This window comes from Salvia miltiorrhiza, chromosome 1, assembly GCF_028751815.1.
Source record: "Salvia miltiorrhiza cultivar Shanhuang (shh) chromosome 1, IMPLAD_Smil_shh, whole genome shotgun sequence".
NCBI classification, from domain to species: Eukaryota; Viridiplantae; Streptophyta; class Magnoliopsida; order Lamiales; family Lamiaceae; genus Salvia; species Salvia miltiorrhiza.
Window position 1 is genome coordinate 76,097,328 of NC_080387.1, and position 72,089 is coordinate 76,169,416.

The 72,089-nt window shown below is 37.1% G+C and overlaps 3 protein-coding genes and 1 long non-coding RNA gene across 13 annotated transcripts in view; 3 read left to right on the top strand and 1 right to left on the bottom strand.

The window, feature by feature from the left end:
• The first annotated feature begins 15,984 nt into the window (after window positions 1-15,984).
• On the top strand, window positions 15,985-17,537 carry LOC131006321 (uncharacterized). The gene is made up of 3 exons (XM_057933524.1): window positions 15,985-16,141; window positions 17,062-17,136; window positions 17,279-17,537. The coding sequence occupies exons 1-3, from the start codon at window positions 16,079-16,081 to the stop codon at window positions 17,462-17,464; spliced, it is 324 nt and encodes a 107-aa protein (XP_057789507.1). The 5' UTR covers window positions 15,985-16,078; the 3' UTR covers window positions 17,465-17,537.
• A 10,022-nt stretch (window positions 17,538-27,559) lies between these two features.
• LOC131006322 (proline-rich receptor-like protein kinase PERK15) lies at window positions 27,560-32,449 on the top strand. Its single transcript, XM_057933525.1, has 8 exons — window positions 27,560-28,113; window positions 28,633-29,061; window positions 29,191-29,562; window positions 29,948-30,163; window positions 30,606-30,977; window positions 31,069-31,312; window positions 31,412-31,559; window positions 31,697-32,449. Exons 1-8 carry the CDS (start codon window positions 28,071-28,073, stop codon window positions 32,069-32,071), a joined length of 2,199 nt encoding a protein of 732 aa, XP_057789508.1. The 5' UTR covers window positions 27,560-28,070; the 3' UTR covers window positions 32,072-32,449.
• A 27,913-nt stretch (window positions 32,450-60,362) lies between these two features.
• LOC131006323 (uncharacterized) lies at window positions 60,363-61,382 on the bottom strand. Its single transcript, XR_009095455.1, has 2 exons — window positions 61,243-61,382; window positions 60,363-60,639 (listed from the first exon to the last, which is right to left on the bottom strand). It is a non-coding gene; the product is annotated as an uncharacterized LOC131006323 (long non-coding RNA).
• An 8,150-nt stretch (window positions 61,383-69,532) lies between these two features.
• Window positions 69,533-72,089, top strand: part of LOC131006324 (uncharacterized) — an 8,574-nt gene continuing 6,017 nt past the window's right edge. For 7 of the 10 annotated variants that reach the window (XM_057933528.1, XM_057933532.1, XM_057933527.1 and 4 more), the window contains exons 1-3: window positions 69,533-69,970; window positions 70,068-70,133; window positions 71,599-71,674. The gene's annotated coding sequence lies outside the window, so the exon portion shown is untranslated. Of the gene's footprint in view, window positions 69,971-70,067; window positions 70,134-71,587; window positions 71,675-72,089 lie in introns of all 10 variants that reach the window. The other 3 variants (XM_057933529.1, XR_009095456.1, XM_057933531.1) reach the window with 3 other exon arrangements.

A 72,089-nucleotide genomic window follows, 5' to 3' on the forward strand; every position in this document is an offset into this window, starting at 1 on the left:
ATTTTTAGAAAATCGTCTAAATATGAAAAATAGGTTAGAAGAGAGAAAATTTTGGAATTGAGAAAAAATGGGTGAATGTATAAGAAAATGAGGAGAGAGAAAATGTGGGAAAAAATGATAGTAGATGAAACGTAACTTATCTCACATTTCTACTTTTCTCTCTCCTCTCACCCCACTCTCTTTTAATTTCTAAACTTTTGTCCTTAATTGACATTATAATTGCAAAAATGTCATTAAATTGGCGGGAAGAAAACTGGTGTTTTATATTATATATAGATTAAAAGCTGAATTATTTGGTAATTGTTAATGGGTTAATCTATTTTGAGGTATTGTTAATGGGTTAATTAATTAATTGTTTGGGTGATTCTATTCATGCCCCATTTTATTCTTTATAGTCTCATATTTAAATAGAGAGTAAAATATATTATAAATTTTTTTATTATTATTTTAGATAATGGCTATGAAGAGTAAAAGGAGGGCTATGAATAGAATCACCCATTTGTTATGGGCCTACAGAATTACTCTTTATAAATTTATGTTGGATCTGAAATATTTTCCCAAGCTAAAATCTGTATTAGGGATGGCAATCGGATACGACGAGTACGGATAGTGACTATCCATACTCATATCCACGAACTAAATGAATAGTAGTTTTTAACTACGAAACTATCCATGGATATCAAATGGTATCGAAACCCGCTACCCGCGGATACCCGCTACCCGTCGGGTATCCACGAACCCGCTATCCGGCGGGCGGCGGGTATCCGTCACCCGCTATCCGCCGAATACCCACTATCCGCCGGATACCCGCCACCTACTATCCACCGGATACCCACAAAATAAAATTTAAATATAAATTTACAATAAATTTAATAGAAAAAAAAATTCAACACAAATAACATAGTTCAAATCCACATGTTGAAATTCACAAAGAACAATGTTTAAATTCAAATTCATCAATTAAAATATAAAATTCAACAAAATTCTATAATTGCTCAACAAAATTCGAATTTAAATTAGACTATTAGAGTTTGGGCCTTAGTTCAGTTTCTGTCTGGGCCTATTTTAAGATATACTCCCTCCATCGGCCAAGATTATGTAAAATTGCTTGGGTACAAGATTTAATAAAATTGGTGATGATTTTGATGTAGTGGAGAAAGGGTCCCACTACTTTATGAGATGTGTGGTTGAGATTGAATTTGATGTGAGATTTTTGTAAATAAAGGGGCCGTTTGATTTGCAGTTTAGGATTGATTAGGATTAAAATTATCTTGAGAAATTAGTGTGGATTAGTGTGGATTTATATTATTTCATGGGTGTTTGATATCATGGCTACTTAATCCTATATTGTGTTTGATATCCATAGGATTATGTTGGATTATATTATCTAATACCAAAACTATCCTCATATAATTTTAAAAATATCATGTGTGTCCACCATTACTTGGGCATTTGCATCGATATGCGTGAGGAATGGTAGCAGAATTTTTATCCAACTTCGCAGTATTAAAGTTATCCGAGGGGGGAGGCCGGATTATTAGTATGGGTTATTCCCACAAAATAGCATATAGAAGTGGGATTAAGTAGGAGTTGACCACATTAATAGAACATGATATCAAACATCACACTAACCTGTATTAATTTAATTTATCCTACCTATAAACCCATATCAAACAGGTCCAAAGAGTGTTAGTAAGGATAAAATATTAAAGAGGATGGTGGGACCATTGCCTTAAAAGGAAAGTGACATAATCTTGGCGGACGCCCGATATAGTAATTTTTACATAATCTTGGCGGGAGTAATATGCTAGCCCACAATCTCAAAATATATATTCAAACCTTATATTTTATAGAATTTTTTGTAGATATTTGACGGGTAATTCACGGGTAATTGATGAATAATTGACAGGTATTTTTCGTGGGTAAATGAGTTTCACGGGTATGGATAGTAAGTATCCAAACTCATACCCACGAACTAAATGGATAATGAATTATAACCACGAAACTATCCGTGAATATTAAATGGTATCCAAATCCACCCTAACAGGTTCGGGTTTTCACGGATATCCGTTACCCGTGGATAGATTGTCATCCCTAATCTGTACAGGCTCTTATTCTTTCATGGTTGGGCTGAATAATTAATTTAATTTGGGCTTGCAGAAAATCTAATTTATTACTTATTGGGCCTAGTTATTTATAATATAGTAGGCCTAGTTATTTGGGATGGTCAATTAATTGATCAATTAACTAGAAGGAATCAAGTGATTTTAAGTAATCAAGAAAATTATCCAAGACCTACGTTTACATTTAAGAAGGGTGTGAATTATTTCAATTAATTAAAATTTATTAATTAACGTGAGTAGAGTTATGATTAGCGCAAGAGTTATAACTATCACATTTTTAAATTCCAGTCAAGTTAATCCATTGGAATCAATTGAAAATTCAGATTAAATGGTATAACACACCTAGATTATACCAAACTTACAATAGAAATCATCTCCCTTAAATTAAATAAAAATGTTATTTAGCTCGATTATTTGAATTTCATTTATTTGCTTTAAAAGATAACAAGTTAAAATTTTCATACAAAGCAAAATATTTTTCTCAATATTTATCGAGTTAGTTAAATTATACTGGAGGTCGAACGGGAAGAAGGAGGTGAAGAAAAAATATAAAAATATTTTTATCGACATGCTATGATCATGTAGGCTTGTCTACATAGTAAATAAAGATAATTGTTATGTTTTCCAATTATTTTCTTTTCAAAAACTTTTGAACTTAAAATCTTTCAAATATTGTCTTGTCATAAATATTTGAAGATTACGCATGATATCTATCTACATTGGCTTTGTCAATTTTGTAGTAATCGAATTTAGATCATAGTCTATCTAGATGTTAGACATGATTAGTGTACACCAGAGACCATAAGTCAGTTTAGCGTATGGACCGGTCTATGATCACAGAAGGTGGCCATCTTCTTGGCATTCAGTTATCACAGCAGAGATGATAGAATATAACATAGCTTAGTCTGATCAGACAAACTTTAGTTTCAGAGGGGATTTTAGTAAGCACGAGCTCTTTTAGATAAAATCATTGCATTGTTGTTGAGATGACATGACAAAATTATAATTATTCAAGTATGTACATATGCGTTTTGGCATAGGTTCACTGAATGTGTTCGTACTCAGCCCTACACAGATGGCATGACAAATTTTAATCATTCAAGTATGTACATACACGTTTTAGCATATATTCACTAAGTGCGTTTGTATTCAACCTTATACGTATTTATAAATGTGCAGGTTGAGTTGAGGATGATAATGGTAAAGTGCTGAGCAAAGTCCTTTTATTGGTACTACGATAAGCCTGAAGATATCATATGCATATATATTATCACGACCGAGCTTAAACTAAGAATAGCTAATCCGGGAAATCATGACCAAGTAGGGGAATTAAAGAGCGGGAATAAAGAAAAAGGGTTAATTTGTTAAAGTGGATCGAATGTTTGCTCTAAATCAAAATGAAACTCAAACCCATACAAAAGAGTCACTTTTGATAAACTTGAAAGGATCTTAATGAACTACAACGTATAAATTACATAAGATGATCACAATGGAGCAGTCCTATTGTAATTTCTATATAAAACAAGCGGAAGAGCTGACTTGGGAGGCATGCTTAGGACATGCGTTTCGATATTTACATTCAAACACAACAAAAGAATCGTTCGATATCACATCATCATCCTGCTTAACCTGCAGATTAATATACAGATCCCATGTAAAATAATTAGTGGTATGAGCCAAAGCTACTTACATGCACACTAAAGCTGTAAATCATCACGCCTTTTCTCATAGTGTACGTAAGTTTTAGTAAAAAGGTTGTACCCATTAGTCATTTTACTTGTACCAAAGTTCATCTTATTAGACTATATTTTATTGTATTCTACCATATCTGCAATGATAACTATGTGCCGAGAATGTGGCCACATTCTACGGTTACAGATCGGTCGATATGCTAAATCGGCTCACGATCCCTCATGTACACTAATCTTGTCTAGCATTTGGATGAACATAGGATTCGAATTCGATTGGAATAACTATAGGTTCCATATAACTATCATACATAAATTTCAAAGCTGATAGGCAATGATAATAGTTCATATATTCTTAGTTATATTTTATTTAACTATAACGTAATTTAAACTTTGATTTTTTATAAGAAAGTCCACCTGATCGTAGTTTGACGATACATGTAACTTTAAACTACTGCTTCACTTTCTTTCTTGTATTTAACCTTCAATATGAAATCAACGAACTCAATAAATAATAAGAAAATATGGTGCCGTCAATGAAAATCCTAATTTGTATTCTTATAGCGTGAGTAGAGTATACTACAAAATCATGTTTAAAGAATATTTCTGTTGGTCTTAAGGTGATAATTTCGATTTTTGGAAGTTATGGCTTAAAAATCGGTCGTTACTTAGTAATATCATAAGTAACTTAGTTATTTTATTTTATTTTTACAAAAATACCAATATAGTTATTATATGCGTATAATTATGCATCTAAGTGCAAAATTACCTTGAAAGGACTTTTGTATGCATCGTCAATACATAATATGATGTTCTAATAGGCTAGCATAACATCACAATATGTACTAAGTCACAGAATATTATGACGTCTATACTATCAATGTCTTTGGTCAGCTAACAAAATTACAAAAATTAACTTACACTTCTTGCAACCAACTATCTATTTCTAACTTTACACACATACTAGATATTCTAAGTAGGGATTTGGGCTCCACACTCCCTAGGCGCCGACTTATTAGCCGAACTATGAATATTATCCACCCTTGGGTCTTCCTCTGAACTCTCAGGCTAATTAACATATATCGCTTCCACGTATTTTCTTGCTTTCTTCAGGAGAAGTACCGAATCTAGCTTATGACTCTGCTATAACTAACCGTTTATTCTGGAAGGATTGCTTTTATCGATTCTAGCCATTTGCCAAAATATCTCTCAAACATGTTCCTCTCTGCCTTCAAACACATTAGACGAGCCACAAGAGATAACCGTGAATGAGTTTTGCAATCAGGTCACAACTCCTTATCCGCAGCATTCAACATATTATAAATATGTTGTGCTTTAGGATTAGGCGGCTCTTGAAAACCTTTGCATATTAAATTGCAAAGCAACAATGTCCATCACCATATCGTGGTAAGTATTCTGATCATCTTCAATATCATCATCATTATCATCAAAATGATGATATTCGGTCATGGGCATCTCAAATCATCATGAAACCTCCAAATTTTATAATCAATCATGAATCCATTCATTGCAATGTGATATTGGGCAATGTCACTGGTGTGAAATTTTATGTTATCACACCTCCTGTATGGATATCTAACTTTATCTCCATCCATTAATGTTGGTTGAGTAACGACAAAATCTATAAAACCTTTAAGTCTTCATTACAAATAAATTGTCTATACATCCACACACGATTGTCACTAATTTCTAATAATCCAAATGTAAGAAATGCACGAGTAGTTAAAAAAACTTAAAACCATTAAATCATCGTTTACCAACAATTTCAATTTAACGAATCATAACAATTTCAATCCAAGTTAGCAAAATATATGTTAGATAGAATTTTTTTCAAATAGAGTCACTTTTTTTTTTTGTGGACCATTACCAACTTAGAGAACTTTTTCTTCTTAAAGACTAACTAAAACTTTTGTATATATAGATTGACAATTAATATTCAATAAAAAAATATTGTTGGGTCCCAGAGGGTCACTAAACAGGTGTATGGGGGGGGGGAATACACCTGTAAGCTATTTTTCGAAAAACTTTTTTAGATAACTGAGATAGTATCAACTGATACTGAAGGAGTTTGATTGAAGTGAGCAGTTAAAGAGAACTTCAGTTAAACGAAGGTTGTAGACTGATACTGGAGTAACTTCAGTATTTTGATTTCAGTTAAATTCGAAGCTTTAACTGATATCCACGTAAGGCTTCAGTCTTGATTTTGTAAACAGAGGAGTGTTATGAATCTTACTAATTATCCGAAGATATATAAGTTAGACTAATAACACTAGTAGCGAAAAATTAAACTTAAGAAATAACCTTTATGATTAACACGTTGTCAAGATAGAGTTTCACTTTGCAATTAATCAGTTTCAGTTAAGAAAGCGTTTGTGCACAGATAAAAAAGTAAAACTGAAAGCGATTGTTGGGACACAAAAAAATATCCAACTAGTTTTCATTATTCTAAAACCATTAGAATGCTCTGCTTGTCTCTTGTTCTTTTGCAGATCAAAGTTCCAGTCCTCACAGGCCCTGACTGAAGCTGCAAAGACTTTAGTTTAGTTGGACAATGAACAGAAGACTAAAGATCTAAGACAGCACAACTGAAACATACTCCATCCGTCCCACTAATGAAGGCACACTTTCCTTATTGGGCTGTCCCAATAATAAAGACACACTTCTAAATATGGAAATAATTAGAGCTTAAGATGCATCAATTAATTGCACCTTAATTAAGGTATAAATAAGATAAAAAAAAAACCCTAAACCAATTTTCTACACTCGGCCTCTCTCTCCCAGAATTGACCCCCCCTCTCTCTCTTGGCTCTCTCGCCGCCGGCGTCGCCCTGACCGCAACACCTCCCGACGAAGGCCGACGGTATCCATCCCCATCTCCCCTCTCTCTCTCTCTTTTTCTCTCTCTCTCTCTCTCCCGACGAAGACGTCGCCTCAGTGGTGCAGCCGCCGCCTGCTTCTTCTTCTCCGGCCGAACAGCCGTCACCCACCCCTCTGTTCAGCCATCACCCATCCCCCTCTCTTCTCCTTTCGACTGCACAGCAGCGGTGGCTTCGCTTACTCCAACGAAATCGTTTGCCTCCTCTCCTTCGTTCTCTCCCTCGTCGCCGGTGGACTAGGGTTTGCACGGCGGCGGATCTGGGGGCTAGGGTTTGCAGGTGCGGCAGATCTATGAAAAGAAAGAGCAGCGGCGAAAGGAAAGGGGTTTGATTTTTGGCTGAAGGATCTGTGACTGTGAGTGTGTGTTTTGAGCGAAAGAGAGAGATTAGTGGGAGAGGGGTTCGATTTTGGGTGGTGTAGAAGAGGGAAAAATAAGAGTTGTGGTCGGTGGTGATGGGCGGCGGCGATTCTGCCGAGAGAATCTGTGACTTTTGAAATAGGCGTGCATTTAATTTTCTGGGTTTGATTTTTTGGCGGCATAGCAGAGGGAATCGGCGGTGGTGGTCGGCGGCGACGGTGGTCGGCGGTGGTGATCGGAGAAGATGAGAGAGAGTTGAAAGTTAATAAAGCCCTTATCAATTCCTTAATCAAATACACTAAATACACTAATGATGTTAAACTACCTTACCTTAAACTCCGTGCCCAAATGAAGTGTGTCCTTGACGCGTCTTCGACTTTTAGGCTATTTGGCCCTATTTTTCTCTTTCTTTTGTTTTGTTTGAGTCGTCTTGGGGAAAAAATAGGTATTCAGGAGGAGGAAGCTCGGAAAAGGGCATATGCACGAAATGTGGTCAGAATGGGCATTACTGGAACAAAACTATCCAAGCTTCCAAAAGTGAAACTTACCAGGAAGAGAGTTCGGCGAAGTACCCCTCAGAACCATTCGAGACGCGAAAACGTTCGAAGTGTACCACCTGGTGTGAGGCTAACCGAAGGAAGTAGTTGGTAAGGCCATCACAGCAGTCGCAATTAGCACAGATGGACTATATATGAAACAGGAAGAGAGCTCGACGAAGTACCCCTCAGAACCATTCGAGGCGCGGGAACGTTCGAAGTGTACCACCTGGTATAAGGCTAACCGAAGAAAGCAGCTAGTATGACCATTCCCGTCAACAACAGTCAGCAGTTGGAGCTATATATGGAAAGACGTGTGGAGGAGATTGCCCGAAATATTCTGGTGAATTCTAGCAATGGAAGGATCTGAAAAAGTGTGGAATCAACCCCAAATTCGCTGGAGATCCATTATCTATCAAATCAAATCAAGGATCAAGCTAAATATGGAAGGAAATAATCTGCCGGCTAGGGTTTACCGAATTGCTATATAAACTTCAGCATGTGTGGCTGGCAGATGGCAGTTTTTGGAGTCTTACGAATTTCAGAGAGCAAATTTACATTCTAGAGTTTAGGATTACTCTTCTAGACTTAGACTTTTGTTAGTTCACCAAGAAAACAATTTACTTTTAGTTCTTTTACATTTTTTGCACCAAACAATTTAGTTGCTTTTCGTATTTCAATTCCGTTGTGACGAACAAAGCCAAGGTTGTTACCTTAGGTATTTTTATATTAAGTATTTTGAATTTCCTTTCATTCATGTGTTCATTCTATTTCGCATTTATGTTTTCCATTATGTGTGAGTAGTTCCCTTGGTGAGGTTTAAGGGGTGCAAATAATTGTTGTCAATATGTAAACATTCGTGAGGCATTTGTTCTTTCGGTTGAGTCTCGTGGTTCCAGACGGATCTGTGCCAAGCCATGGACAGTAGGGGCCTAACGGGTGATCTCCGTTCGGTAAAACGCTGTCCGTGTCAAGCAAAGGCCAAGGTATACCAGGGCGTGACAACCGGTAAACCCACGATCGAGTAGCTGAGCAGCGTCAACAAAAGGCGTTGTAGATCCGGAAGGTGAGGAAAGGATTGATGGGATACACTGTCCTTCCTCAGTCTTGGGCTTCTCTAGAGACTACCCATCAACTGTGACGAGGCATAAAGCCATGGTTATCAAACGAGGAAGGTAACTTCTGCGCCGTAGCATGTCTATGACTGGTCGGCTGACAAGCCGGAAATGGTTGTGTCCAGGAGGCATGTGTCACTCAAAGTGCAGAGTTGGAGACCTCGGGAGAGAAGGTTGGTGAGGGTCATACTTGGCGAGTAACAGGTATGACTACTACCTAAAGAGGAGTGAAGCACTGCCTTCTGACCGGGGATTGTGTGACCTTTGGACCAAGTGATCGCTATGGACTCAACCATCCTAAGTGTGAAGTATGATCTCTTGAAACGCCCCAATGTCTTTGGGCCACGCCTTGAGGTTATATGGATCATGGACGGATCATCAGTATGCCTATGACCGAAATAAATATTGACAACAGTTATGACCTAACCGTAAACCTTACCCCTTGTTATATTTGATCTTTGTTTAAGTTTACTTGTGTAGATAAACAGGTTGAGACCGTGACAACTCAATTTGTTCACCCGAAGAGTAAAGTAGTTCCTCACTCTCCGTGGGATCGACCCTATACTTGCTGCTAAGACTGTTCTTTGGTTGCGATCCATAGGACCGTGTACTGTCCGTCTAGGGCATACACAAAGTATTTTGATACCGCGCGCCGGACAACGGGCGCGCGCGTCCATCAGTCCTCATTATTGGGGTGGAAGGAGTACTTCGCTGAACGAACAGTAGGACGCAACCTGACTAGAAGTCTTGAGTCATCAGTCGAAGATGTTTACACAACTCAATATCAGCATTGAACTGAAGACCAGTAAAGTACCAGTCAACATTCTACATTTGACTAAAGAGAAGAGTACCGGACACGCTGTATTAAATGCTCAAGTACAACAGCATTAAATGCCGAAGATTTGAATATCGTCCTTGCAAGTACCAAAGTTTCCCTTTGCGTGTAAAGATGCAGAAGCACATACTCCGAGGACAAGATAATTCAAATATCTGTCAAAAGGAATATTCGAAGATTGCCATCTCAACCCAAGAAGCGACATCCTCTCACAACGGCAGAAATCCTGAAGACCATCTCTCCAACGGATCTATTCAAGACTTCGCCTATAAATAGAGCTTGACGAACAACTGCAATATGGACTGATTCGAAGACATACACTGAAGCTTTGCCGAATTAGAGAGCCAGCACTTCCATAGATTGATTTCGAATCGAAGAAGAGAGTAATCAACGTTGTAAAATCAGTCTAGCTGATTACCTAAACTCTCTTGTTAGTCTAGGCACTTCAAGTTTTATCCTAAGCCTAGAATGAATTACTCAAGAGCATGTTCTCAGTAATTTTAGTTGGAAGAGTTCAAACTTCATTTTCAACCGAGAGAAAAGTGAGTTTGAGTGGTTGTGGTTTAGTACCGGTCTAAAACTAAACTGTTTGGTTTCCTTGGCACCCAGAAAGCCAAAAGGGAGTTCAGATTAAAGGTTCTGGCTCCAATTACCTTAGCATTAGCTGATTGGACACGACAGTGTCAGGGCGTGCTAAGTGTTAAATCCAATTCAGGGTGGATTGGTAGGTTTGCTGTGCACCTCTAAGCATAAGCCCAGAGTGTTTGTCAGACAAATAATCTGGCTGTGGATGTAAGGGAGATGTCTCCGAACCACGTTAAAAATCCTTGTGTTCTTTATCTGCTTTAAGTTTTTCCTTACTTGTGTCAAACTATTTTCAACTGAACTGGATTAACTGAAAAGTGTAACTAAGGATTTATACAAGTGACAAACCTCTTCTAAAGGCTATTCGCATTAAGTTTAAATTCTGTTGCTGAGTTATTAATCCTACTGACGATTGTTAGTCAGAGAGATTAATAACTTTACTCTGTTTTACAAACTAGACTGAAGCCTTACTTGGATATCAGTTAAACCCAGTGCTCGACTAATGTCACTTTACTGAAGCATCTTTACTTTCACTTTACAACCTATTTCAAACTGAAATCTGGTTAAATTTGTTTTGTTTGCGAAAAGTAGCCCACATGTGTATTCCCCCCATACACATGTCAGTCAACCCTCCGGGACCCCAACAACGATAAACAACAAAGGATTTTTACGTGGTTCGGAACAAGTTCATACGTCCACGGTCAGTTAAACACACTGATAATCACTCTGGGCTTGTGCTTGCGGGTGCACAGTAAACCGTTAACTGAAACTAGATTTCAGTGCCAATACACTGGATTGGACTTCTCGTTTCCTTCTTAACTCGCAAGTGCAAAGACTACACTTCGTCTTGCGTGCGGGGGCTAAGAACTCTTGAGTTCAGACCACAGTCTCGAACTCTCTCTCAAACTCTCTTTTCGCTCAGTTGAAAAGGGTTCGAATTACCAACTAGATTACAGAGAAGAGGCTCATTGTGATCGAAGGTTAAGAGAATGTATAAAATTAGTAAACTGATTTTGGCTTTGAGTATTCTCTTATTCGATTCAAACTTTAAAAGCAGTGAAATGCTGAGTTGCAATATTGGCAGAGGTTCAGCTTGTGCATTTGAATCGGTGAAGATTGTGGTGTTCATCGAGCTCTATTTATAGGCGAAGTCTTGAATAGATCAGTTGGCAAGATGGTCTTCAAGAATTCGTCCGTTGTGAGTAGGGGTGAGCAAAAACCGAACCGAAATGCAAAACCGAACCTAACCGAACCGAACCGTTTTGGTGCGGTTCAGTCCCGAATCTATTGGTTCGGTTCTGATCACTAATTTTTTAGCAACAAAAATGACTGCAACTAACACAGGTAATTGTAGCAAGCAACAAGTAATCGAGTAACGTATCCACAAGGACTGACACAACGAAATAACTCTAGCTATCTCCTAAACAGACTATAACAGTAGACAAGCAAATGAATAAAAAGAAGGTTTGATTAACTTATACTAAAACGTAAATAACGATAAATCAAAACACGTAGGAAAAATCAAATATTAAAAGACAACTGATCCTAGGGTAGTAAATTCATTAACTAAATTTACACAATTAATCTATTAATCCTATGTACCAGTTTAATCCAGTTATGATGAGAGATCACTTAATTAATCAATCACTCTCGCTAGAGCAGCAACGATCGTAGATTAGTAAATTCTCTATCTCCGCTAGGTCTCAAGAAAATCTACTAACTCCCAAAAGCTCATAAGAATAGCTCCCTATGATCCACCTATCTCCGTTAGGTCTCAAGGTTAAAATCATATCATATATTTCTGAATCCGCTAAACAGTTATCTCCGCTAGGTCTCAAACCGAATAGCTAAACATGCAAACTATTGGCCAAATAATTCACAAGAAATTAAGCACCAGAAATTATGAATCATAAACTGGAAGGCACAAAGGTATTAACAAATAAATCACATAAATTCAATCAACTATTTACAAACCCTAGAATTAGCTAAACAAAACTAGCCAGACATAGCAAAAGAAAGCATAAACATAATTAAAAAGAAAGCAATAATAAAAACTGAATTATATAAAAACTGAATAAGAACGAATGTAGGAGCTTGAATCTTCAATCTTGTGAAAATCCAATCCAAGCAGTAAAAACTGGAAAATAAATGTAAAGCTAAAGCTATAAAACTGAAAAATAAAGTTGGGAACTGAAAAAGGAACACAAAATAGGTCAAAAGAAGACCTATTTATAGTACCAGGGTAAAATACAGAGTTTGAGCTCGAAAAGGACTTGAAAAACGCACAAAAATGCAAAAACACGGACTAACAGCGGTCTGGCGGCGGGCAGACGGCGCTCACCGCGCGGACGCCGCTGGCGCCGAAAACTCGGCGGGCTGCCCGGCGGTCGCCGCTCGGTCGCCGGATACTTCACAAATTTTCTTCTTCAAGCGGCGGTCGCCGTGGGGTCTCGTCTGTTTCGCTGCTGCGTGCGACTTTGTTGTTTTGGTCATAACTTTCTCGTCCGAACTCCGATTTATGATCCGTTTGTGCTCACGAACTTGTATCGAGACGATCTACAACTTCTGTTTCAGATAAGTTTTCCAAATTCGAACTCAATAAACCTGAAATTTCCTTCAAAGTTCGAGTAAGAATCATGTTTCAAAAGATAAAGCAAATTAAGCACAAAACAATCATCCAACACTCAATTTCCTATAAAATTAACATCATATGAACACTAAAAATAATGGAAACATGAGTGTTATCAGGTTCCGAAAATTAAAAACCGATAAGTTTCGGTTTTCAATTTTTGGTTCGGTTTTAAACCGAACCGAACTGATAAATATTAATATTTTATTATATATTTATATTTTATAATATATATTCAATTTTCTAATTTTTAATTGGTTTATATATTTATATTTTATAATATTTTATTATATATTTATATTTTATATATTTTATAATATATTAATTGGTTTTTTCATAAATTATATATTTATATTTTTACATTATTTTACAAGTTTTTAATTGTTTTTTTCGAAAAAAAAAGTTTTTTTTTTTTTTGCATTGGCTCGGTAAATCGAACCGAAACCGACGGTTTTACCGGTTCGGTTTCGGTTCGGTTTGGCACCCCCAATTGGTGCGGTTCGGTTATAATTTTAACCATCGGTTCGGTTTTCGGTTTTAGATTTTTGGTTCGGTTTTGCACCGAACCGAACCGATGCTCACCCCTAGTTGTGAGAGTAATTTGAATTTTGGCTAAGGCTTCAATCTTCGAAGTTCCTTATTTGGTGAAGAATGGCGTCTCAAGTACAAGGGGTAAGGCGCCTCTAAAAAGTTTGCACCAAAAATGAATGCTTTGCAGAGAAATGACGATCTTCAATATCTCTGCATTTAATGCGGCTGTACTTGAAAGTATGTGGCTTCCTTTTAACTTAAGAGTTTCAGTCCGAGGAAGAATATTGTCAACTGATACTTGACTTGAGTATCAGTCCGCTAATTCCATGTGGCCAGCATTAATACTTCAGTCATAACTGATCCTTCAGGGAGACTCTCGTCCAGTCAATACTTTAGTATATGACTTTGTCTTTTCACATATATCTTCAGTTGAGGTCTTCAGTCTTCAGTCTTCAGAACAACGTTCTAACTAGAAAACATGAACTCTAACACTTGAGTTCGAAAAGTTCTAGTCTATTAAAGGAAAATCTAATAGTTTTGGTATCATCAAAACTAGGGCTAGGATATTTCAGACGTTTTCATGTTGTGTTGTTGCTGAATTCGAACAGCTCTTGCTGTTACAAGTGGCACATGCATTGGCTGGTTCTCTTGGGCTGTTACAGATAGGCTTTGGACCGAAGCTAAATTCAGTTGGGCTGAAAAGAATAAGCCCAACAAGCCCAAAAGTATTTTGTCCAAAAAATTATATAGTTTGGATCCAAACACCAATTGCCAAGATCCAAGTCTTTGGCCGCGGCCCGTACCCGACCCGCCTGTCCGGCGACGGCGTCCGATCGATCGTCAGCGGTGGCGCGCGTGTGTGTGTGCGCGAGGCCATGGCCTTCATCCAAGCCCACTAGCAAGCCACAAGTTATTAGCTCCATGTGCTTATACATGAGAAAACATCTCTCATTTTCCAATGTGGGACAATAACACTTTCCCAAGTATTATTTCCCTACACAACATCCAAGCTTTGATATACAATATCTCACTCACCGGAAATCAGTTTTGAGACTTTAAGTATATCACGTTCATCTACTCGAGACGTAGATTAACATTCAATAATTATTCAATTAAATAATAACTATTTAATTAAATAATTAATTTCCAAATTGGTATTAAAACCAATATTTCCAACATAAACATCTATACAGAATTTCCCTAATTCCCTAATCTACTCAAATACAGAGCAGAAGCCACGCGATGTAGGGACTTACCGGTGCCACAAGCGATGGCGGCAGACAGTGCAGAGCGGTGGGGAAGGGGATGGTGGCACCAGATGTGCAACAGCGAGAGAGTTAGAGAGAGAAACGAGAGTGATAGGAAGTTAGGAACTTACTGGAGGTGGCAAACGGTGCAAGGCAACGGCAGAGAAGGGGATGGCGGCGCCAGCTGTGCAACGACGAGATAGAGAGAGACAGAGATAGAGATAATGCGAAAGTGATAGGAACTTACCAGAGGCGGTAGAGGTGGGGAACGAGATGGGGGCTGTGTCTGTGCGGAAAAAAAAAATAGAGAGAGAAGCGAGAAAGATAGAGAGACAAGCAAGAGGACTTACCAGTGACCTTCGACGACGACACAATCGGAGAGGGGCGGTGGCAGCAACGTTGGGAAATAAGATAGGCGCGCGTCAGCTTTGGGAAAGATATAGATGTTTAGAGAGAGATAAGCGAGAAAGATAGAGAGAGAAGCGAGAAAGAGACTTACCGGCGATAGTATCGGTGGCGACACAATCGGAGAGGGGCAGCGGCAGAATGGGGAAGATGACACCAAAACAAATTAAAGCACAAACGGGAAATGAGGAACATCCACCGGCGAGTTAATTTATTTCACCGATGGATCACCGGCATCAACATCCGTCGGTGATAAAAAATTTCTATAAATTTAAAATTAATTAAACATTGAAAATTGAAATTCACCAACGCCAACATGTCAATTGGTGAGGCGTCTGTCGATAACTGTTGGAAAAATTCTAAATTTGATCAATGCCAAAATTTAATGATGCAAACCCGATAATAACCAAAACACAGCTAAAGGATAAGAAAATTTCCAACTGAAAAGCAGTATGTTGAATCTTAAGTTTAAAAAGAAAAGACTTTGAGAAAGTCTACGAAGAAGTCCAAGGCTACTGAAATCTCAGTTGAAGATCAAACTGCAATAGACAATCAGCAGACAATCCAGTTGAAAGAGAGCCATACTGATGAAGATATTCCAATCCAAAGGATCATCAAACGGGCAAGCTGATCAGGTTCATGCCAGGCCACTAGCATAAAGACTTTGCTGCATTGAAACACAAACTGATAAAAGTATCAGTCTACTTAAATTGACCGATTGAAGAATATGAAGCTCGCACCCGCTCATACTCATGTTGCCACGTCAGTCCGCTAATAATATGATTTCTTTTTAGCTTTCATTAATTGATCCCACGCCCTCTTTCTTAATTTTTTTTTCATTAACTTTAACATCAATGGTTATATCTTTGATGCATAAATCAATAATTTTTTTTGGCCTATTTTTAGAAATATTTAACTTTGAAATATTCTTCCCAAAACCTATGGGACGGGACGATGCCGATGGTATTTGCATGTGTTAGCTGATGCACATAGTCAGGCAAAGATGGATTACTGGAAAAAGTATGCATTCAAATCTATAAATTCATCTAAAAAACAAGACCCACATTTTATCTACTAATTATTTTGTTTTTACAATAATTAACCTGAAAAATCCCTGGAACAAGAAAAATGGCAAACCAAGGTCATCCCGGCAACACTTACAACGCTGAACAAGATACGAATCAGGCGCAGGTAACATTTAGCCCACGTTTGGTTGAGTGTTTTTAGATATTGGAAAGTGAATCAAGTAATTGAATCCATTACTTGTTGTTTGATTTGGATAATGAGATAAGCATTACCCTTACTTGAGGGTAACCCAATCACCCAATTTGTTACCCCTCAAAATAGAGGGGAAACAAAAGAAATTGAATCCCTTACTAATGATTCATTTCCATAGTTAAACCAAACACTCAATAAAAATAATGGTTATTGTTACCATTCCACTCCTTTATTTAATTCTATTCCATGTTCATTCCTCTACTTGAACCAAACGAGCACTTAGAAACTATAGATAAATCAATAGAAAGTCCTTGGATTTATTCGACTGCAATACGAATTATAATTAAGCATATAGCCACTTCACTACAAATATTTTTATTTGGCCCCCGAACTTTTCATTTCTTTTTAAATTTCCCCAACTTATGTACTCTTTCTTAATTCTTATGGGTTTGCCAATTAATTGAATTTATATACTATAATAGTGCATGGTTAATTATTCTGTTAAATAAAAGCAGAGAATTTGATAAATAAAAAATAAAAATGGCGTTTCTATTTTTGAACATGGATCTGAAAATAATCAACAACTTCATCGAGGGTGAGAGAAGTTTTATTTTTTAATAAAATGATTTGGGTATATAAATGTTAGTACTCAGTATTCAAAGGCATTTTTTAAACTGAGGGAAGGGGATAGGTGGATGGGAATTTAACACTGCTATTCAGTATTAAAAGAAAATCAATTTATAAGTTTTCTAAAAATTTCTTGCGTTTCCAACTTTAGTTATCCCTTAACATTGAAAACACAAATCCCCCTCAAAAGAAAAAAAGACCATAGAAAACACAAAACCTTAATGAAAATTTAATATAAAACACAAAATTTAAAAATCTTGTCGCAGATGCGGAGGCGGGATCTCGTTGACCAACCATCCGACATCCATAGCCAAGGCCAAGCCACCAAATTGCTTCAAGAGGTACATAAAATCTTGAGATAATTCATTTCCAATTTCATTTTTCACTTTTCCAGTATGTACAAAAAATTGAATTAAAGTTTTAAAATCTCTAATATTCGTGCTTCCTAATAAATGGACGACGACGATGGTTTGAATACTTAAGAGTGGTGCACAAGCTAAGGACGCGGCGCATACCGCCGTCAACATGGCCAAGGGAGCAGCGGTAGGGGCCGCTAACATGGCGCAGGGGGCGGCGGAGGTGGTTAAGAATACTCTAGGGATGAACACCAACACCACCGGTGGCTCAGCAGGCCTAAGAAACAACAGCCACCCTAGTACCAAGATGTAAATTCACTTCCGATCCGTTGATTCATATTATACTCGTTTTCATGCAAATTCGATTTTTTAGTTTATTTCTAGTACGTATTTGTGTGGTCATTTTGCTTTAATAATTGTGGAAAAAGGTTCTTTACTAAGTTACTAACCAGCAGCTAGGGGTGAGCAAAATCAGTCCAAAACCGACGGATCAGACCGAACCGATCGTTTTTTCGATCCGGGTCGGTTTTGGTCCATGTATTTGTCCGGCCCGGTCCTATTTTCTTGGACCGAAAATATTTCGATTCGGTCCCGGTCCCGGTCCGGGGGAGGCCAAAACCGACGAAAATCGGACCGAACCGAATATATATATTTTAAATATATATTTAATATTTTTATTAATATTATTAATATTTTTTATTAATTTCTAATATTTTTATTAATATTTTTGTTAATATATTAATATTTTATTAATTTCTAATATTTTTATTAATATTATTAATTTTTAATATTTAAAAAATGGTCGGTTTTGGACCGAACCAGACCGAGAACAGATGGCGGTTTCGGTCTGGTTTTGGTTCAGACCTAGGATTTCAGTTGGTCCGGTTCGGTCCAAAAAATATTGAAAATTCGATCCTCGGTTTCATCAGTTCGGTCTGGTTCGGTCCGACTGCTCACCCCTACTAGCAGCCATCTTGACAACACTTTTTATTTTGTCATTTTCTTTTGGGACGATCGGAGAAATTGTAGTCTATGGATATGTGAGTATCCATAGTGGGGGGGATCGGGAGCCGGTCTCGGCCGAGTGGTGCGCTCCCGGTGTGCTTCTCTACTCCGAGTGCGGAAGCCAATTTGGTTGGGCGCGTGCTTTGCACCGCCCAATCACCTAATTTTTTGGGAAATAATAATAATAATAATAATAATAATAATAATAATAATAATAATAATAATAATAATAATAATAATAATAATAATAATAATAATAATAATAATAATAATAATAATAATAATAATAATAATAATAATAATAAAGTTTGACTTTCAACGAAATTAGAGCTTAGTTGGTAGTCAAAAATTCACCTAATGTTGGTCTAACTTCGGATGAGGAGTATTTAGAAGCTCGGAGGTCTAAGAAGGCAAAAATTAATATATTTGACTTAATTTCGACTATCAATTAAGCTTTAATTTCGTTGAAAGTTACTTAGGTGAAAATTGCAACAAAAATATAAATTTATGCATTTTTTTGACTTAATTGAAAGTTCAGGTGAAAATTGCTACTTTTTCAAAGTTTGTGCATTTTTTAAAGGGCAAAGGTGTAGATTGGTCCCTGAACTCGACCCCCCTAGAGCGTTTAGCCCCCCATACTCGGTCAAGGCGTGTTGACCTCCCTGAACTCCTGAGAAAAAGGTGCATTTTACCCCTCGCGTTTAACGGTGGTTTAACGCTGTTAAACGATTTTTTTTTTCTGGTCATCTTCTCCGGTTGCATTCCTTCAATTTTTCGGCGACATTCATCTGTCGAAAGGGGAAATCTTGCCGGCGCCACTTCTCCTCCGACGAGCACTCCATCCCAACCAAATGCGCGGTGTAATCGGAGTAGATCTGCAGCGGCGACGGCGCTCTTCAGTGTTTTTTTGGTCAACTGTAAAAACTGATGCAATAAAAGTGGAGACAGTAAACACCACCTTATGCCTCTCAAATAAATCCTGAAATAGCAAAACCAAAACAAACCCCCCCAAAATCAAACATCAACAGAAAAAACACTAATAAAGTAATCCAACAATTTTCACTCTATACATAAAAAGCCAAATCTTTATGGAAGAATAAGTGTCATGAGCAGTAGAGAAAGAATCCATAGCTTTTATTCTCAGCTGAGATGCTGCAATAGAGTTCATAATCGAGGAGCCCGACGCCCTCAATCGTGGTATACTTCTATACATTTCTCCTCTCATTCTGAAAACTTCATTTTCCTCTCGATTTTTATTAACGATGAATTTCTAGGTTTCAATTTCGAATCGATTTTCAAAGCGAAAGGGTTTTCATAAGAATTTGTGATGGCAAAAGGCAGAGAATTAAGGTGCCAAAATTCGCATGAAATTTAGATTCTTGCTAAAGAAGTCACACACTCGAAATGCTAGAAAATTCGAACGCCGCTGCCGCTGCAGATCTGCTCCGGTTACGCCGTGTTTGTTGCAGATCTGCTCCGGTTACGCTAGAAAAGCTGGAAGAAACGGAATTTATCGGCCGTTTGGTTCGTGGGTTTAGTTGCACCTTTTTCTCGGGAGTTCAGGGAGGTCAACACGCCTTGACCGAGTATGGGGGGTAAACACTCTAGGGGGGTTGATTTCAGGGACCAATTTGCACCTTTGCCCTTTTTTAAATTTAAACGGTCATATATCCAGATGTTTAAAATTAATTGTAAACAACATTAAAATTAAATATAAAATGACATACAAAATTTAAGAGTTAAGGAGCAGGCTCTCCCACTATGGAGGGTGGGCTCTTAAATAGTGGAGATCACTTTTAAGAGCCCATCCTGACTTTCCACTACGAATGCTCTAACCCAACCCATGATCGACACCAATCCTAGTTTTAAACTAGTGTGATGAAAGAAAGAAAAAATAAAAGTGGGATATCAATGTAGTTTTGAATAGGTAGAACCAATTCACAATACAAGATATTTTGGTGATCAGGGTTAATTGCCTAAAAATACAGGACCTATATTTAAATTTTGTTTTTAATCAAATTTATTTTTTGATAAAAAATACATAAATGTTATTTTTTTGGAAACTTGACATGAGTCTAAAGTTCGTTGGTTAATATCTTGATTGTCTAGGCTTCGATGGGCGATCCGAAGGTATCGTTAGAAAGTTGTTGACGTTATCTTTTTAATGATACTTATATTGTTGGGTTTTGATAACCAAAAGTGGGCGAAAAATGACATGAAAGTTAATGTCATGAAACTCTATATTTTTTCTTTTCTCTGACCACTTTCTATGACCAAAACCCAACAATATAGGTATCATTAGATAGCTATTGTCAAGAGGTTTCCAACAATAACTTCGAATTGTTCATCAGACTACAGACAATCAAGTTATTGGCCAATAAACTTTTTGACTCAAGCTAAATTCCAAAACATAAAAGTTTATGTATTCTTTAACCAAAAAAAATATATCTTGTTAAAAATTAAAATTTGGGTATAATTTATGTATTTAAAGGAAATTAACCTTTTTGGTAATGCTTTTATAGAACACTAGTATGCAACCCGTTGAAACTCAACATGCAATCATTTTACGTCGTTGATTTAAAATCACTTTATATATATATTGTTTTGTTGGGAACTTAATGAAATATCCTAGCCCTAGTTTTGATGATACCAAAATCCTTAAGTGTTCTTTGTAATAGACTAGAACTTTTCGAACTCAAGTGTTGGAGTCCTTTTCTAGTTTAGCTTGTGTTATGAAGACTGAAGACCGGAGGAATGAAGAATAAAGAACGAAGGACTGAAGACTAAAGAGCTCGACTGATATTGCGAATAAAGGCTGAGTCAAACATTGATCTTTGACTGATCGAGTTTCTCAACTGAAGGATCAGTTACGAACTGATTCATTAATGCAGGCCACGTGGATTCAGCGGACTTATACTAAAGTCAAGTATCAGTTAAACATTCTTCCTCGGACTGAACCTCCAAAGTTAAAAGGAAGCCACGCACTCCCAAAGTATAGCCGCATTAAATGCAGAGATTTCAAGGATCGTCCTTTCTCTGCAGAGCATTCTTTTTTGGTGACTACCTTTTCAAAGATATCCTATCTCCTGCTCCTTAGTAGTCGTTCTCACCAAAGAAAGAACCTCGAAGATTGAAGCCTCAGCAAAATTCGAATTACTCTCCAACAGATGAATTCTTGAAGACCATCTCCGCCTACGGATCTATTCAAGACCTCTCCTATAAATAGAGCTCGAGGATCACTTCAATCTTCACCGGAGCTCGAGGATCACTTCAATCTTCACCGATTCAAATACATAAGTTGAAACGCTGCCGAATTCGTTACTCAGCAAATCAAAGCCTTCCAAAGTTTGAATCGAAGAAGATAATCACAAAGCCAAAATCAGTCCACTACTAATTACATATATTCTCTTAGAACCTTAGACATATATTGTTTATCTAAAGCCTAAGTTACTGATTATAGAGAGCCCGTTCTTTGTGACCTAGTTGGTAGTTTTCGAACCTCCTTTCAATTGAGCGAAAAGAGTGTTTGAAGTTGTGCGGAGTTCAGACCAGTGTTCTGACTCCAGAGAAATCTTAGTGCCCAGTGTGTGCTAAGTGTGTTTGAGAAATCCAACCCAGTATGTTGGTACTGAAATGTGTGGTTTCAGTTCAAGGTTTGTTGTGCTTCCGTAAGCACAAGCCTAGAGTACTTGTCAGTGTGATCAACTGACCGTGGATGTAGGAATTGGATTATGAACCACGTAAAAATCCCTTTGTCGTTTATCGCTTTCAGTATTTACTTTCTTATCTGTGCAAAATCCTTTTGCTAACTGAAACTGACTAACTGCAAAGTGAGACTAAGATCTTGACAACGCGCTTAATCACAAACGGCTTTTTCGAAAGAAAAGTTTTTCGCTGCCAAGTGTTATTTGTCTGACTGATTTATCTTATGATATTCAGGAGGATTCTTAACACTTCTCTGTATACAAACTAGATTGAAGCCTTACGCATATCAGTTAAAGTCTTGGACTTAACTGGTATCTCTTTACTAAAGAGAGATTCAGTATTAGTTTTCAACCAAAGTCTTTCTTAACTCTTACACTGTTAAAAGGTTGAGTTGGTTTGTTGCTTTCGAAAAATAGCCTATAGATGTATTTCCTCCCCCCCATACACCTATTCCAGACCTTTCGGGACCTAATATGTTTTTATGGACATAGCATATGAAATAATCTTTATATAAAATAATTTTTAATAATTTAATTGAATCAAATTAAATTGGTTGTATATTTTAAAAAATATTAATATCAACCACTTTCACCCATTAAATGTTATTTTTTAGTTGGAATAATAGAACTATTTGTTTATATAAGGTTTCATTTGATGAAGTTTTATAAAAGGTTTATATGAAATTGGAGATTTTAGAAAAAATAAGAATAAAAAAATATGCAAATTTGACATAGAATATGATGGATGATTATGTGCCTAATTTGTTAATAATTGTATATAGACAAGATTTATTAATTTTTATACAATTTTTTTAAATTGATGGATAAGATGTAATTTAAGACTATATATGCGATCTGAGCATCATCACATCCGAACCTTATAATATCTTATTCTAGGATTTTAAATTGCACGAACTTGCAGCTTAATTTCTGAACGTCTTTTTCTATTCTAACACTGAGCTTAAACTGAAAGTGTGAGGGGTATAGAAGGTGGATTTCCAACACACTGTTACAATAAGAACAATGGGAATAGAGTGTGCTCGAGTTCTAGGCTTATAATACAAAGTTTGGATACCTAGAACTAAGAGAATGTATGTACTTACAATTTGGAATAACTAAGCTTGTAGTTACAGAGCTGAGTTTGTTTACTAAGCTTTTAGTTCCAGAGTTGAGTTTGTTTACACTTGATTATTCATTTCTTCGGAAATACATTGTATTCTTGAGGATGAAAGTTTGAACACTTGATCACTTGTAAATTCAAATTAGTTAACTATTTTGTTAGAGTTATATGACTATTTTGTTAGAGTTATTTACTCGAAAGACTACATCTAACTTATGAACGTTGAACTTCTAAACATCATCTTAGTGATATCCACGGGTTGGGAACCGTCGGTTCCGGGCATGAACCAACGATTCACGATTCACTGAGAAGGTGACCGTAACCGACCCGTGAAGAGGTAGAGAAGGATCGGTTTCGGGCCTTGAACCGGAAGTTTCGGGTCAGACCTGAAACAGTCGGTTCAAGGGCCAAACTGCCGATTTTTTACTTTTTTATTTGTAATGTAATGTGCATATTTTTCTTATGAAATTACATTATTTAATTCATTACATGTAATGAAATTATTGAATAAAGTCAATATAAAATACAATGAATTATAAACGAAATAAAATTATAACACATTTACCACCAAAATATAATAAAATTCGTATTTTTATTGAATTCAAAGTAAAAAAAAAATATAATTTACATGTACAAATAAATTACAATCTGCAAATTACAAAATTGAACAAGGAAACTGAATTTATTAAACAATTTTACTAGTACTATACTAATAACTAATTTAAAATTTGAATTTGAAAAAATAAAAATAAAAAATTGAAAGGTTTTGGGCGGTTAACCAACGGTTTCTTGCCCGATGGTTCAGTCTGGTGGTTAACCGCCGATTTTCGAACCCAATGATTTTATCCTCTTAACTTAAATATGTAACAATAATATTAGTCGTCATCACAAATTTATTAAATAAGGTTGTATTAAAAAAGAGAAAAAAGAAAAAGAAAGTGTAAAAAAACCCTTAAAAACATAGAGAAGCATACTAAGGATTGAGCCTCGTTAAAACCTTTTTAAGGAAAGCCCAATAATCTTAAAAAGGAAAAAAGATGCTCGTCTAAAAACAAAGTCGCAGAAGGACATAAAAAGCAAACCAAACTAAGAAAACCAACATGTATCATCATCACATATATAATAGGGAAATAGAATAGTCCTCAGTCGCAACACCATATTTTTATATTTTTATTATCTTAATTTTTCAAGCATTTTCGTATTTATTCATTTTTATGTATCTAAATTATCTCATCCCATATTGATTTGTTTGTGAGATTTCACAAAATGAAAGCGTATACAAAAATATATTCTTAATTTACTCTCCCAACCGAAAGTCCACATTTAATTGGTGGAGTGATTAAGATTAATACAATTTGAATTCCACTCTCAATTTACCATGATCAAATTTATTTGGTTAAAATAAAGAATTTAGTTAATTTAATTTTAAAAATATATAGTTTTAACTAAATAAATTATTTAATAAATTTGATTTGACCATAGAATTAGATACTCATTTTTCTCAAGCTTAGACTAGATGATGCTCAGAACTTAGTTATGATCTTTCAAGCTCCAAACGAGATAATGGTCACATGTCAATTCTGCTATTTTTCAAGCTTCAAATAAAATGATGCTAAAAAATCAGTTATGGTCTTTCAAGTTTATAGGAGATGATGTTTGTAAGTCAGTTATGATCTTACTAGTTTAAGATGATATAATACTCACAAGTCAATTATCATTTTTCAATTTTCAAACGAGATTATGTTTAAGAGTCAGTTTTGATTTTTTAATCTCCAAATAGTGATGAATAGAAGTTAGATATAATATTTCAAACTTTAGACGATATGATGATCAGAAGTCTTACATTCAAAAGTCAGATGTTATCTTTCGAGCTCCAGATGATGATCTGGTCTTACAAGGTTCAAATGAGATGATGCTCAAATGAAAAATGTGACCTTAAATCAATTCTTAATGTAAAAAAGTTGTACAATGTTAATATATCTTGTCTATATACGATTAAAAACAAATGTGACACATCAATCCCTCCACCATATCCTCCATCAAATTTACGTATTTTTTTTCCTAAAATTTTCAATCTCATGTCGACATTTATAAACACTCATCAGATGAAGATTTATATAAAATAATACTTCTATTATCCCACCAAAAATTAACATTTAATTGGCGAAAGTACTTCTATTACACCAAATTAAATTAATTAAAGAAATAATTTATGTGCAAATAATTTCATTACATAAAAATAATATAAAATAATTTAAATCATGACATAAGTTAATTCTCATCGAATTTTAATGGGTTACACAATTAGTTTAAAGGTGAGAGAATTAACATAAACATATCGCATAAGGGCTTAAACTGCCCTTGCAAGTAGTATTCTATTAATCTACATCATTACTCCCTCCGTCCCAGCTAAGATGATACATTTCTTTTTGGCACGGGATTTAAGGAGTTGTAGATTAGTGTTTTAAGTGTGTAGTATAAAAGTGATAAAGTATGAAAGAGAAGGTAATAAAGTGATAAAGTAGGAGAGAGAATGTAATAAAGTGATAAAGTAGGAGATAGAAGGTAATAAATGAGTGATTAATTAGTTGTAATTGTGCAATTAAAATTCCTTATTTTTTCCATATTTAGAAATGTAGCATCTTCGTTGGGACAGAGAGAGTATTATATAATATTCCCCTTGTTTCGTAAGAGTGTGCACTTTTTGTCATTTTGGAACGTCCCATAAAAGGTGTGCACTTATTTTTTTTTTGGACATTTCTTCCACTAATAACCATAGGCACATTCTTCCACTAATAGCACACTCATATAATACTTATTAAAATTCGTGCCACCAACAATAATGCACACTTTTATGGGACATAGAGAGTATGATTTCAGATTTCTCTTCTTTTCTTAATTCATGGTCCTATGTGGGTTAATGAAAAAAATTTATTTTATTTTGTTGCAATCGTACATCTGTTTGCAAAAATTTAATATGTAAATCTCTCTCAATATAAAAATCTCAAACTAAACATAATTTTTTTTCAAAGTTATTTCATTTATTTTATTATAAACACAATTAAAGTAATTTCTCGTTGAATTTCGACAGGTTACGCCCTAATTTATACTCCATTCGTCCACCAATTGTTGATCCATTTTATTATTTTAGCGTGTCCATCAATTCTTGATCTATTCTATTTTTAGTAAGTTTTTTTATTTAGAATAAAGTGAAACCCTTATTTTACTCATAATATATTCTCTTAATTTTTTTAAATTCGTGTTATTATGAAATGGGTCAAAAAATGGACGGAGTAATATTCATAATTTTAGTGAATCCCTTTACATAAGAAGCCCCCTAAAAGAAAGTTACTTAAAAACTGTGATAACCTGTATAGTTTACCATATTATATACGTTTGATAAAAAAAGATTTAGAAAAGAATAGAAAGATGGAACAAAAAGAGGTGGTCTTGAGTATATTTGAGTGTACCGTACACCCAGGTTGACCCGTACTCAAATTCTGACCCGCATCCCGACTCAAATCGTGTAAATGATACTATTTGTAATTGACACTATTCTGTTATACAAATGACACTGCATATAAATGACACTATAACATTATAAATGATACTATGTATAATTGACATTATTCAGAAATATAAATGACAATTTCTATAATTGACACTACAAGATTGTAAATGACATTATAATATTGAAAATGACACTATAACATTTTAAAATGTTACAGTGTCATTTGTATAACTGAATAATGTCATTTACATGGTTTGGATTAAAATGTGGATTTGAATTAACATGTAGGTCAAAATTTGGGTATAGGTCAATCCGAGTGTACGATATATCCGGTGTACAGGAGATTTTGTGAAAAAAAAGAAATACTATTAATAACTAGATAAAAGCAAAAAAGATGACACTAAGATAAGTCATACTTTACTTTCACGTAACTCTCCTATGTTCACCTTTTACAATGTACACATCCTTTCATGAAATTGCACACAATTCACTATTTCACTTTCATACCTTTGACCAATTTTTGACCTGCACATTAGTCCATACGAAAATTAATTTATTATTTTATATATTATTCTTATACACTTGTTTGAACTTATAACTAAAGAAAGTTTTATATATGATCATTTTACATTTTAATATTTATAAAATATAAAATCAATTAAAATCAGATTCAACTACAATTAACTTTTAGTAAAATTACTAATATAAAATGTCACTAAATATATACATTCTAATTCAAGTTTTGACCTATCTTATAAATTTTAAGCGATAAAATAATTACACATAAGCTTTTATATTCTAATTCAAGTTTTGACCTATCTTATAAATTTTAAGCGATAAAATAATTACACATAAGCTTTTATGCTACCGTAAAACTCAGAAAAAAAGTTAATAATACAGTATAAAAATGAGAGCTAAACATTTAGATGAGAACATTAGATTTAAAATAATGAGTAGATAATGTATAGAATGAGTAGGAATCAGATGGCATCAAATATTTATTTATAAACCCTTTTTAACGGCTCGGTCGGAATTAGGGGACCACGGTTACCAACGGTGGGCCGCTGCAGCAAGCAATCCATCTGACGTGACTGACGTTCACTATTGGACGAAGACAATTTTCCGTCAAAGGCGCACGTTAGATGAATATAATAATATACCACTACCATACTACTCGTATCGGAGCTCCATTTTACCGTGCGCTCATCCTCAACAGATTTTTTTAGTTCTGATATCTGAGTGAAGCGGACGAAAGATACACGCGCGCCACAATCATTACATGTACATATACACAAATCATTCTCCGATTTTCTCTCTCTAGAATTCCCTTACACACTCTCTCTCTCTGCCTTTTCCTTTTTCCGGTTTCGTGTGTTTGGAGGTGAGAGATGGGGAGCTCGCTGAGTTACGAGTTCGGACTGAGTGTGTGGCGAGCTTCCCGGCTGCTCGATGTTCACTCGGTGGTCGGAGGCTGCGGATTTTGCTCGTAGCTTTGGGGTTTGACTCTGGGTGAAACCTAGCCGTTGGATTGGTTTTGTGACGAGATTTGTAGATCTGAGCCGTTCGGATTTTGTCGGTGATGTTGCAGCTCCATAATTTGCGCTTTTTCGTCCGGGGCAGCGGTGAGTATCTAGTGTGAGGGTGTAAGAAATGCTATGTTTTCTGCTGTTTTAGGGAATTCTTACGCATTTTTTACGGATTTATTGTTTTTTTTCCCTTTTCCTATTGATGGCATGCCATTCCCCCCTCGTAAATGTAAATAGAATAGGGGAGTCACAAGAAGCAAAATTTTGTGTATTTTTGGAGGCGTGTGTTGGATTTTATGTTATTTACTTATATTGGACTAATCACTATTTCAATTGATTTAATGCGTGCTGCTGGTATAGTATGTATAGCAGTGATTCTTTTCTTTTGAGGGAAAAGAGTTATTCTAGTGCATGTCTAGAATGTATGAGTCGCTGTTGTAAGCGAAAGAGGGATTTGTGGCTTAAGCTTTGATTTCCTATTTGTCATGCTATTCTGATTCAGACAGTGCTGTTATATTCTTTGAAATGGTATCTTGACACCAAATCTGTGGAATTGAATACGTTGTTGCAGAAAATCTTATGGTTGTGTGCTTCTATTTGTAATGTGAATTACAGGGTTGCTATTGGAGGCTCGTTGGTGCCTCTTAAAACAGTTGCTTCTGTTGTGTTCTTTATTATCCTTCACTGATGCTAATCTACGTAACAAGATATTGAAAAGAGAAGCTCTATCACCAACTACCACAATTTTTGATGCCCCTGCCATGACAGAACTGTCTCTACCTTCCAATCTGCCTTCGTTCCACAAACATCACCATAATCATCTCAGCCCTCATGGTGCACCTGCTCAACCTCCTAATTTTGGTCATTTTGAGATTTCTACTCCTCCTTCTAGCTCCGGTTTGTCCAGACCTTCAATGCAGAAGAGTGGATCAGTGCCTCCGAGCAATCCACCTCCACATGTTTCAGAGATTGCGCCACCTCAACCTGAACCTAACACCATGCCTACTGGTTTAGCTCAGCCGCCATTATCTCCCAGCTTCTCTAGTAAGATTCATATCCTCTTGAATCTATTTTCTAGCCAACAGTAATATGATTATGAAATAGTTTTTACAAACCCATCCTCGCTTGTTTAGTTTTGTTGTTTCTGATGAGGTGGTTGTTTCCTTTTGGAAGGTTGTTGTGGACCAGACATGGTACTCAAACGTGAGAGCCAGGGCTGCCATTGCGTGTATCCAATAAAGCTGGAAATTCTCCTTTTGAACGTCTCATCCAATCCGAACTGGAAGCTTTTTCTAGAGCAGTTTGCTTCACAGCTTGGTCTAAGAGTGTCACAGATTGAGCTCATTAACTTTTATATTGTTGGAATATCTGGTCTGAATATATCAATGGACATTACCCCACATACGGGTATGAGTTTTTCTTCCATTGAAGCTGCAGGAATAAACTCTTCATTGTCAACGCACAGGGTCCGTCTGGATCCTGCATTAGTGGGTGACTACAAGCTTCTCAACATAACCTGGTTCAAACCGCCCTTACTGCCTCAAGGTAATCTTCATTTGTCCAGGTGCAAGTTAAAGATCTATATCAACAATGTCATTTTTGGTTGAGAATCTCATACATGGTGAATAGCAAAGACTTATGTTGTGGCTTTCCACTTTTTCGCTGGAAGTTCTTTTAACTAGCACTCAGCCATACTATAACCCCCAACCCCACCCCACCTTTATGTTTTTTAGGCAAGTTGAAATTATTCAAAATATTAGCATTAAATTTATTGGTTATAGTTGTCACAGTGTCATTGTTACTAATGTACTTTTACCATTTTTCTGATAAATAGGTAGTAATTGATCCCAAGTTGTTTTGGTAAACTGGTATCATCTTCCTGGATATGCCTATATTGAAACTGATGTAACCCATTTTGTCTTTTATACAGCTCCAATTTCCGATACAGCGCCATCAGAAGCGCCGCCCAATCTTCCATCAAGTCCTTCTGCACTGGCCCCTTCAAAGAAAGTTAAACATCCAAGTTTGATTCTTGTCATTGGACTTGGAGCTGTGATCCTGATAATTGCTGTCATCACTGTGGTTATGCTTTGTTTCTGTGTATCTCGCCAAGAGAAGCATATTATTGAACCTATCAAAGAAACTGGTATGTAGAGAGTTGCATTGAATTGTGTTTTTATCTGCAGTTTTAGTTCCTTCTATATTATTGATAGATTGTTTAGTGTGAATAGTGTTGTCTCTTAAATGGCAGAATTGGCCTGCCCTCTGATATAAACCACAGTTTGCCAATTCCATTCTGATGCTATGTTAGTTAAGGTGTGCTTGGCTGCGTTCCAAGGGAAAAGCACCCTCATCATCTTCCTTTCTTTTTCTGTTTTTTTTTTTTTTTTTTTTTTTTTTAATATATATATATATATATATATATATATATATATATATATATATATATATATATATATATTTGCTGATCAATACTCCCATCTCTTCCCTCTTTAGTTTAACTTTTTGACTTTTGGTACTTTGCTATCACACATATCTTGGGTTCACTTCTCATTATGGATTTTATGTGCTTATTCCCTTTGAAATAGCAAAACAAAGGAGTTTGGGAACAGTTCCAGCAATGGGATCGATTCACCATCCAACCAGCACACGGTTTCTCACCTATGAAGAACTGAAAGAGGCTACGAATAACTTTGAGACAACTAGTATTCTTGGTGAGGGTGGCTTTGGGAGAGTATTCAAGGGTGTATTAAGTGATGGAACTGCCGTTGCCATAAAGAGACTAAGCAGTGGTGGACAACAAGGGGATAAAGAGTTCTTAGTTGAGGTTGAGATGCTCAGTAGGCTGCATCACCGTAACTTGGTGAAACTTGTCGGATACTACAGCAATCGTGACTCCTCACAGAACCTACTTTGTTACGAGCTTGTTCCAAATGGAAGTTTGGAGGCTTGGCTCCATGGTATAGTCAATGAATATAGATATTTCTTCCAAGTTATTACTTACACTTACAGTGAATGATAAGCATGTAATCTTTGGGTGGTTCTGTTCAGGGCCATTGGGACTAAACTGCCCTCTTGATTGGGACACAAGAATGAAAATTGCTCTTGATGCTGCACGAGGACTTGCTTACTTGCATGAGGACTCGCAACCTTGTGTCATTCACAGAGATTTTAAGGCATCGAATATATTGCTTGAGAACAACTTTCTTGCCAAAGTTTCAGATTTTGGCCTCGCAAAACAGGCCCCTGAAGGCAGGACAAACTACCTCTCCACCCGTGTTATGGGAACTTTTGGGTTAGTAGTCCCTTCTTAGGGTCATACAATAACATTTGCTCTCTGGGGCTCGATGTTCTCATTCTTTAACACTTGGGGACTTTTTCCAACAATTTACAGGTATGTCGCCCCCGAGTATGCTATGACCGGGCACCTGCTGGTGAAGAGTGATGTTTACAGTTATGGTGTGGTTCTTCTTGAGTTGTTGACAGGAAGAAAACCTGTAGATATGTCGCAGCCTTCAGGCCAGGAGAACCTTGTCACCTGGGTTAGTTAAATAAATCCAGTCTCACTCTATGTAAATTTCCCTGTTTTAGTGATTTGTTTCACGGAGACACCATTATTTTCGATGAGGCTCAACCCTTGATCTTTAGATAGTAAGCAGTTTATGTTGTTCTTTTGCAGGCTAGGCCAATACTAAGAGAGAAGGATCGATTGGAAGAACTTGCTGATCCAAGACTTGATGGCAAGTATCCAAAGGAAGATTTTTTCCGAGTGTGCACCATTGCTGCAGCGTGTGTGGCCCCAGATGCTAGCCAACGACCTTCTATGGGGGAAGTGGTGCAGTCTCTCAAAATGGTGCAACGTGTTACAGAGTATCAAGATTCTGCAGTGGCCTCCAACACTGCACCCAATCTTAGGCAGTCATCTACAACCTTTGAGTCGGATGGAACGTCATCGATTTTTTCTTCTGGTCCTTATTCCGGCTTTAGTGCCTTGGATACTGATAACATCAACAAAACAGCTGTATTTTCCGAAGATCTTCAGGAAGGACGATGATCCCATCTTTCTTTTTTCTTTCTTTTTGGTCAAGTGTTTATTCTAATGTCACCGGAGCTTCTTGATCAACAATGCGGGGCTTGGGAGGGTTGATAAAAGTTCTGTTGGCTTTGTCTTGGTTGGCATGGGGATTTCTAAGTAATTGTGCTCTTGGTTTTGTCCATCCCATGTAGAGAAAGGCTTGGGATTCAGATTCCCCAGTGTAGTGAGTGCTTATTCTCTGCATGTTGAGATGAGACGTTGTATATATATATATTGATTTGACTTTGTCTAAGGTTTAGCTATGCTGTTGATTGACTAGCATCATTTGATGTCTTTCTTTCTTCATTCAAATTGGCGTAGCTCGACTTATTATCCTATTTATTCGGATTTCAGCAAGGTTTTCCTTTGTTTATTTATATGAATTGCTTGCACCTTGATTATAGTTATTTCTTCAAGAATTGGGGTGTGACAGAATGGTATCAAAGATAAATTTTCTTTATGTCTTTGATAATTATTAGCTTTTGATGTCAAGTCTAGAATAATATCTCTAGACTTGTAAGAATGACAGTAACTCTCATACACTAATACCATTCAAGCATTGTTGAATGAAAATTGAAATATAAAGCTTAGATAACAGTACATACATAACAGAGTCTCGTAAAACCGTTATGTATATTCAAAAGTGTGCTCATACATAACGGTTTTTGACCAAAACTGTTATGTATGAACCGTTATCTCTATTTTGATTTTTAGTAGTGAGTCTTCAAGACCTCGGTCTTTGATCTAGCTACTAGAAGGACTAAAACATATAAGTTCAGAAAGATAACCTCTAGCTAGAGTGTCTTCTAACAGTTTTGGTATCATCAAAACACAAGGATTGGATATATCTTTCATTTCCCAATAGAAACTCATCTAAAATAATACACATCATTGTTCAATATCATAAAATTAAACTTAATAAATTGCCCAATTCTATTTATGAAAACAAATAATGTCTTTTCTGCCAAATTAATTTGGATGTTGCATAGGAATTTTATTTTAAAATTTGTATTTAAACAAAATGACCACATAAATATGATTTTATCCATTCAAAAAAATATACACTATATGCAAATAAATACTAGTTTTGTACATCTTTGAATATTATATGATACATAGTGATACTCATTATCATTTACTCTTGCTTTTGATATTTGATAATTTATATATTTATATACATTAGCAATTAAAAACAATTAGAATTATTCTCTATCTACGGCTCCTCCCCGTTCCAACCCGCCTCCACCGCCTTGCGCCAGACATGGACCGCCGGTCGTTGGCTATCAGCATGCAGTAGACTCCTCTGTTGCGATGGATGACCTGTTTTTTCCGGAGATTAGGGTTCCGCCGCCAGTTGCAAGCCCTACTAGGGTTTGCCATTCTTCTGCATTATTCGCGGATTCTGTTTCTGCTGTGCCGTCTACCATGGCTCCTAGGGATTCCTCGACCCCTACCACGCCGTCCGGTGAGACTTCCGCCGCTACTGATCTGTTGTCGCATGTGGGTGCGCCGTTTGCCCAGCTCTTCCATGATTTCGGCCTTGTTCGCGATGGGAGCTCTCCGTTGATAGTTCAGTTTGCTCCGCGGCCGATGGGTCGTAGTCTTAACCAGCCGTCTTCTGCTATTGCTATGTCTCATAACATCATCAAGGCTGCTGCCCTCTTCCCTGAGACCTCTCCACCGGTGGGCTCTTTTACTAAGAAAGAACAGCCTCTTCCCAAGCCATCTTTTGCGGACGCCATCAAGCAAAGGGCAGGTCAGCCGGCTGACGTTGTCCCGGCTTATGACTACGAGGTTCTCAAGCCTTTGGTTGAAGTCGTGCCTCACTATTTCTCCTGCCTTTCACCAGTGGTAGGTTCATTCGTTTCAGTTCGCCATCCATGGCTGTCTATTTCTCCAGAAAGGAGATTCTCCGCGTTTTGCTGCTGATCTCTTTCATGAGCTCACTGGATTATGGAAGCCTGCTCTTCCGTGGGAGATTATTCTTCTTAGCAGAAGATACTTCACCCTGAAGTTTTCCTCGCAGAAAGATTACTCTGTTGCTTTCTCTAAAGCTTCGTGGCGCCTTCATACTGGCATTCTCCACCTTCAGGCATGGGTTCCCAAATTTAATCCTAACAAAGCTGCGTGTTAGGTCCAGAGGGTCTCGAATAGGTGTATGGGGGGAGGGGGAATACACCTATGGGCTATTTTTAAAACTCCTCAATCAGAGGGATCTCAGATAGAGATCAAAACGAAACTTTACACGCAAACACAGACTCCTGTTTTACTGAAAAATATTTTGACCAAACAGGGTTGACGACTAATACTGAAAGCTCTTCAGTAAAGAGTTATCAGTTAAGTTGCTGGAACTTAACTGTTGCAAGTAAGGGCTTCAGTCGGGTTTGCTAAAACAGAGATGATAACACTCTTCCTGACTATCAGAAGATAGATCAGTCAGACTGATATCATACGCAGCGGAAATTAAACTTAGTTTCGCAATAGCCTCGGTGGAACACGTTGTTGGTTTTTAGGTTTCTCTTTGCAGTTAATCAGTGTTCAGTTTATCAATAGAAATAACACAAGTAAGAATATAAAACTGAAAGCTGTAAACAACACAGAGACTTTTACGTGGTTCGGAAAAACCCTTTTCTACATCCACGGTTTGTTGATCAGACCAACAATGCACTCCGCAAGTGCTTAACAGGTGCACTGCAAACCAAACCGTGTGCTTGCCGGGTGCACACAACCGTACCACTGAAGAAAACCCTTCTTCAGTACCCACGCTTCACTCGCGTCGGATTTCTCTTGCTCAGCACAACCCGTGCTAAGACTTCTCACTCAGAGTCAGAGTACCTTCCTGAACTCCGAATCACTCAAACACTCTTTTGGGGGGGAGGTTTGAACGAGTGCCAACTATACTACAAAGAACAAGTACTTTGAAGCAAGTTTGACCTTTGGCTTCTGGGTAAACAGAGGTTTGCCTAAGGTCTAAGAGAATGTGTGTAATCAGCAGTGACTGATTTTGGCTTTGGAATTCTCTTCTTCGATTCAAGCTTTGGGGAGGTTAAGCTTTAGGCTGAGTAGCAATTTCGACAGAGCTTCAGCTTATGTCGTTGAATCGGTGAAGGTTGAAGTGATCCTCGAGCGCTATTTGTAGGAGAACTCTTGAATAGATCCGTTGGCGTAGAACGTCATCAAGATTTCTTCCGTTGGAGAGCAATTCGAATTTGGGCCGAGGCTTCAATCTTCGAGGTTCCTTGTCTGGGTGGAAACGACTCTGTTGATGGACAGGAGATGTGACGTCTCTGAAAAGTAACCACCAGATAGGAATGACCTCTGCAGAGATAAGGATATCCTGAGATCTCTGCATTTAATGCGGCTGTACTTTGTGAGTACGTGGCTTCCTCTGAACGTTGGAAGATCAGTCCGAGGAGGAATGTTCAACTGATACTTGACTTTAGTATCAGTCCATTGCGCGCATTAAGTAATCAGTTCCTAACTGATTCTTCAACTGATACTTCAGTTGGTATCTGCAGTCTTCAGTCTTCAGTCCTTCGTTCTTCAGTCTTCAGTCTTCAATCTTCGACACCGCAAGCTAAACTAGAACCGAACTCTAACACTTGAGTTCAAAACAATTCTAGTCTATTACAATTACGACCTATGAATTTTGGTATCATCAAAACAAGGGTTAGAATATTCCACAAGGTTCCCAACACTGCGTCCACTCTTGCTCAGGTTTGGCTTCGCATTTTCAATCTTCTGCATGATTTTTGGCATCTTGAGCTCCTCACTGGTATTGTTAGACATGTTGGCACGCCAATTGTCATTGATAGTTGTTCTACTAGAGCCTCTATTGGATATTTTGCTCGTGTTCTTGTTGAAATGAATGTTGCTAATGAGATCCCTGAGTTTCTTGATGTGAAATGTGGTGATGATATTTTTTAGATTGAATTTAGCTATGAAAATCTCCCATATTTCGGTTGGATTTGTTATGTTGTTGGTCACTGTACTGAAGATTGCAGGAAGAATTGTATGGACACGGATCCCTCTTCTCCTACAGCCGATCAGGGCAAGCAGGATCACAAACGGAAGAACAAGAGGGGCTGGAAGACTAAAGGTCGTTCGATTGTTTGGCGGGAAATTCCCTCCAAAGGCACTGATGATGTTGTGCAACCCGACAATGGTTTTACTAGAGACAATATTGAGAGAGGAGAGCTGAAATTCCTACTTCGTTTAGCGCCGGTTGGTGGCACTGTGACATCCAACGCCTTCGCCATTCTGGCGACTGAGGAGGTAGATATGGATAGTTCGGCTGTGGCTTCTGAGCCTATCCGGTCTTCTCTGAATCCGGTCCCTATCTTGGCTGCACCTTCCGATCGTGCTCAGCAGAAGCAGGCTGTGGGATCTTTGGTCCTGCACTCTCCGGCTGTTAAGCCGAGCCGGCATGAGTTCTCGGATGGGACGCCTCCTTCGGCGATTGATCATTCAGCTTTAGATGTGACGCTAGAAAATGTGGTGATTGAAGATCCTCCCATACCTCGCGGCCGGGGGCGTCCGAAGGGTGGTACCAAGAAAGGGAAGGTTTCTGATTCCTCTATCTAGCACTGGCTCCGGCGTATAATCAAGAATGGTATATCTTCGGATTTCCAAAGAGCAGTAGGCCATGCTGCTGGTGTAGTTTTGCAGGGCGCCGTTCTTGACACTCCGTCGCCGGTAGAGTTCTTGAATAAAGTGCAATATGCTCAGTCTGGAGGAGCGATTCTGCAAAACTTTGTGATTCACTCCTCTTCCGACGCTGCTCGATCTATGTCGGCAGTGGTCTCTACAAAAAAGAAAATATGGGGAGATATATTGGACGACGAAGATTCTTTCGATGTGGACGACCCTCTAAAAATGTTCTCATAGTCTTGGTCGTTTTTCGGTTACCAATGGTTTCTCACGGGTGCTTTCGTTTGTTTTTGTTTTATCTCTTGAACCTCTTTTTTATTTTTTAATAAAATTTCTATTTCAGCAGCAATTAAAAACAATTAATTGGAATTTCAAAATTTGAAAATACAAAATTGAAAATTCAAATGTTTTTGGATTCATATTTTTTATTGGGATAATCTATTGCAAATTGAAAAGAAGTTACAAGTTTTCAAACAATTATCATTATCATACATATAAAGCACAAAAGCACATTAAAATATCTATGAAATATAATATGTGATATGTTTAACTGGGATGTCATTTACTATATGTCATGATAATTAATATTATGTTTGGTACAATACATTAAAATATCTATGAAATATAATATTTTATTTGGTATGATGTATTAAAAATTATATACAAAATTTTATTTTCTAAAATGTCCTTTTAATTAAACTATTTAGTAATGCTAAAGTGATATTAGGTCAATTTAGTCAATAATAAATTAATATATATTATAATTAAGATTAGTATTATGTATACTGCCTCAGAGGTGGTATGCATAATCACACAAGTCTTTATAATTTCATCGAGCTTTGGGATTTATAAAGGGTCGTGTGTTTCGTACTACTTCTTACCAAATAAAATATTAGGTTGTCATAATCTTTATATATATAAAAAAGCAAAGTAAATGTCAATAAATTTAATTTGAAGGGTAATTTTGGAATTGAAAAATTTGAATAACTAAAAACTAAATCATGTTGACACACGTTTTTTCAAAAAGAAAAAAACTGTGAATCCCATCGAAATATTGCAAAACCGTCAAATTGGTTCAATATATACACGATTTTCTATGTTTACACATGAAAGGAGTGTATATTTTTAAATATATACACGATTTTTAAGTATGTTGAAATTGGTTCAATATATATAACACAATTTTCTATTTTTAAGCCGTTTTTCTTTTCTCATTTTATACCGATTTTCTATTTTTAAGTAATTGTGTGCTAAATCAAATATATAATATAAATCTTGAATGAAAGATCATAAAATAACCTTTATTTTGATATATAACATGTAAAAGATAGATTAAAATGAGCAAGTTATGATAACTTAAAGTTGTAATGTATTATGTTTTCCTTCATAAAGTAATGATATTTTACTTGAAATTAGAAATAGTAATAAATTTTAAAATTATTAAATTATGTGGTTTTATTTATTTTATATAAAAATTATTAATATCATATTATCTAATTATCATAAAATAATAATATATTATATATCTATAATTTATTTTAAGAAATATTAATTTTGTACAATTATGTACATGTACTTTCTCGGTAAAATATTTACTAATATCAGTATATTATTTCAAAATACAATTGTTATTTTAATTTTATACTTAGTTATTTCTTTCTTTACATATAAAATACATATGCTATGTTAATATATATATATATATATATATATATATATATATATTATTTTATTTTTCATATGTACATGTACTTTCTCAAACTCTCATCCAATTAATTGATCATTATAATTTTTTTCTTAAAATTATATACAAAAAGGAGTGTATATGTACATTTTCAGTAGTCTCATTCAAGTTATTGATTATTAAATTTTACTCTACATAAGAAAAAATTGAATAATTCTTTTTCTAAAATATAGATGATATAGTAAAATATCTATTAATATATAATATTCTTAAATAAATATACAACCAATTATTATGTGACATGGGGGGTGTATTTCTAGAAAATACGAGAAGTGTTTAATATTTTTATTTTTATTTTATTTATTTATTTATTAAACAAAACACAATTTTTATTTATATTCGTCGCGCATAGCTTGGGAGGTACACTAGTTATATTATACACTCGAATCACTCATACCAAACGAGACCTTAATATATAGAGATTATGTTGAGCGATGAATATTTTTTGTACTAAGTTACTTGAATAGTTTTTTTAAAACGAAGTTACTTGAATAGTTACAAGTTTTAATTAGCACTTATCAAACATGTTATCAATACTAAATTTCAATGCTTGCGTAGAAACACCAAATATACATAGAAAAACAAACCTCAATAAATTAGTAGATGAAAGCAATCTTCCACAACAAATACTTTGTCACTTGTAATAAAATTGGACCCAATATCGCGATCTTTTTTATATATAAGTTTTTTGATGAATTAATGTTATAATTAATAAATATAAAACACACATTTTTTGAACGCTCAAATACATGCTTACTCATGCTTTCTTGGGAAATATGAAAAACAAAGTTAAATTATCGGCACTGAATTGATTAAACATCCCTTTACAATCCATTCCAGCCAAAGGGTGCATGTAATAACTCTTAACTCTAGTAGTTGATGTTGTAGTAATTTTGAGAAGATCATTGCGCTCGTCAACTTTGATATCAATATCACGCGGCTTACTTGGAAATTCAAAACTCAATCTATACGCATGTCCCAGATCTTCCATCTTTGGAAAATAATAATTTATTTTGTTTATTCTTTTAAAAAATCACATTCAATATATAATAATTTGACAGCTTTATATAGAACAAGTCTTGTTAGAAAATTGTAATTTAATAAGAGTGTTGTATTAATTGATACGATTCGCTCAATTTTTCAATTTATACGAAGATATTGCACATGCTTATAATATTAGGGTGTCTTCTCAAAAATAACAATTAATTTAGTGTAATATTTTAAAAATCATATTCAGTATATAATGTATTTAATAGTTTTATATAAAGCGTGGTCTTGTTAGGAAAAATATAATTTCATGTGAATGTTATATTAATTGGTACGATATGCTCAATTTTTCAATCTCTATGAAGATATTGCATATGCTTATAATCTTAGGGTATGTTCTCAAAGATCTTTCGAAAATAATAATTAATTTTGTGTAATCTTTTAAAAAACACATTCATTGTATAATGTATTTGATAGCTTTAGATAAAGCGTGGTCTTGTTAGATAAATGTAATTTAATATGAGTGTGGTATTAATTGGTATGATAGGTTCAATTTTTCAATCTATATGAAAATATTGCATATGCTTATAATCTAGGGTGTGTTCTCAAAGATCATTCGAAAATATTAATTCATCTTTTTTAATCTTTTCAAAATCACATTCAGTATATTATGTATTTGATAGCTTTATATAAAAAGCTTGGTCTTGTTAGAAAAATGTAATTTACTATGAGTGTTGTATCAATTGATACGATCTTCTCAATATTAGAATCTATACGAGGATATTGCATATGTTTATAATCTTAGGGTGTGTTCTCACAGGTCTTTCGGAAATAATAATTAATTTTGGGTAATCTTTTAAAAATCACATTCATTATATAATGTATTCAATAGTTTTATATAAAGCGTGGTCTTGTTAGAAAAATATAATTTAATACTGTAGTATTAATTGGTACGATCCGCTCAATTTTCCTATCTATACGAAGATATTGCATATGCTTATAATCTTAGGTTGTATTCTCAAAGATCTTTCTGAAATAATAATTAATTTTGTGTAATCTTTTAAAAATCACATGCAATATAATAATGTACGTTTTTATAGTTTTATATAAAGCTTTGTCTTGTTAGCAAAATGTAATTTAATATGAGTGTTGTATTGATTGATACGATCGGCTCAATTTTTCCATTTATATGAAGATATTGCATATGCTTATAATCTTAGGGTGTGTTCTCAAAGATCATTTGAAAATAATAATTAATTTTGTGTAATATTTATAAAAACACATTCAATATATAATGTATTTGATAGCTTTATATAATGCTTGGTCTTGTTAGATATATGTAATTAAATATGATCAGTGTTGTATTAATTGGTATGATACGCTCGATTTTCCAATCGATGTGAAGATATTGCATATGCTTATGTTCTCAATGATCTTTCAGAAATAATGAATAATTTGGTTTATTCTTTTAAAAATCACATTCAATTTATAATGTATTTGATAGCTTTATATAAAACTTGGTCTTGTTAGAAAAATATAATTTAAGATGAGTGTTGCATCAATTGGTACGATCCGCTCAATTTCCAATCTATATGATATTGCATATGCTTATAAACTTTGGGTTTGTTCTCAAAGATCTTTTGGAAGTAATAATTAATTTTTTGTATTCTTTTTAAATCACATTCAGTATATAATGTATTATAATGTATTTGATAGCTTTATATAAAGCTTGGTATTGTTAGAAAAATGTAATTTACTGGGAGACATAAGGGGAAATAAACTATAGAGAACAAAGCAAAAGAAAAATGTCAACTCAACAACTCTTATAAATCCTACGAAAATTTGAAAACTTATCCAATAAAAAGAAAGCTCCGACTAACTAAAAAGAATGAAAGGACAAAACAGTTGTGAATGAGAGTTTTTGATTGTTATGACAAGAAAAACTGCTATTAGGACAAAATATATATATGTGGCTGGAATAAATAAAAGAGAACATTCACCATCATCTTTAGATGCTTAATTGACTCTAATCATGTAACTGTAAAGAAAAGAAAGTGATGGTTAGATCCATAAACAACAATTTAAAGAAACACCATCAAACTGCATGCTTAGCACTCAACAAACTCTCCCTTCTTGCATTTCTTCATCCTCCTGGGAGTAACTATTTGCAGAATGCTTAACATAACCCTCCAACGCTGAATGATGTGTATCCCTACTAATATTACTAGACTTATATTTCAAATGCAACATAGAATAGATGGGTCGAGAGTAAGAGATATAACTATAAGTAAGCCAAGTAAATTGCAGAAAAATGGAAAAGAAGATCACATGCAAGCTATAGTTGTCTACTTGAGGCTAACAACCATTCAATGACAGCAGGTGCACGCAATTAACAATTTCAAACTCAATCGTCAAATAAGTGGATGTCATGTTGACATGGCAACTTATTCAAACACCTTTTTAGCGAGATGAATTAGCAAATGGCACCACAGAGGTGGAAATATATGCATAAAAGTTTAATTTTACACTAAATAGAAAAGGTCTAACCAAGAAATCAAAGCAGAGGGAAGTAAAAAAAAAATAAAAAAAATTAGTGTTTAATATGGATTCATTTTATATACTAAGTGGGTGCTGCATTGGCCCATCTGATAAACTCAAGTTACTCTATTTGCACCTTCGGATTTTAGTAACCATACCCTGCAACTAAATCAAGAAAAACTATAAGCTAGTATTCAGGGGCGTAGCCAGGGGGGGGCTAGAGCCCCCCCCCCCCCCAAATTTTGATTTTTTTTTTTTATAATATGTCTAAAAATGTTGTTATTATTGTTATTATATTTGTATTTTAGTAAAAAAATGTCTAAAATGTATTGAATGCCCCCAAAAATTTTTTTAGTAAATGTTGAACTATATTATCTATGAAAATGTTATTATTATTATTATTATATTTGTATTTTAGTAAAAAATGTCTAAATGTATTGAATGCCCCCAAAAAAATTTTTAGTAAATGTTTTGAACTATATTATCTATGAAAATGTTGTTATTATTATTATTATTATATTTGTATTTTAGTAAAAAATGTCTAAAATGTATTGAATGCCCCCAAAAAAAATTTTAGTAAATGTTTTGAACTATATTATCTATGAAAATGTTGTTATTATTATTATCATATTAGTATTTTAGTAACAAAATGTCTAAAATGTATTGAATGCCCCCCAAAAAAATTTTAGTAAATGTTTTGAACTATATTATCTATGAAAATGTTGTTATTATTATTATTATTATATTTGTATTTTAGTAAAAAATGTCTAAAATGTATTGAATGTCCCCCAAAAAAATTTTAGTAAATGTTTTGAACTATATTATCTATGAAAATGTTGTTATTATTATTATCATATTAGTATTTTAGTAAAAAAATGTCTAAAATGTATTGAATGCCCCCCAAAAAAATTTTAGTAAATGTTTTGAACTATATTATCTATGAAAATGTTGTTATTATTATTATTATATTTGTATTTTAGTAAAAAATGTCTAAAATGTTTTGAATGCCCTCAAAAAAAAATTTTCGGGGGCTGCCGCCCCCGAACCCCCGTAACAGTTCAGCCCCCCCCCCCCCAAAAAAAATCCTGGCTCCGCCACTGCTAGTATTGCAATGTATCAAGCCATGAAATATTAGTGGTCCAACATGGTTTCAAATTAATTTTCAATGCTTACTTTGCTCTTTGTAGAGCAGTTGAGCTATATGTGCTTGATGGGGAAGTAGCTATATAGACAAGATTGAGTACCTGCACCAGCATAACAAGTCGTCTAGAGAAACAGAAAAATGACAACAATTTAGAATTTTTGTGAATAGCTGCTGTAAATTACTAGATTTTGTGAAAATAGCTGTTGATTGGTGTAAATTTTTGTGTGCATAGCTGCTGTAAATAGTTGCTGTGAATTGTGATAGAGTGTGATTTTGAAAGAGTATTTTAATTTTGTAAAATAGTTGCTGGTGTAAATAGTTATGTTAGATGTAAATAATGGCTTGATAGTTGTTGGTGTATTTTTAATTTTATAGATAGTTGCTATAACTGTAAATAATTTTGTGGAATAGTTGCTATTATGGCTTTGATAAATTTTGGTTTCCATATGTAAAAATTGATTGAAAGAGTATTTTAATTTTTTTAGATATGTTTGAACAAAAATTTCCCTAATCTTAACTTATACCAATTTGATCTAAAAGCAAACTGTTTCGATGTGTGTTATCTTGTTTACTTTAATTGTGGTTAAATTGTTGCTTAGGTTGGGAATCTGTTTATTAGAATTAGAGTTGTTCTTTTTTTTTTTTAAGTTTAACATTATAAGTCTGTATAAAATATATTTTTGTTCTAAATAAATATAAAACATTAGTTGGTGGAGTGGATAGGATTTCATCCTTTCTTTGAAAGGGCAAGGTTCGAATCTTTCGGTTAACCGGACTGGTTATTCGGTTAACCGGTTCGGTTACCGGTTAGGCGATTGGGCTTTATCCGGTTCCGGTTAACCGGTAAACCGATTCGATTAAACCGAACAGGTTTACCAGCCCTAAACTTGACGTATTTGAATTGAATATATCAGATTTTCAATTAAAAAAATGTAGGAATACGAAGAGTAAAAACATTAACTCACTCATGCCCTCAAATTTATGCCGAAATTGATGGCTGAAAGAAAGAGTAAGGGCAATTAAAAAAACTAGCAGACTGAATTGAAAATATCAGATTTTCAATCAAAATCGTAGAAATAAGAAGAGTAGAGGATTGACAAAGTCTCACTTCGCCGGCGAAATTGATGGCTGACAAGAAGAAGATGGGAAATTAAAAACTAATACTCCCTCCGTCCCACAAATAGCTTTCTCTTTCGGGATGGCACGGGTTTTAAGGAGAATTATAAAGTGTACTAATAGTGGAGAAAAAGTGTTATAATTATTATTGGAAGTTGTGAAAAAGTGTTATACTCCCTCCGTCCACGAATTAAAGCCCTACTTGCACTTAAATTTTTGTCCACGAATTAAAGCCCTACTTGCACTTAAATTTTTGTCCACCAATTAAAGCCCTATTGTGCTTTATGTACCTTTTTACTCTTCTTCTTTTCCTATATTTACTACCATTTGCCACTAATGGACCCACCTTACAACAACTTTATCATTTTTATATTCTATATTTATTACACTTTATCACTAATGGACCCACCACACAACACCTTTAACACTTTAGTCAACTACTTTATCACTTTAGTCAACTACCCTTATATTTCATCCACAACACCTTTTTCAGCTTTCTTAGTCTCCGTGCCCACCCTCAAATGGGGCTTTAATTCGTGGACGGAGGGAGTAATTAGTATTGAGAGTGGTGAAAAGTGAAAAGTAAGAATAAATAAAGTATTATTAGTGGTGGGGTAGTTATCCAAAAATAAAAAGAAAGAAAGAGGAAGTTATTTGGGGGACGTCCCAAAAAGGAAAAAGATGAAGTTATTAATTTGGAGGACGGCGGGAGTGTATTGAACTGAAAATATTATAATTTTCATATGAGACAAGTAAATGTCTTAATATATTTGATTAAATGCGATTATAAAAAAAAAAAAGCCCCGAAAGAACCCTTGAGAGCACAAAGATGGAGCAAACTAAGGGTCACGTCTCGTTAAAGCCGATGAAGTAAATGTCTTAATATATGAATGTGTAACACCCCGGTTTTTTCATAGAATAATATTAAATGCATAATTTCACAAAGAGAATTCAGTTCAAAACTTCGGATGAGGAAATACGATGGCTAGATGGAGCCTTCACGGGTTTCATCAAAGATGAGTTCTTGTGGGAAGAGATTAATGAAGAAATCAATAGCGAAAGTGCTGGGAAATTGAAGGTGACGATATGGGAGGAAATTTGGTGTTGATACGTAGTGTCTGCGACGCGCCAACAAAAAAAGTTTTAACGGAGATGGATGAATGAAGTGAGTTCTGGTTTCAATGGAAGAGGAAATGGAACGTTGTGGATGTGTTTCAACAACGAGTTGTGTGGACGAGGTGGGCCGGGATCCCACTCCATGCATGGAATCCTCGTTTCTTTGAGTTGGCAACTGCAAAGTTCGGTCGGGTGTTGAAGATGCATGAGAAGACGAAAGAAAAAGAAAAACTGGATGTTGCTTTGATCCAAATCTCCACGGGCCTTAGATCCATTGATCAAGTGACGGAGTGTTGTATTAATGGAGCAAGGTTCACGTTCCGCATTGAGGAAATTCACGAGAACCCTTTCTCTTCCATGATCGGAGAGCCGGAGTTCGAGGATTCGAGGTCGGATTCAGGATGGACGAGCGGGGAGGAGTCCATAGATCCGGCAGCTGCAACCATCGGAGATCAGAACGAGAGCGGTGAAAGGGATGGTGACGTTTCGGTTCTCCAAGAAATCAACATTTCGTCTCCTTCGATCCAAACCGTTGTAGACATGTTTGTCGAGGAAACCAATTATGAGGGGGCGGTGGCGGGAGGATCGAAAATGCTTTTGAATTTGGTTGGGGCCGAAGGTGAGAGTCAGCCACTCGTTAAGGATGGGCAGATGGACTGCAACGCTTTTCAAAGCCCAAATCAGATTTTTGGGGAACAGAACTGGGCCGACTTTCGGAACGTACAGGAAAAAAGCCCAACTGGGGGTTTTACTGGTGTTTCTCTTGATGGGCCAGGAAGAAGAGTTTGTGAGGGAGGTCATACCTTAATGTCGACCCAAGCGCAAGGAGAGAATAGAAGCGCTATTCTGGAAAGGGAAGAAGCCGATTCAGTTGTGTACAGCGAAAGTCAAAGTGCCAAAAATGTTGTGGAGGACAAGGCGTGGAAAGAGGAAGGGCAAAGGATCGAAAGGAACGAGCTTCCGATTTTCAGCGCCGAGGAAGGAAGTCGTTCAAAGCAAAGCAAAAGGTTTGGTGACCGAAATTCAAAAGGAAAAAAAGGGAGAGAAAAAAAAAGGAATAGAGCCAGGGAGAAAGAGAAATGGGAACACTTCATTTCAGATTTAGAGCCAATTGATGGAAGGGGGGAGGAAGTGGCAGAGCAGGAAAGAGAGGGTGATATGAAATTAAAGAGATCGAAGAGATCTTTAAAACGATGCGGATCTGAAATAACGATAAAAATTAAAGATAAAGGGTGGATTATCTCAAAACCCCTGAATCTAATCTACGAAATGAACTAGAGAACGGATCCCTAAACCCCAACGTACGATTGATACAGTAACTCGGAGACGCTGAATGACACACGGCGAGGGATGATGAACTCGTCGATTCGTCGATAGGTGGGATGAGAAGATGGAAATCCCAAAACCTCTGAATCTAACCCACGAAATGATTTAGACGAACGAATCCCTAAACCCCAACGTGCAGTTGACGCAGCAACTCGGGGACGCTGAATGACACACGACGAGGGATGATGAACCCGCCGATACGCCGATAGGTTGGACTTGCTTGTGCAAAATCCAGGAAGACTCGAAGTCCCCAAGAGAGAATTAATCTCACAAATTCATATATCATCAAAATTCGTCTTCTAAAATTCCATACAGCCGCCATATATATAGGCAAAATAAAACCCTAATTTAAAGGACATAATCGTAAAAACACAAGGAAACAAAATAAACTTGCTCAACAAGCTAACATGAACCCTAGTGAGAAAACCAGCTCCGTACGCTCTGCTCTGCACGTCCGCTCCTCTGCTCTGGAAAAGCCGGGATTCCTCTGGCGGAATGATTCCTCTGGCGAGACGAATCCTCTGGCAGAAGGACTCCTCTGGCGGGAGGATTCCTCTGGCGGAAGGACTCCTCTGGCAATGGCAGCGGGGAGATGACTCCTCTGGCAATGCCAGCGGGGAGATGACTCCTCTGGCGATGGCAGCGGGGAGATGACTCCTCTGGCAATACCAGCGGGGAGATGACTCCTCTGGCGAGCTTGAGTCCGCTGGCGAGCTGATTCCGCTGGCGAGCTGACTCCGCTGGCGAGTTCGAGTCCTCTGGCGTCCTTAGTCTGGCGCGGGATTCTTCCTTGTTTTTGGCGCGAGCTTGGCTCTGTTCGGGTTGCATCATTCCCCTCTTCTTGAAGAGGATTTGTCCTCAAATCTAATTCGTGAATGCCAATACCTGGATCAAAAACAAAATCTTCACTTATTGCAAGACACGATTGATGGACCCTATCTGTTCTCTCTTGATCATCATTCCTCTTGCCGGGATCAAAAACCAACTGGTCGAACTTATTTGCACCATCACAGCGCTGCTCCTTGGCAACATCCTTAGCTTGCGTCAAAGCCTTTGCTGCCAAAATAAATGAATTAGACGGCTCAAGCACGTCCTCACATGAATCCTCATCCTGGATATCCACCACGACTTCAACTTCAAGCTGCGGCTCATTTGGATTCAGACATGCCTCATGTTTGATAGCAACAAACTCAGGATCGATTTCCACCAACTCCTGTGGATTCAAACAAGCGTCATCGTCGATATCCACCTCAACTGCCACTTCTTCGTCGGGCTCCTCCAATTTGGGCATATGGGAATCGGTCTCCTCACTAGCAGTCACCACCTCCCGATCATCTCTCATGATCATAACCTGTGTGTTCGGACACTCACTCAGAGAATGTCCGAATCCCAAACACTTGAAGCACCTTTCTTCTTGATAGTATCCATCGGAGACTGTCGGATTGCCCCGATTTGCTGAACGCATACCCTCTGTTCGAAATCGAAAGAACGGCTTCTTGTTATCGCTTGGCGGCGCTTCTTTTGTACCTTGATTCCATGGTGACGAGGAACCACGAGAAACTGGTTGAGACTTTCTCCAATTACCTGGATGCTGGTGCTGATTGCTGGTGTTGTTGTTACCACCAAACTGTTCAGCAGGTCTGTCAAAATCCCTTGCTCCACCTCGCCAACTCTTGCCGCCATAAAATGGTCGATTTACCCTCTCACGCATAGGCTTAAATGCATCCTCTACCATTCCCCGTACCTCTGCCTTCATATACATCAAATCGGCGTCGGTAATACTCCAGTGAGATGGAAATTTCTTGTTAGACATGGTCGGAAAAAATAAAATTCTCACAGGAAGGTATATGGACACACGAAAAACATAAGAATTGAAACCCTAGAAAACGTCTACCCGACTGAAATTAGGAACAGAAACAGAACACCCTGAAATTATGAATAGTCCCCAACAGATAGACAAAACCCAGGACAATTTCGCCCAAATGATACGAAACACAAATTGATGCTGTCTGCTTCCCTTTGTTTTTTTTTTTTGACGTAGCCCTTACGAAACCCGGAAACTGATACCAAATGATATGAAATTAAAGAGATCGATGAGATCTCTTTAAAACGATGCGGATCTGAAATAACGATAAAAATTAAAGATAAAGGGTGGATTATCTCAAAACCCCTGAATCTAATCTACGAAATGAACTAGAGAACGGATCCCTAAACCCCAACGTACGATTGATACAGTAACTCGGAGACGCTGAATGACACACGGCGAGGGATGATGAACTCGTCGATTCGTCGATAGGTGGGATGAGAAGATGGAAATCCCAAAACCTCTGAATCTAACCCACGAAATGATTTAGACGAACGAATCCCTAAACCCCAACGTGCAGTTGACGCAGCAACTCGGGGACGCTGAATGACACACGACGAGGGATGATGAACCCGCCGATACGCCGATAGGTTGGACTTGCTTGTGCAAAATCCAGGAAGACTCGAAGTCCCCAAGAGAGAATTAATCTCACAAATTCATATATCATCAAAATTCGTCTTCTAAAATTCCATACAGCCGCCATATATATAGGCAAAATAAAACCCTAATTTAAAGGACATAATCGTAAAAACACAAGGAAACAAAATAAACTTGCTCAACAAGCTAACATGAACCCTAGTGAGAAAACCAGCTCCGTACGCTCTGCTCTGCACGTCCGCTCCTCTGCTCTGGAAAAGCCAGGATTCCTCTGGCGGAAGGATTCCTCTGGCGAGACGAATCCTCTGGCAGAAGGACTCCTCTGGCGGGAGGATTTCTCTGGCGGAAGGACTCCTCTGGCAATGGCAGCGGGGAGATGACTCCTCTGGCAATGCCAGCGGGGAGATGACTCCTCTGGCGATGGCAGCGGGGAGATGACTCATCTGGCAATACCAGCGTGGAGATGACTCCTCTGGCGAGCTTGAGTCCGCTGGCGAGCTGATTCCGCTGGCGAGCTGACTCCGCTGGCGAGTTCGAGTCCTCTGGCGTCCTTAGTCTGGCGCGGGATTCTTCCTTGTTTTTGGCGCGAGCTTGGCTCTGTTCGGGCTGCATCAGAGGGGGAGAACGAAGGAGGGCAGGAGACGACAGTTGGGGAGGAAATTTCAGGTCAGCAGATCTGGGAGTTTGGTAAGAAGATCGGCCTTTCAAGTTGAATTCCAGACGAAGATGTTGCTCGACAGATTGAGGCGCAAGGTAATTTTCTTTCTTGCGAAAATGCTGGGAGTATTTTGAGGAATGTTTAATGAATATGTTATCTTATAACATTCGGGGCTTGGGGAGTGTTGCGAAGCAGAGAGATGTTACTGATTTGGTGAAAGGGCAGAAGATCGATTTTTATTGCTTACAGGAGACAAAGATGGAGGTGTTCAGGGATTTGTTCTGTAAATCTTGGTGGGGGTCTAATTATACAGACATAGCGAGTAGGAATTCGGAGGGAAGGGCTGGAGGAATTGTTTGCTTGTGGAATATGGAGGTTTTCGAAGCCTCTAGTACGTGGGATTTACCGGGGGCGGTGGTGGTGAATGGTAGGTACAAGGAGGGTGATATCTCATGTTGCATCATCAATATGTACGCACCAGTCGGCTCAGGGGATAAGCGGATCTTGTGGGATGCCTTAAGCTCAATTGTGGAACAAAATACGGATAGGAGTGTCTGTATCTTGGGAGACTTTAACTCAGTTAGGAGGAGGGATGAACGTGTGGGCAGTGGGGAGGCGTTTGGAGCAGCTGATGCAAGAAGGTTTGAAGAATTTATCCGGGAGAACGATTTGGAGAAAATTAAAACTCAAGGCCGGAAGTTTACTTGGTACAAACCAAATGGAAAGTGCAAGAGTAAGATTGATCGCTTCCTCGTTAATGAGAATTGGCTGGCAGCTTGGGAAGGGACGTCGGCACGAGGACTTCAACGTTCAATTTCGGATCATTGTCCGATTATTCTCACTACAAGATCGGAGGATTGGGGACCAATACCTTTTCGGTTCCTCAATGCATGGGTGAATCATTCGGAGTTCGAGGAGATGGTCAAGCAGGTTTGGACGGGGACTAATGTGGGGGGATAGAGCTTTTATGTGGTTAAGGAGAAACTGAAGAAACTCAAAGAGGCCTTGAAGGTGTGGAAACGGACTTCTTTCGGTGAGATTGACCACAAAATCCAAGAACTTCAGAAGGAACTTCAAGAGAAGGATAAGGTGGACGAACAGAGAGGTCTTGAAGAATCAGAGGTGATCAGGAGAAATGAGATTCAAGCCCTGCTCTCCCTTCAACTCAAGAATAAACAGATGATGCTGCAACAGAAAGCCAAACTCAAATGGCTCAAAGAGGGAGACACTAATTCGGGTTTTTTCCATAGGGCAATTCGTGGGAGACGGGTTAAAAACGAGATTGGTGGAATGCTCTTTGAAAACTCGTGGATATCTAAACCGAAAGAGGTTAAAGCAAGAATGAGAAATCATTTTGAAGCTTTTTTCAAAAGGAAAGAACGACAGATGCCTGATTTTCCCCTGGACTTCATGAGGAGGAAAATTTCAAATGACGAGAGGCATTGGCTGATCAGGGATTTTGATCTGGACGAGATTAAAGAAGCAGTTTGGAGCTGTTGTGGAGACAAGAGTCCGGGACCCGATGGATTTAACTTCACATTCTGGAGAGCGGCGTGGCACGTGGTTAAAGAGGACTTACTCAAGGTTTTGAAGGAATTTCACGAAAACGGGAAAATACCGAAAGGTGGTAACGCCTCTTTTACTGTTCTGATTCCGAAGAAAGAAGGGGCCGGGTCGCTCGATGATTTTCGCCCAATTTCTCTTATCACCAGCTTGTTCAAAATTGTGGCTAAAATCCTGGCTGAGAGATTGAAGAGGGTTATGGGGTCGATCATTTCCGATAATCAAAGTGCGTTTGTCAAGGGTCGCTTCATCCTAGATGGGGTGGTTATCCTGAATGAAGCTATTTTTAAGGCAAAAAAGAAGAGAGTGGGCCGTATTTTCTTCAAGATTGACTTCGCAAAAGCATACGACTCTGTGCAATGGGACTTCTTGGATATGCTTCTCGATCGACTTAACTTTGACGGAGTTTGGAGGAAGTGGATTAAAGGGTGTCTGGAATCTGGAACGGCAAGTGTATTGGTGAACGGGTCATCGACGGGAGACTTCAAAATGGAGAGAGGTTTGAGATAGGGTGACCCGTTGTCACCTTTCATTTTCCTTATCGTGGCGGAAGGCCTCAACGAGTTCATTGAAAGAGCAGCGGAGAGGCAGCTCTTGGTTCCGGCGAAGATTGGCATGGATAAAGTGCCCATTTCACATCTACAATACGCGAACGATACTATCTTCTTGTTGGAGGCAGAAGACAGAAATTTGGAGAGCGTGAAGAAACTCTTGATTCACTTCCAGTTCGTCTCGGGTTTAGCTGTAAATTTCGACAAAAGTTGTCTTCTGACAGTGGGAGTGGATGAGGCAGTTGAGAGGAGATGGGCATCGCTCCTCATGTGCAAGATCGGATCCTTTCCGTGCAACTACTTGGGTACTAAAGTGGGGGGGGGCGCAGCAATGGTGTTGGAGATTGGAAATTTTTGGTTGGAAAAGTCTCAAACAAAGTGGCAAGCTGGAATAAGAGACACCTCTCGCTGGCAGGGCGAATTACTCTAGTCAAGTCGGTGTTGCAATCCATCCCGGTCTATCAATTCTCCCTCGCTTTCATACCTAAAGCGGTGATTAAGGAACTTAATTCACTGTTCTCCAAATTTTTGTGGGGAGGAGGTACACAGACGGGGGGTATCACCTGGTTTAAGTGTAATGCCTTGTGCCTCAACAAGGATTCAGGAGGTCTGGGGTTTCGGAATTTCGATTGGTTTAATCAGGTGCTGTTAAGTAAGTGGCTCTGGAGGTTTTTGGGGGAGGGGAAAGCTCTGTGGGTAAGGGTGATCAAATCGATTTATGGGGAGCTAGTGTGGGGGGAAGGGGGAGAATGTTCGGTGGCGGGAAGAGGTGGACAGAAAGGGTGGTGGCAGAAAATTGTGGATAAGGGAGGAGGAAGGAGAGATCGGTGGTTCATCAATAATTTGAGGCGAAGAATTGGGGATGGGCTTGAGACCAGCTTCTGGGAGGATGTGTGGGCGGTAGACAAACCCCTTAAGTTTGTGTTTCCGAGATTGTATAATTTGAGCCTGAACAAGAAAAGGCTGGTTGGTGAAAGCGGGTTTTGGGAGGGAGGGTCGTGGGTGTGGAGGGTGGAGTGGAGGAGGGAGTTAAGGGAGAGGGAGAAATGGCTTGTGGAGGATCTCCGGTTGGTGATTGCTGATTTTGCTCCTTGTGTAGATGTAACAGACGGATGGAACTGGAAGGCGACACCAGATGGATGCTTCACAATCAAGTCGGCATATGAAAGTGTGGCAAAAACAAGAGAGGAGCAACAAGTTGTACCTTTGGAGATGGCAAAGGTTTGGAAGGCCCCAACACCAAATAAAGCCAAGGTGACGGCATGGAGATGTCTTAGAAACAGATTGGCAACATGTGATAATTTGAGTAGAAGAAATGTCCAGATCAGCGTGGAGGAGAGATGGTGCAATGCCTGTGTTTCTAGTGAGGAAACGACGGAACACCTGTTCCTCCATTGCCCGAAAGCAGCGGCGGTGTAGGACCAGATCTTTCAATGGCTTGACATCAAAACGGCAAATCCGAGAGGTATTTTTCAACACTTCATTTCTTTCATTGCGGCTGGAAAAAAGAAGAGAGAAAGAAGACTGCTTAAAGCTTTGTGGGTGGGAACAGTGTGGTTGCTCTGGGAAAGCAGGAATGGTAGTCGTTTTCAGGACAAGGCTTGGGATATTGATAGACTTGTCTTACAGATTAAGGGGAGACTTTGGAGTTGGAACGAGGCCTACAAAATCGTGGAGTTAGGAATTCCTTTTACTTCTTGGTGTTCTAAAGACTTCAAACTTGTTTTGTTGTTTTGATTGGCATTCCTGATGCCTTGATCTCTTTTCTTTCAATAAAAGTTTTACTTTACTGATCAAAAAAAAAAATTCACAAAGAGAATATATATATATATATATATATATATATAAGATTTTATAGGGTTAGCTTCCATGGCAACCACCTACTTAGATGGAGAATAAAGACCACATCATGTCCGTTGGATGAATCTGAATCAAGGGACCATAAAATTCCATGATATTAAATTAATTTGGTATGTTTATGAAATTCCGTGAAATACTCCATTCCTTTTCTGATGTGATACCATTCGTCAATGAACGTAATAGCTGAACATTAGTATGTTCATTTATTTTCCTATGAACATATCGTTGTTCATTTATTTTTCTACGCATATATCATCGAACATTAGTATGTTCATTCATTTTTCTACGAACATAGCAACGAACATTAGTACGTTCATTAGTATTTTCTATGTGAACATTAGTATGTTCGTTTGTTTTTCTACGAACATATCAACGAACATTAGTATGTTCATTAGTATTTTCTACGAACGCGTGGGAGAGAGAGAGAGAGCGTGAGTTTGGAGAGAGGGACGGATCAGTGAGGGAGAGATTTGAGCATAAATAAAAGATTTGATTAGTTGTAATTAGGGAAATAAATAAATATGGAAAAATTACAATAATTAATGGACGAATGATCACCGTTAGATTAAGCAAGATCGACGCACATGATTTGGTCTTCATTCTCTATATAAGAAGTGGTCTCCATAGAACTCCACCATATATATATATATATATATATATATATATATAGGGGAGGGCTAGAATAAAAACACTCTTAAGTGTATAAAATATAAATAATTTTCAGCTCTTAGATCATCAAGATCTACGGTTGATTCGTAACCCTGTTGGATGAATTCGTGGTCCAGGGTTCGAATCCCAAAGGTAGCAAATTTTTTTTTTCATAATTCGTAACTATGTTTGATGAATTCGTAACCTTGTTGGATAAAATTCGTACATTAAAAACGTTTATATTTATATTTTAAGAAGTGTTTTTACCGTAGCCCTTCCCTATATATATATATATATATATATATATATGGAAGAGTTCAATGGAGACCACTCCCCTATATAGAGAATGAAGACCAAATCAGAGTCATTGATCTCACCAAAATCAATGAATCAGATTCATCCGAATTCTTCAAGTTTAGGAAATCCCGTAAATTCCTCATTTTTCAATTTTGGGAACCAACAAACATTATTATGAACTTACGAATATAAGTATGTTTATTTGTATGTTCATTTGTTTTCATACGAACATATCGACGAACATTAGTATGTTCATTTATTTTTTATACGAACACATCGACGAACATTAGTATGTTCGTAAGTTCATAATAATGTTCGTTGGTTCCCAGAATTGGAAAATGAGGAATTTACGGGATTTCCTAAACTTGAAGAATTCAGATTAATTTGATTCATTGATTTTGGTGAGATTAACGGCTCTGATTTGGTCTCTATTCTCTATATAGGGAAGTGGTCTCCATTGAAGCTGACCATATATATATATATATATACATATATATATATAGGGGGCCGCTCCAATGAGACCCCCTAATTTTAGTGAGATCTAGGGCACGATCTGGTGCGTTTATTTTATCAATCCTATGGCTGATATTGTATCTGGAGGGTGATTTTTTTTCGCAGGGTTCGAATCTTGGAGGGAGCAGAATATTTTAAATTTTGTTATTCATCAGTGTATACTGCATTGTTCATCAGTATATACGGCCCTGTTCATCAGTATATATGTCTTATTCATTACGAATTTTTTAAATTTTATTTTTCATCAGTATATACATCTTGTTCATTAGATATACGTTTTGTTCATTAGTATTATATGTCTTATTTATTGTACTCATGTTACACGAAAAATAGGGGGTCTTACTGGAGCGCGCCCCTATATATATATATATATATATATATATATATATATATATATATATATATATAGTATAATATATAAAATACGAACTAGCTAAAATGTATGAATTCTATGTAGAACACATATGAATTCGTTGTGTAAATGTATGAATTGCGAAAAATAATTTTTTTGCTACCTATGAGATTCGAACTTGGGACCATGAATTCATCCTACAAGGTGATGAATCAACCGTAGATCTTGATGATCTAAGAGCTGAAAATGGTTCCTATTTTATATTTTGAAAGATGTTTTTATTTTAACTCACCCCTATATATATATATATATATATATATATATATATATATATATATAGGGAGAGGTTCAAGAAAGAATCATAAATAAAAGAAGACCGGAGAACCATTTTCAGCCATTCGATCATCAAGATCTACGGTGGATGCATCATCTTGTTGGATGAATGCAGATCCTGGGTTCGAATCCTGAAGGGAGCATTTTTTTAAATTTTTTTTAGTGCATTAATTTTAACAGCGAATGCATTAATTTTTACAGTTGATGCATTAGATTTGATGGTTCTCCCATTCTCACAAATAATGTAGTTCTCTCTAGAACCACACCCTATATATATATATATATATATATATATATATATAGGAATGGAATCATATAGATCCCAATGCTTATAATAGATCCGTAGATCCAAATCTAGACCACACATTTATGACATGTGGCGCATCAAGATGCATAAAGGCATTTCAAGGCAAAATCTGGAGAGGGTTAAATTGGAATGTAATTTTCGAAATTAAAAAAAAATAGATTTTCTCAATATAGGTATATTTTAGATGCATAAAGTTTCATACGAGAATGCATGAACTTTCATATAAAAATGCATAAAGTTTCATATAAAAATGCATAAGATTTCACCCCACCCCCCACACCCCTGAACCCCACCCCACCCCAGAACCCACCTCCACCCACCCCCTACCCCCCACCCCCCCCCCCAAAAATTTTTTTTTGACCCCCCCACCCACCCCCACCCCACCCCCCAATTTTTTTTTTTTTTTTTGAAAAACTGATTTTTGCATGCATAAAAAAATTACATGTTTTACATGCATATACTTTCGCACAGAAATGCATAAACTTTCACACAAAAATGTATATACTTTTCACACAAAAATGCATTACATTTTTTGAAAAAAGATAATTTTTTTTGGGCTGGAGGGTGGGTGGGGGGTTAGCAGTCAGAAAATCAGTTTTAAAAAAAAATGGGGGGGGGGGGTGGGGGGTCAGTGGTCAGAAAATCAATTTTTTTTAAAAAAAAAAAATTGGGTGGGGGGTGGGGCAGGGGTAGGGTGGCGAAAATACCAGATTTATTAAAATGAAATGCATTTTTTGTATAATTTAATGCATTTTTATGTAAAATCTTTATGCACTTTTGTTTAATTTTATATGCATGTGAAACATGACTATTTTGGGGGGTGGTAATGAGGAGGGTTGGGGGGTGGTGTGGGGTGGGTTGGGGGGTGGTGCGGGGTGGGGTGGTGAAAATACCAAAACTGTAAAAATCAAATGCATTTTTCTGTTCAAAGTCATGCATTTCATGTGAAAACTTTATGCATCTTTGTGTGAAACTATATGCATCTAAAATATATCTATTTTGAGAAAATCTAAAATATATATATATTTTTTTAATTATTAAATCCGAAAATTACATTCCAATTTTACCCCTCTCCAGATTTTGCCTTGAAATGCTTGGAAACTCCTTGCCACGTGTCACCGTCTTGATGCGCCACATGTCATAAATGTGTGGTCTAGATTTGGATCTACGGATCTATTATAAGCATAGGGATCCACATGAACCCAACCCTATATATATATATATAGAGAGAGAGAGAGAGAGAGAAAGGTTAAACAGAGAATTATAAATATTTAGAGAAAGGAGAATTAATCTGGATTATCCAATCTAACAAATCTAATGGTCATTTTTTTTTTCTATATATTTTCTATTATTATAACCGAAAAGGTTAGTTTTGTACTTTGATATTTTCGACCAGCATGTATTTAGGAAAACAAATCTTAATTTATCTATTTTTATTTGGTAAGATTTGATTCTCAATATCTATTCTACCGTAAATTCTTCTTCTGTAAAATTTGTTCTGCTTCTCATTATACCGTAAATCTTCTACCGTAAAACCTCTTCTTCTCCTTATTATACCGAAAATCTGTAAGTCTTGGGAAGCTTGAAGTCGGCGGCCATGGAGTCTGTTTTCATGGAAGATCTAGGTAATATTTTTCATTTTCTGTAGATACGTTTTTCCCATCTACACCATTATACCGAAAATATGTAAGTCTTGAGAAGCTTTAAGTTCTGTAGGAATATTTGTGTTAAGTTCCGTATATGATTTGTTTATCTACACCATTAGGTCAACATCCCTTACAGTGCGTTCCTCCCTGTTCGGTTGTTTTAAGTTGTCTGTTCGTTTTGTGATGATGTTTATTCATTTCTCAATTGTGTTATGAATTCCCATTTTTTTTTTTGCTTTTTAAAGTGGACTTCATATTTCGCTATTTTTTTTTCCAGTTTACTGTTATTTTATTAAACTAGCATTAACACTTCATCAAACTTTAGTTTTAATGGATTACCATTTAGATTTTGCGTGGGTATTTTAAGTAAAACAAATTTTATTGTTGTTTTGAAGAATATCCGTTTTCTTTAGAAGATGAAACAATTGAATTTGTATTTCCGGAATGCGATGCTAAAAGCAAACCGTTTGAGGGGCAGATATTTGCAAATTTAGGCGAAGCATGTCAGTTCTACAAAGACTATGCAAAACTATGCGGCTTTGCAGCAAGAAAAAGTACAAGCACAAAAGTTGATGGTACAATTGTAACATACTATATGTTATGCAATAGAGAAGGCCGTCCTCCTGTACCAGATGAGTTGTTGATGCCTGAAAGTGGAAGTTCAATAAAAAAACGTAAGAAAACATCATGCAAGGTGAAGTGCATGGCACGAATTATTTTTCAATTTTCAGATTCAGGTGTATATAAGGTTCGCACGTTCAATGAGGGTCATAACCACACCATGGTTCCTACTGTATCTCGACACCTTATGCCCGTCAACAGGACTGTTACTCCCGTCCATCAGATGTGGATTACTTCTGCCATTAAAGCACGTATTGGGCCTATGAGATCTTTTCGCATGTACAGAGAGATTGTTGATAAATATGAAGACATTGGATGCACTAGTGATGATTTCAAAAAATTTGCTCATGAGTTATATGTTTATGCACTTGATTCAGATGCTCACATGATTTTAGAAACATTCAAGAATAAAAAAGAGTTGGGCAATGGCTTCCAATATTTCTACGAGGTAGACGATGAGAACAGACTGGTTCGGTTGATTTGGACCGACGAAACATCTGTCAAGAACTACAAATTATTTGGTGAAGCCGTGTCCTTTGATGCAACATACAATACTAACAGGTATTTCTACATTCCTTGTCATGTGTTATTCTGTTCGTTTTATTTTGTAAACTGTTCGTTTTATAAGTTACGCTGGTATTATTTATTTTGGCATATGTTATACTGTCCACTGTTTTCAGTCTTACCAGTTTCATATTGTGATTTGCCAGGTACAAATTGATCTTCACACCGTTCACCGGTAGGGATAACCATGGCAAGTGTTTGTCATTTGGTGCAGCCATTATATCTCGAGAAGACGTTGATTCTTATTCTTGGGTTTTGGAGAAGTTTGTGGAATGCGTGGGAAATGCCCCAGCACTATTAATAACTGATCAAGATCCAGGGTTGAAAAAGGCTGTTGCGTCTGTGTGGCCTGAAACACGTCACAGATACTGCATGTGGCATATTACAATCAAGGTGGCTGAGAAGTTGCCGTCAAGATTGAGGGATAGCACTGAGTTCAAAACCAAGTTTGGGAAAATTGTGTGGACTGATTTGGTTGAGCCTGATGTTTTTGAAGAGAGTTGGAAAAATCTTATGGATGAATACGACTTGTTGGACAATAGATGGTTTTCAGATATGTTTGATGATCGTTCACACTGGATTCCAGCATACTTTAGAGATGTGAGTATGAGTGGATTATTCAGAACGACATCGTTGTTAGAGAGTGAGAATAGCTACTTTAAACGGTTTCTTAATAAGAACGGAAATATTATGATGTTGTACATGCACTATTGCAGTGCATTGGAGGCTCAACGTTATAATTATCATAAGATTACTCTTGCTGACGAGATCGGCGTTCTACCCTTGAAGACGAGCCTTAAAATAGAGAAGCATGCTTCAACTATATACACCAACAACATATTCAAGGAGTTACAAGAAGAGATATATGCTTCTCAATCCTATTGCAACATGTACAAGATGGAGGATCAAGCCGATGAGAGCATTTATACTGTGCATGACAATGTTGATGGGAAATTTGTGGTGCGACACAGACTGGCTGACAGTTATTCATTTTGCAGCTGCAACCTGTTCGTCAGAAAAGGTATTCTGTGCAAACACATTTTTCTTGCATTTCGCACATTGCAAGTTGATAGAATTCCTGATAAATATATATCAATTCGCTGGAGCAAGTTTAGAATACTGTCAGCCATGGTTCCTGGCCTTGACCTCGGTAGTGCCCTGTCACAGCCCGCCCTAACTAGGGATAGTTAGGCCGAGTGATCCACGACTAGGGATGGGGTTAAAGAAGAAGGGGAAGAAAAGGGGCGTCATTTATAGCCGTAAAACTTACTCATCTTAATTAAACTCGTCATTTTTATTCATTAATACTCAATTGAAAACAGTCTATGAAAGACTGCATAAAAGTTAATTAATATCATTAATCAAGTTATACATCATATGCAACCATTCTCTTAAGACTCAAAGTATGACATAACATACTATAACATCAACAACATCTTGCAGCGGAAAGTAGCTAGACATATGTATGAAGACATATTCTAGACAGGTTAACTATTTATTAACAACCTTGGAGACTCCGCTCATTGCAGCACCATCATCACATCAGCTCAACCTGCACATTTAGAAAACATATGTAGGGCTGAGTACAAAAGCACTCAGTGGGCACGTATGCCTAGGTATAAAAATACATGCTTCAAAACTATAAATTGTCATGCCATCATAATCAGTACAGCAAGGGAGTTTTTCGCTAAAAAGGCCCAAGCTTACTAAGTTCATTTGTGATTCTTAAAGTTCGTCTGATCAGACTAAGTTCTTTTGTAATCTATCATATCTGAAACTGTGTGCCGGAGAGGTGGCCACCTCTCACGGTCACTTGACCGGCCAACCCGCTAGATGACTCACGGTCACTGGTGTACACTAGCCCTGGCAGGATAGCTATCAACTGCTCAGGACCCGAATTCGATTGCATCATTGGCAAAGCCAAAGCAGATAGATATCATACTAAAATTTAAACATTTTATGGCAAGACAACAGTTGTAATATTTTCCAGTTCAAAAATTTGTAACGAAATAACTTGTTCAAAGGTAGCATTAAACTCGTTTGATAGATATATAAAACTGAAATTAACAGTTAAATCATCTCATGCATTCATTCGTATAAGAGGCCTACGACACGTAGGGGATCTCTACATACGTATAGTAAAAGTAATGCCCACCTCGTTGTGTCTCTGTATCAATGAGTAACGTCACTCTCTCCCTCAAGTCGTTACTTCCCAAAAGGACCTTCATCGTTATGAAGAATTGGTGAGAAGTTATAAAAGAAACCTCGATTAATAATCTAATCTCTTTTATGAAACATTAGTATCTCTAATGTTCATCTCTCTTGATTGTTAATCAATATAACAATTATTATCTCTCGTCATTACTCATTAATTATAACATCCTTATGTTATAATTAGCAGTGCTTCAATTAAAAGAAATATTTAACACATCAAAAAGTCCACTTTCTTAGCAGATCTATTCGCTCTCATCTCGTCTAATTAACCGATTAGAAAGTTAAACTTTCCATTAGGCATGTATTTGAGTCACGGGTCAACAAGAATTGACTATGCTCAAATTCTAATTTCACTAAAAATTTCGGCATGACCTATTCATATATAATGTCAGCCACGAGATTTCAACGCGTGAATCTCACTACGTGAACTCGTCTCTCGACTCAAAACTTAACATCTTGACATCTTTTCAACGCAAACCAAACAATTCAAAATCATCAAAACTCTTTATCAGTAAACTATCATTTATACTCGACACCAATTGTTCGAGTGTCAGATACCAACATTTATGTGCGTTAATCATAACTCTCACAACTCACACCATTTAGTCATATCGTATCATCCATCAAAACAAATATAATCAAGTTGTTTTCTAGAAAGTTTTGCTGTTTTTGTGTCATCTTTAAAAATTCATAACAACCAACTCAATCATCATAAACTCTCATACCAATTGATCTCAAAAACTCCATGAAGTGTAGTTCACTCTAAAAATGGTAGTTAACCAAAAAGGTTAAAGGTTTTTGGAGATATTGCTCTTTTAGTGCAGGCTGTCAAAGATTGACAGTCTCTGCCCATTTTGTTTAGGCCATTAGAAACCAAGGCAAACCTTAATAAAATTCCATCAAATTTAATCAGCCAAAACTAAAGGTATCCTTGAAGATTTGGTTAAAATTTCACAAGAGAAAACGTTCATATGATCTGCCAAATAAACAATGAAACTCATACACTTTTACTGTTGGAAAAATATGACAGCAGAACAGGGCATTTTTGAAATAATAAACTGCTCTGTTTCAGAGGTCATAAAAATCGAAATCTTATGTTTTTAGAAAAGTATTGAAGTCTAGTTTTGTTTAAAAAAAACGGTGATGCAAAATCCTTCATGGATTAATAGATATAAACGTTTTTGTAAAGTCTACCAATAGTTGACAGATTCTGTCAAGGATTTTTCAAAATATCTTTAAAATAGCAAACATCATCCAAAAGACATGAAATTTTGCAGCAACGAAATACACATATCATAGATAAACATACTAAAATTTCAGAGCCATCAAGCAATGAAAACTCATCGAAACATAAGCTTGAAACTGCTGTAAAATTTTGACAGAATTCCAGTTTTAATTTCGTTCAACAATTATCATCCATAAATTGTAAATCAATTAGCATGCTCATGTGATATCGTAGAACACATATACGCAATAATATTCATTATGCAACGTCTCAAACTTCACGAATTTAAATAATCATACTCTAAAAACTTATAAAATTTTCGTGCTTGGAAAAATACGAATTTAATATATATCGACTCTAGCATACCCTTAAGCACAAATATCAAGTCAAAACGATCAAACAAAAATCGAAAGACAAGCTAATATGTGAAAAACGGGGCTGCCCTCATGGGTTTCATAGCTACGGTTCGTTCCGTTCTTACTCCCTTCATTAAACATGCTCAACATTTACCCAAGAACAACATACTAAAATTTCACGACGATCCGACGTCGTTTCAAAATAAAGTCGAGAATCGACGTTTTTCGACGTCGACGAAAATCGAAAATAAAACCATCAAAACGTAGGCAAAGATCTTACCTACTTAGATACGTGATCGAAAAGATGATCGGCGCTCGTCTCGGTGCTCAAATCGGAGGTCAAAAGCTCCGTCCAAGCTTAAATGGAAAATGGCGTGTGTAGTGTGTGTTTTAGGTGTTGTGTGTGTGAATATGTGAGTTGTGTGTGTGGTGTGGGCTGATATAGCGTGAGTTAGTGAGGGGAAAGGGGTTTTGGGAGGTTTGGGGGTGGTTAGGGGTAGGGTAGGTTAGATATTTAGGATATTAACCCGTTAGTCGTTAAATATCTCGTCTCGTCTCGTTTTAACAACTAACAACCCATACTCTTTGTTACTCGCCTTCTCAACCTCTACTCACTTTCATTGCACTCGTAATTCTATATAAATATAGAAAACGCAAGCTCGTTCTCAAAATTCTGATAAACGAGCTCGGTTCGTTTATCGAGAAATCCCGATTTACTATTCACTCGTCGTCCAAAAATAAAAACTTTCATTATTGGACTTGTATCGAAAAACTAAGAATATTTCTCGACGACGTGCACGTAAGATTTTGAAAGTCGACAAAAAGACGAAATAGCAGTATTTTACTATTCATCATCAAAAAGTCAAAATTTTCAAAAACGTCTTAACGGACTCAGATCTCACTTCCGAGTTCATCGTTCTCATTCAAATAATTATCTCGAATTATTCAAATACTCAAACTCAAATACGGATATAAAATCCCACATCATTCTCACATCATCGAAAGAACATCTCAACATCTTAAAAAAAATAACAAGAAAACTTCATATAACTCCTCATCTATTTACAAAGTAAATCAAACAAGGGATCTAAACCCTAATTACTCAAACTCAAGCAATTAAACACGTCATCAAAAGCCCGGGTATTACATACCCTCCCCCTTAAAATAAATTTCGTCCCGAAATTTGTACCTCTTGTAAATGTTTCAGGTACTTCTCTCACATCTTATCCTCAAGCTCTCTTTCCACTTCTTTCTAACTATCATATCTCCATTGGACCTTATCCAATGCAATCGACTTATTACTCAATTGCCGAATTTTATGATCTAGCATCATCTGAGGTCTCTCTTCATAACTCAAGTCTGATTCTAAGATCATTTCTTCTTAGTAAACCACATGGTTTGGGTCGAAAATATATATCCTCTCAATTGTGACACGTGAAACACGTTATGCACATTTCCAAAGCTAGGTGGCAAAGCCAACCTATACGCTATTGGACCTATCTTTTGCAATATCTCGTAAGGACTTATAACTCTGGGTCTAAGCTGTCCTTTAACTCCAAATCTATTCATCCCCTTTGAGGGTGAAACCTTCAAGAAAACTTTGTCTCCTATCTCGAAACTTTGTCTCACATCTTATAGGCAAACTCAATTAGTGGCAACACATTCTCCCGATGTACTCCTCTATCAAGGATAGTAGTTCTTATCATATCTTCTATCGTCTGCTATGCTAAAATTCATCCTTGTACCCAACTCTTTCTGTAACTCATCCAAAAACGTGATGTAATAATTTTTTTTTTCTCTCTCAGGTGATCTACACCGGTACTCAATGAAATCTTATAATCTCACGAACGTACAATTGTGCTAACTTATCTGGTCCATACGCGATTAGGATCGGTATGAAATGTGCAGATTTTGTTAGTCGATCTACAATCACCCAAATTGCTGTATTTCCTCTTTGACTTTTGGGTAAAGCTGTCACAAAATCCATCGCTATGTGATCCCATTTCCACTCGGGAATCTCCAACGGTTTTTAACTTCCCATAGGGTCGTTGGTGTAATGCTTTCACTTGCTGACAAGCTAAGCATCGCTCTACAAACGAAGCTATGTCTCATTTCATTCCGTCCCACAAAAATCTATTTTTCACAACCTGATACATCTTTGTGCCTCCTGGGTGGGCGGTGTAAGGCGTGTCATGAGTTTCACTCATGATCGTATTCTTAAGTTCATCATCGCGAGGAATGCATATTCTCCCCTCAAATAAGATAGCATTGTCTGATGCTTTTTGGTAACTCTTGAGATCTCATGCTCTTATCCTTTCTCGTAACTTGTTCATTGTCTCATCTTTCCTTGTGTTTCAATCACCATTTTCCTCAAACTAGGCATCGTCGCAACAATACTCGCTATCGTCCCTGGTGGTTTTATCATCTCTATCCTCATCTTGTCAAAGTCCTTTATAAGCTCATCCTCTCTCGTGAGAAGACATCCTAACTTTGACGAGACCTTTCGGCTCAATGCATCGGCTACTACATTGGCCTTGCCAGGGTGATAATTAATGTCGCAGTTAACATCCTTTACTAATTCGAGCCATCTCCTTTGCCTCATGTTAATATCCTTATGCTCGAAAAAGTATTTCAAAGTTTTGTGGTTCGTGAAAATCTCACATCTAACTCCGTAGAGATGATGTCTCCAAATTTTCAGGGCATGCACAACGGCTGCAAGCTCTAAATCATGCGTTGGATAATTTATCTCGTGGGGTCTAAGTTATCGTTATGCATAGACTGTAACTCTTCCTTCTTGCATCAAAACACATCCTAGCCCATTCTCTAACGCATCTGTGTAGATGGTATACTCTTTATCCATTTCCGGGACTAGCGGCACTGGTGCTGTAGTCAATTTCCTTTAAGCTCTTAAAAACTCTCTTCACACTCCTTTTTCCAATTGTACTTAGCTTCTTTTCTAAGTAATTGTGTCATCGGTCTTGTTATCGTGGAAAATCCTTCAATAAACCTCTGATAGTATCCTGCTAAGCCTAAAAAGCTGCAAATCTCGTTAGGCGTAGTTGGTGATCTCCACTCATGTACAGCTTGTACCTTGGCAGGGTCAACTTTAATTCATTCGGATGAAATAATATGTCCTAGAAAAGTTACTTCGTTCAACCAAAACTCGCACTTGGTGAATTTGGCAAAAACTTCTCAACTCTTAGCGTTTCCAACATCGTTCTCAAATGTTTTGGCGCTCCTGCTCATTCTTCGAATAGATGAGAATATCATCTATGAAAACTAGGACAAATTTATCCGGTTATTGATGGAACACTCGATCATGTGATCCATGAAAACTATTGGTGCCTTCGCCAAACCGAATGGCATAACTATGAACTCATAGTGCTCATACCTCATTTGAAAAGCTGTCTTACGTATATTCTTCTGTCAAAATTTCAACTGGTGGTAATCTGATCTCATGTCAACTTTCGAGAAAAAGCTCGCTCCTCTTAATTGATCAAACAAGTCATCTATCCTCGGTAAAGGATATTTGTTCTTGAGTGTCAATTTATTCAGTTCTCGATAATTTTTTTACCTTCTCAACGTGTCATCCTTCTTTTTGACAAAAAGGACTGGTGCTCCCCACGGGGATACACTAGGTCTAATAAAACCTAACTCAAGCAATTCTTGTAGCTGAATCTTCAGCTCTTGTAGCTCCTTAGGCGCCATTTTATAGGGTGCCTTCGACACTAGTGCTGATCCAGGTTCTAGGTCGATAGTGAACTCCAACTGTCTTGTTGGTGGTAATCCTGGTAAGACCTCGGGAAATACATCTCTATATTCTCTTACCACTGCTACATCCTCAAAGTTTTTTTTTTTTTTTTTTACTTGATTCTCCTTCATCATTCAAGTAAACTAGGTAAGCTTGTGCTCCTTTCTTCTTTACCAATTTCGACGCCTGAAGTGCCGAAACGATTGGAACTCTATTCTTTCTATCAATGCCGTGAAAACATGTCTGTTCCTTCCCAGGTGGTTGGAAAGTTATCTGTCTTTTCTTACAATCAATCGGGCCAAAGTTCTCTGCTAACCATTCCATCCTTAGAATAGTGTCTACGTTCCACATATGCATTAAGTGCAAGGTTCTTGCTTTCATCTTTAGTGATCCTAACTCAAGCTCTAAGTTAGAAATCATGTGAGAAACTGTAGTAGCTCTTCCTACAGGAGTGATTACTCTCAACTCGGGACTAGCTTGTTTTGGTTCGAGTTTGAAGGTAACATGCTTCAACCAATTAAAGAATGCGAGGCTCTTGTATTAAACAGGATTCTAACTGGTGCATCCAATAACTTGCCCATACTACCTTAAAGTCCTGCCTTAAACCGGCACTTAAAACTCAGACATCTCTTCATCAGTATCCATCTTCTGATGAGCGAACGTGTTAGCTCACAGAATTCTCGATTATACTCTACAACCGATTTCTTTCCTTGCATCAAACTTCGATAATCAGCCTCTCGCTGCTTACTGTACTCCTCTGTACATACTTCTCAAGAGTAGTCTTCAATTGTTCTCAAGTGTAGTTTGCCAGTTGCTCAGGTGTTAAAGTCCTCTGACGTGCCTCTCACTAGTCTTATACATAAAAAAAAAATCTACTAGAATAACTCAAAAGTTGTAAGGGTTCAACCATAGAACGACATCAAAACAAATTGTTCAAGAGACTCAAATGAATGACCAGAGGGTAGAATGAAGTAACTACCAGGTCGAACAAAATGACCTAGAGTAAGAACCCATCTGGCTTTTCAACCGAAAGTTGAAACACATGGGTTTATAAACCCAAAACACGTCTACTGAGATTTAGATCATGCGGACTGGCCAGGTCCAACATAATCACTCCCCAGTCACACGGGATATACTATCCCGAACTTGGAAATTCTGTGTCTTCTAAACCCTCAACATACTATACATAACAAAACTTAAGTTCACACCAGCAAGCTAAAAGCTTAAACTCAGGGTCCTATGTTCTAGACTCTTGTTTCGAAAGTTCAATATTTTTCGACTCTCCTCTCATGTTGCGGTGGTGGTGGCGGAGTATTATCCCGCCTATCCTTCACATCACACTCTTGATGACATCTTTGAGGCATTTTTGAAATCACAAAAGGAAAACTCAACTCGACCAACGCTCTAAGCATCCTCGAAACTCAAGTTCAATTTACTAACTCAACTTTAAGGAAACCCTCACGGTCACCTTAACATTCATCTGTAAGGCAATAAGCACTCACGAAATACTAACAAAAAGACCACTCTGGTCAACCTAATATATCCATCAGTAGAATGCCTCTTTTTAGAGGGCTTACATAAAGAGGTTATTTAAACCCTACAAAAACCATAGTATCTATCGTAATGTCCCTTCTAAACCGACACCATTAATAGTACTATGTCTCGGTCTGGACCTCCTACGGTAATTGCTACCAGTTAACTCATCTAGTTGCTACTTTAGCACACTAGGAACATCCATCTATTTAACATCAGTAGGGTACTATATTCGCATGCTTATCTATCATCATGTCAAAATCTCAAGTACCAGTATCTCCTAAGTAAGTTATATACATCGCAATGTAATTGCAACTAATCAAAAACGAGGGTGTACCGCGCATACTCTCAAGATCATCCTCAGCTCTAGCCTACATCGACTTCTCTTCTCATCCTCATCAACTCTAGCCCTCCTCGGCTACTTCTCATCCTCATTATCGTTTATCATTTTATCATCTTTGGTAACTGATACTCAAGGATCGACTCGATATCTACTACACTCTTCTAGAGTCCCTGGTAGAAAACAAGCATCCGGTCAGTAGATCCGCATAGAAAATCTGGGTATCTGTAATAAATCCCATCTCCTGTAGGTCCAATGCTCAAGACGACATGTCCCATCATATTGAGTGGCTTTCTTCCTTGCTCAATCCTACCACTCGATTGGTAGCACGGGGACTAGGTGCACGATGCCATCCAGTCTAGTAACAACCATAAGGCTTTCATCCTTTCATAGTCTATGAACATGTGTTTGAAAATCTGCTAGGGTATCTCTGTACCACATACTGTACGCCTCGTCCTCGTATCCGATCTTTCCTGAGTTCGATCTCACAACAGTCCACTTTCGTGCAGTGCCAATAGTCCTGGCCAACCTATAAGGAGAACTTAAAGGTGACTCTAGGAACTAACTCTACTTGGCTCCAGCAACAGAAATAAACAAAACATAACTTAGCAAAACTCCTATTAAGTAGTATTGTTATCTTAAAACTCAAGCTCAAAACATCTAAATTCTCATCTCGTCCCGTCTTTACTTAGTAGGGAATCTCTCTAAACAATGATATTAGATCCCTTAATCTAAATCATCGTGACTCAGTAAGACAACTCAACAATTCTCTCTCAAAGCCATCTCCAAAGACTATGGCTCATGATACCTCCTCAAGTACCATTAAGGTTGCGTGAGCAAAACTCGCGTCACAAAATAACTCAACATATCGTACAATATCTCATTGCAGCATGCTAATAACTCATCATTAATCATGCTATTATACTCAAGCTCATAACTCAAACTCATAACTGTAACACCCCGCCTATTTATATTAAGTTTAGAATTTAATTTAAACTTAGATTTAAGATGATTCACGCCGGATAAAAGAAAATGAATTTATTTTTAATTCCAACAAAAATGATTTACAAAAAAAAACATTTGTAAATTTAGTTATTAAATTTATATGCATTACATATTTATTTAATTTAACATTTAGCATCTACACGAGTTATTTATTTAAGCGAACACTGAATGATTATTACAGTTTTCATTATATTTTATTTATTTCTTTCCCACTCACACTTTACACTACACTACACTACACGATATATTTTTTTTTTTCCCCACCAATTTCACCCACTCTTCCACTCACACTTATAAGCTGACCCACTCTTCCACCCACACTTATAAACTGATTTCACCTATAAAAGCCTCCATCCTTTAACGCCTATTCATCCCAAAATCAATTCTTCTCATTGAGCTTTCTACTTAATTCAGCTTCCCAATCTTGAGCTTCTTCTCAATCATATTCTACAGCAGCTGGTAAAGAAATTCCTCCTACTTTCATTCTTATTCTCCATTCCTACTTTGACGTTACTTTGACGAAGCTTCTAACTATAATCTGTATTCTTTTCTGCAGAACAATAGAATAATCTCATAATAATTTCATAAAACAAAGGATCGCCTTTTACTCAACCATCGACTGGTAAACCCAAATCTTTCATGGTTATATCAAACACATCGACTGGTAAACCCAAATCTTTCATGGTTATATCAAACACAGCATAAACACCTATTTCACAGACAGTAAATTGGCATACATATATACACAGATAATCATCCTTCATACCAGAGACTTATACGGACTCTTATTAACCGATCGATTAAACAAGAAAATAGAAGAAACAAACAGAATGATACATATGCATATACAGAACAATCTGCATAATTTCTTTATTTTATATTTTTGAATGAAAGAGTCAACTTTCCATTGATTTGAGTGTTGGTGTAGCGTGAGTTCAGTTGGGGCAACGTTTTTGACGGCCATAGGCTGTCCGGAAAGGGGGGAGAGAAGAAGGCGGCGACGCCGCCGCTGTAGACGACTGTGGTCGGCGGCGGTGGTTTCCCTGCTGCTGGCACGCTGTCTGTGAGAGGAGGAGCTACGGCACGGCGGCTCTCCCCGCTGCTGTCGGGCCGAGGAGAGAGAGAGACTCGAGGGAGATGGCAAGGCACGGCGGCAGCCCGTCTCATTTGCTGCCGTTGTCAGCCAGTTTGAGTGAAGGGGGGGGGGAAGTCCAAGCGGACGCCGGAGTTCCAGGAGAGAGAAGCGGCTGCCTCGCCGGAAGGAGGAGCGGCTGCCTCGCCGGTTTGATGAGTGAGGATGAGGGAGAAGGGGGTGGTGGCGTGAACCGCGAGAGAGAGAGGGGGACAGAGCCTTGGGAGAGAGAGGTTGAGATATGTGATAGTGTGTGTGTGCGGCTGATGAGGGAGATAAGAGGATGGAGGTGTTGGGCTAGGGTGAGGGTTGGGCTTTGGGGTTGGGCTTGGTTGGGGAGTGGGCTTGGGTGTTGGGCCGGGGTTTAATTAAGTTTTGGGCTGCGAAATTTTATTATCAGTTGGGCCGATTTTTATGAGTATTTGGGCCGAGAATTTTTAAATGGGCTGGGTTATTTCTTAATTTTGGGCCGAGTCAGTTGGGCCGATTTTCTTTTATTAAGCTGGGCCTCTGATTATTTTAAATCATGGGCTGCCCAAGTATTTATTTAATTGGATTTGTGCAGATTTTATTTAAAGGAGCTACACTATTATAATTAATTAGACTTATTAAGTTTAATTAATTATTTTCAAAGAGAAAATTTTTATAATAATATTTAATTATTATTATAAGCATATTTTAAGTAATTTCTTATTATATGTCAAGCATGACATGAATTTGCATTATATTTTTGCAATAAGAGTATTTAAGATTTAATTGGTTTTATTTATAATTCCAATTATTAAAGAAAGATGAGTAAGAATATTGTTGGTGTTCTTAACTCAAGAGAAATGTTTTCAATTATTTATTCATTAAATTTTGAAAACCCGGCTAAGTGAATCATAGAATATTAAGCACTTCACTATGACTTAAGATTAGATTCAGGAGACCTATTAAGATTATAGATTTCTTGTAGGCTTTGTGGATCGTGAGGACTAGCACTGCTATACCAATTCAGAGTTAAGAATAAACGACAGGCTTTGCCTATTCAGGTGGGCTTATTTTCCAAATGTATGATTTAGCTATTGAGCTTAAATATTTCAATGAAATGAAAACTGTTTATCCAATAAATATTTTTGTGCACTCTGCTCTGTTTAAGGCTCGCATAAGTTAATCGATCGAGGTTCTCTTATGACCTAACACGTTGTTTGAGAATTGTGTACACCTATTAGCTGACTCGGTGGGTTGATCTCCATCGGGCACTAATCATGTATGAGGCGTTATAAGGGTGCTCGACGGGATGTGTTCCGGAGCATTGGGTCCCAAATGGGAGCTTGGCTGGGTTACGCCCTCAGTCCAAGTAAAGCAGGAGTAATGGATCCGTCGGTGGCTAAAAGGTCCGGGATCACAGCGAGTAACGGAAAGGGAGTGTGACAATTGCGCGCAATATAATAAAATGTTTTAACA

Coding starts and splice junctions, on each gene's coding strand:
- LOC131006322 (XM_057933525.1), top strand. CDS start 28,071: ATGTTGCAGCTCCATAATTTGCGCTTTTTCGTCCGGGGCAGCG. Junction 28,114..28,632: donor CTTTTTCGTCCGGGGCAGCG/GTGAGTATCTAG, acceptor TGTGAATTACAG/GGTTGCTATTGGAGGCTCGT. Junction 31,560..31,696: donor AGGAGAACCTTGTCACCTGG/GTTAGTTAAATA, acceptor GTTCTTTTGCAG/GCTAGGCCAATACTAAGAGA.
- LOC131006321 (XM_057933524.1), top strand. CDS start 16,079: ATGGCAAACCAAGGTCATCCCGGCAACACTTACAACGCTGAACAAGAT. Junction 16,142..17,061: donor AAGATACGAATCAGGCGCAG/GTAACATTTAGC, acceptor ATCTTGTCGCAG/ATGCGGAGGCGGGATCTCGT. Junction 17,137..17,278: donor CCACCAAATTGCTTCAAGAG/GTACATAAAATC, acceptor TGAATACTTAAG/AGTGGTGCACAAGCTAAGGA.